We start from the raw sequence: 70,496 nt of genomic DNA on the forward strand, positions 1-70,496 counted from the left end.
TGAGCCCCACCTTGGGTTCTGTGCTGACCGCTCAGAGCCTGGAGCCTGCTTGGGATTCTGTGTCTCCCTCCCTCTCTCTCCCCCTCCTCTGCTCATGCTCTGTCTCTCTCTCTCTTTCAAAAGTAAATAAAAATAAATAAATAAATAAATAAATAAATAAATAAATTTGCATTTGTCTTGTTATTACTGAGGCTGAACACCTTTTCATGTGTCAATAGCCATTTGTATTAGATATTGTGAGCTGTGAGCTTCTGTGAGCTGCCTTCTCATGTTCGCCTATCTTTCTATCAGGATTGTGGGTCTTTTTTCACATGAACTTGTAAAGGCTATTCTTTTGGCGAAATCTGCTCTTTATCTAATGTTAACCCCCTCTCCCCCCGGTTTGTTTGTCTTTTTATTTTGTTTAGGTGGTTTTGGCCACGCAGGAAATTCTTTCCTATTGTGTGGTCAAACGCTTCCATTTGTGCGTGTGGGTGTGTGGTTTTGGGTTTTCTGACATATTTGGAAAGGTCTTCTTTACTCTAAGAGTGAAATTCTGGGTTAAGCACTTGCCGGATAAAGATGAAAGAAAAAGAATGTGGGAGATAGGTATGTTTAAAAATATGGGAGTGTGGGGGGGGTGTGAAGGGGAGAGTGGTGTGTAGGGTAAGGGGTATGGAAAAGTGAAGGTTGAAAGGATCAGATAGTAAATATTTTCAGCTTTACAACTCCTTAATTCTGCTTGAACAATGAGAGTCTATGTTCCAACGTAACTTTATTTAAGGACACTGAAATGTGAATTTCTTTAAAAAAAGTTTTTTTTAACGTTTATTTATTTTTGAGGCAGAGAGAGACAGAGCATGAACGCGGGAGGGTCAGAGAGAGAGGGAGACACAGAATCGGAAACAGGCTCCAGGCTCTGAGCCATCAGCCCAGAGCCTGACGCGGGGCTCGAACTCACGGACCGTGAGATCGTGACCTGAGCTGAAGTCAGACCCTTAACCGGCTGAGCCACCCAGGCGCCCCTGAAATGTGAATTTCAATGTAATTTTCATGTGTTGTGAAATACTGCTCTTTTATCTTTAGACAATTTTTCCAAGCATTAAAAAAATATATTTAAACACACTCTCAGCTCGAAAACCATACAGAAAACAGAGGGCTGGGTCAAATTTGACCCCTGGGTCATAGTTTACCAACCGCTGATATAAAAGAACCACTGTCAAATTCTGTCCTGGGAGCAAAGTTGATTTTAGAGACACCTATCAATTGTTGAAAACCTCACAAATAACTCTAAATCCGTCACTTTATTTTTAAGTTTTGCAAGAGGACTCTGGAGGCAGTGAATGGGGAAGCGGTGAATATGTTACCCACTGCTGCTCAGCTAAACACCGCTTTAAGGTGGAAAGAATAGAGTTCTTTGAATCAAATTCACTGATTCCTTCTGTTACACTGCCTTTCACCTAATATTTCGTCAGAGAATCTAGAAACTATGGTGATTGATGCCATAGAAACACACAGCGAGCGAGCAGGGTGATGAGCTTGTGAATTGTGGCATGGCTGAGAGGCAAAAAAGCTTTTTAGCTGCCAATCTAGAGGCAAGGTAATAGAACAAAATGCAATGCAGCTAGCATGCGGCGAACTTTACTGTTTACAGAGCACTTTTCACATAGATTTTCACCTTTAATTTTACTCAACACGCACAATAACCCTGTGTGGTAGGCAGTTTTGTGGTTTCACAGATAAGGATCTGACTTTTCTTCCAGCACATTCACACTGCCCTGCGTGTGAGGACCAGATGACCCTCGATGCTAAGGGTGAGACCACGGTCAGTGAATAATGTTGAAGATGATGAGAGTAAAAAACGTGTGAATCACCGGATGTTGGTTACGTTCCAGACACAGAGCTAGGCACTTGACATATGAGGCTTCATTTTGGCCTCACAACCGCCCAAAGACGGAGTCATTACGGCATCGTGTTTTTGATCACAAGCTTTGGAGTTAGATAGACCTAGACACAAGACTGAGTTCTGCCAATTATAACTCTTGTGATCTGGGGCGAGTTACCGAACTTCTCTGATTTCCAGTTTCCTGATCTGTAAAAGGAGGTGACGTAATTCTACCTACTTCTTCCAGCTTTGGCGTAGATCAAATGGGATGATGAGTGTCAAATGCTCAGTACAGTGGCTCACCCATACTAAGTGGTCAATAAATCTTTATTATTACCGCACAGAACGTGTAATACCTCTGATCACCCTGCTAAAGATGATTACAGTACTTTGATAGAATCCACACACCTAGAATGCAGACCTTTAAAAAAAAAACAGCCTTTTTTTAAAAATGAATTTAATGTTTATTTTGTTTGTTTGAGAGAGAGAATCAGAGCGTGAACGGGGAGGGGGCAGAGAGAGGGAGACACAGAATCCAAAGCAGGCTCCAGGCTCTGAGCTGTCAGCACAGAGCCCGACACGGGGCCCAAACCCACGGACTGCGAAATCATGACCTGAGCCGAAGTTGGACACTTAACCGACTGAACCACCCAGGTGCCCTTAGAAAAAAATGTTTTTAAAAAATGTTTGTTTGTTTGTTTGTTTTGAGAGAGAGTGTGGGGGGGGGGAGGGGCAGAGAGAGAGAGAAAGAGAGAGAGAGAGAGAGAGAGAGAGAGAATCCCAAGCAGGCTCCACACTGTCAGCACACAGCCCGACACAGGGCTCGATCTCAGGAACCATGAGATCATGACCTGAGCTGAAATCAAGAGTTGGATGCTTAACCGACTGAGCCACCCAGGTGCTCCTAAAAAAACCTTTTACTTTGAAATAATTATAGACTCACGGCAAGTTGCAAAAGCAGCAGAAAGATCTGAGTACCCTGCACCAACTTCCCCCAATGGTGACATCGTATATAGCTGTAGTATCATAACCAAATCAGAAAATTGATGTTGCTATACTAACATTAACTAGATTAAAGCCTTCATTCAGTTTTTGCAATTTTTGAACCTGAATTCATTTATGTGTGCATTTTCCCCCAAGTGTAGGTTCCTGCAACCACTGCCACAAAGATACAGAACTGTTTCCGTTAACACAAAATAACTCCCTGACGCTTCCTCTTTGGAAGCTTCCTCTCAGCTCATCCCCATCTCTGTCCCATGACAACCACTAGTCTGTTCTCCATCTCTTAAGTTTTGTTTCAAAATGTTATATAAATGGAACCAGACAGAATATAACCTTTTGAGATTGATTTTTTTTTCACTAAACATAATACTGCTATATGGATAGACTAGAATTTGCGCCACCATCACCCCGAAGAACATTTGAACATTTCCAATATTTGGTGATTACAAACAAAGCTGCGATGAATAATAATGCACGCTTCGTGGGGAGCCTGGGGGGCTCAGTGGGTTAAGCGTCCAACTTCGGCTCAGGTCACGATCTCATGGCGCGTGAGTTCGAGCCCCACGTCGGGCTCTGTGCCGACAGCTCGGAGCCTGGAGCCTGCTTCGGATTCCGTGTCTCCCTCTCTCTCTCACTCTGTCTCACACTCTGTCTCTCTCAAAAATAAAATAAAAACATGAAAAAAATGCACACTTTGTGTGTGTGTGTGTGTGTGTGTGTGTGTAGATATAAGGTTCCACTTATTTAGGCCCAGGGGTGTGATTACTGGATCATATGGTTTAAGTGTATGTTTAAACTTATGAGAAATCAATAACCTGTTTTCCAGAGTGTCCGCACCATTTTGCATTTCCACCAGCAGTGCGTGAGTCGTCCAACTTCTCCACATCCTCACCAGCATTTAGTATTATCACTATTTTTTGTTCACTATTTTTAGGAATAAAAAAATCCTAATAGATGTGTAGTGATAATCCCTTGTGGTTTTAATCTGCGTTTCCCAGGTGGCTAATAATGTTGAACATCTTTTTCCTGTGCTTATTTGCCATATATGTCTCTTCGTTGGTGAAATATCTGTTGATGTCTTTTGCCCGTTTTGTAACTGGGTGGATTACGTTTTTACTCTTGAGTTTTGCAAATTCTTTATACATCGTGACTATAAGGCCGTTGTTGAATGTATGGTTTGTGTTGTGGGCCTAAATGTGTTCCCTGAAAAGATATGTTCAAGTCTTAAACCCCCGATACCTATGAATGTGACCTTGTTTGGAAGGAGGGTCTTTGCAGACATGATCAAGTTAAAACGAGGTCATGCTGGATTAGGATGGGCCCAATCAAATAACCGGTGTCCTTATAAGAAAAGGGGAGTTTGGGGGCGCCTGGGTGGCTTAGTCAGTTAAGTGTCCTACTCTTGATCTCAGCTCGGGTCTTGATCTCAGGGTTGTGAGTTCAAGGCCCGCATTGGGCTCTATGCTGGGCATGAGGCCCCGCACACGGAGAACATCATGTGACAAAGGAAGCTGGGATTGGAGTGACGTGTCTACAGCCAAGGAGTGCCAGCAACCACCAGAAGCCAGGAAGAGGCAAGGAAGGATCCTTCACTTACAGCCTTCGGAGAAACTTGCTGGTACCTCTGTCTTGAACGCCTGGCCTCCAGAACCGTAACACGATAAATCTCTGTTGTCTTAAGCCACCAAGTCTGCGGTGATTTGTTGTGGCAACCTTAAGAAAAGAGTCCAGTGTGTGAATATTTTCTCCCAGTCTGTATCTGGTCTTTTCACTCTCTTGACAGGATCTTTCCAGAGAGAAGGTTTAATTTTGAGGAAGTCCAATTTATTAAGTTTTTTTCTTTTCTGGATCATGCTTTTATCATCATGTCTAAGAACTCTTTGTCTATTAGCCCTAGACCCCAAAGATTTTTCCCCTGCGGTTTCTTCTAAAAATGTTTTTACTGGGGCCCCTGGGTCGCTCAGTTGGCTAAGCATCCGACTTCAGCTCAGGTCATGATCTCGAGGTTTGTGAGTTTGAGCCCCATATTGGGCTCTCTGCTGTCAGTGCAGAGACCGCTTTGGGTCCTCTGTCCCCCTCTCTCTTTGCCCCTCCCCTGCCTGTGCTCTCGCTCTCGCTCTCTCTCTCTCAAAAATAAACATTAAAAAATGTTTTTATTTATTTTAATTTTTTTTCCTAGAGAAAGAGAGAGAGTGGGGAAAGGGCAGAGGGAGAGAGAGAGAGAGAGAGAGAGAGAATCTCAAGCAGGCTCAACACTCAGCACGGAGCCTGACTCAGGACTCGATCCCACGACCCTGGGATCATGACCTGAGCTACAATCAAGAGTCGGGTGCTCAACTGACTGAGCCACCCAGGCGCTCCTCTTCTAAAAATGTTTGAAGCTTATGTCTTTGGGTTTTTTTTTAAATTCTTTTTAATGTTTATTTATTTCTGAGACAGAGAGACACAGAGCACGAGTGGGGGAGGGGTAGAGAGAGAGGGGGACACAGAATCCGACGCAGGCCCCAGGCTCCGAGCTGTCAGCCCAGAGCCCGGCGCGGGGCTTGAACTCACAGACTGCGAGATCATGACCTGAGCCAAAGCCGGACGCTCAACCGACTGAGCCACCCAGGCGCCCCTTACGTTTTTATCTAAATCTTTAATTTTGAATTAAATTTTGTGTGACATGAGGTTTATGTTGAGATTCATTTCGTTTTTGTGTACGGACTTCCAATTGTTCTAGCACCGTTTATTGAAAATGCTATCCTTTCCCCATTGGATTGCTTTTGCATCTTTGTAAAAAAAAATCAATTGGTTGTATTGGAGTTCATCTACTCTAGGATCCTTATTCTGTTCCAATTATCTATGTGCCTATTTCTTTGCCGAAGTCCTAACATGAGGTGCAATGATTCCATCCACTTGATTCTTTTTGAGAATGAATCCAGCTAGTCTAGCTCCTTTGCTTCTCCATATAGATTTTTGAAATAATCTTGTCTATATCTACAAAACATCGTGCTGGGCCTTTGATAAGAAACGCATTAAGCCTATAGACCAACTGGGGGAAATTTTACATTTTTACTATGTTGGGTCTCCCAACCCATGAACAAGGTATGTCTATCTATTTAAATCTTTCATTTCTTATATCAGCACTTCATAATTTTCAGAGCAGAGGTCCTACGCGCATTTATACCTGGGTATTACCTTTTCTTTGGGGTGACTAAAACGGTATTACATTGTTAATTTTCGTTCCACATGCGTGTTGCTACTATATAAAGGGGTGATGGAATCTTGTGTGTTGTGTCCTGCAACGTTGCTAACTCAACAATTTTACAAGCCTTTTTCATCAATTCCTCGGTGTTTTCTCTAGACTATGACCCAAGTATTTTTCCAATAATCTGTCTTCTGAAGGTGGCAGCGCACATGAGAATTCTTAGTTACAATAACTTACTTTTAAGTTAACATTAACTCTCTGACAGAAAGACAAGAGACCTGCCTCACATGTATGCATCGCTAAACTAGTATATGTCTTAGCAGCTAAGCTCCATTCCATTGACCAGTGTGGAGAGCCACGTTCATTTCATTCATTCATTCATTCATTCAACAAATAATTACTGAGAACCTACTCTGTGGAAGTCAGTGGAATTGACGCTGTGGACCCAGAAATAAACAAGATAGATATATTCTCAAATGCATTTGCCAAGCAACATCTTGAGCTCAAAGTAGAAATTTAAAAAAAGTATGTTTGTGCTGCTTCTAATTTCCTGAAGATTGAATTATGCATTCCATTAACCAGTGGATTCCCAAAGTATCTTCTGCTATGGCATTTCCACTGGGAAAAGCATGAGAAAAACCACCGTGGCTAGAGTTCTCTTGACACAATGTTCTATCTCACAAGGAAAAGAAAGGAAAGGGAACACCCAACGGTTTGATTAACGTGGTCACTTACCATCCCCCCGACCCCTACTTTTGAAGGTTCTGACTCACTCCCAGGGCTGCAGGACTGCCTTCTTCCTAGGCTATGATAATTTGACCACCAGCTATAGACTTAGCAATATCTGCAGGCCCTAACGTTGATCTTGACCCTTGCTGCATGTTAGGAATCACTGTGAGGTTTTAAAAAAAATACACCTGCTAGGGATCTAGACCAGACCACTCGATTCAGGGCTTCTGAGGCTGGGGCCTAGGCATAGGTATGTCTTAAAAGCTCCCCAGGTGATTCTGGGGGCATAGTGAGAACGAAGAACCACTGTAAATCTAGCCCAATCTGCTTATCGTGGTGGTGTAAGTCTACTCTTTGTGGACCAAACTGTATAATTGGATTTTGTTAAGGTTCTACCTTCTACCCGCCAGGCACTGTAGTAAGTACTTTACACACATTGTTATTTTGACTTGTCCAAGATCACACAGCTAGTAGAGCTGAAGCTATTTCTGTCCACCAGCGGCACAAGTGTTGGGACCGTCCTGTCTTAACTGTCACTGTATGCCCAACACCTAGCTCAGCACCTGTACCCGGCACATGACAGATGCCCTGGAAGCATGGAAAGGCTGCAAAATCATCCTCTGCCTCTCTGTCCCGAGGTCCAGGCTTTTCTTGTCCCTTGTCCTAGACACTGGACCTAAGCTTGAGGCTGGTGTTCTGCCAGTGACTCTGGGCATCAAGGTCTAACCCAGCTCATCGCCGGGTGTGCTGTTCCCTCCTGCTTAAAGGTATTAGATGTCAAAATACACTACACCAGAACCAGTGATCTCAAGTAATTCAAAGGTTTATTGTTATATGTAAGTCCCCAGAACCAGTGCTCATGTTCTCTCTCTCTCTTTCCCCCCCCTCCCCACCTCACCCCCAGCTCCACTTAGGGATTCCCCTTGCTCTTGCCTGTTGCTGGGTGAGAAGACCCACTGGTTAGAAGACCCTGTGATGTTCAGGCAGAGGAAGAAAGAGTGTCTGGCCCTGGGGACACACACACACACACACACACACACACACACGGGACAGGAGCCTACCTACTGAATAATGCTGGGGCAGTCATTCTGGTGTGGGGCAGGGATGGGGGGCAAATCAAAAGAATCAGGTTATCTTATAAGGCTCTTCTTGGGTACAGTGGGTACAGCTGAGCGTTCTGAGTTTCTGACCTGACAGGCGCAAATGGTTTGGTGAGATGGCATCTCCTAGGAGTGAGTTACCGCGTTCAACCCACCGTTCACCCTTGGAAGTGTGCTTACACGTGCATGGCGCTGGTTTGCCAGGCCTGGCTCAACATGTAAGCCCACCCGTCAGCGGGAGGGACCCCGGAACAAGATGCACGGCCAGCCCCCCCAGGGTGCAGGCGTCACCCAGGAGAAAAGGTCCGTGTGAGCTCAAGGCACCTCGCGTGAAATTGTAGTTGTATCGTCAACTGGGGTGGGCGGTGCGTCTGTCAGGCAACGTGTGTGGCCAATTCTGAGGTGGTCGTTACTGAGATTTAGTGGGTCGGGGGAGCCTACATTTCTAAGTTTCTGGAACCCGTGCGTCTGCCGGAAGTCCTACAATTTTGGTCCCAGAAGCCCTTATTGGTGCCTTACTTCAAAGGGCTTCCTTTGCACTTGCATTAGATAGATTGAGGTATAGGGACAGCCTCGTGGCCACCTGCAACTCTAATCCCTTGAGGGTCCCTTTTCCAGCTGCTGCTTACCTAATTAGGAGAAGCAAGAACCCCGTATTATTCTGCTCAACAGCTGTCTGCCTTCTTCTAATGAGGTCTGGTTAGTAAGGGTACTTGGTACTGAGTACCACCACGGTGGGGTGGGGTGGGCTCTCAGGCCATGAAAACCCCACGTAGGACAGGGATCGAGAAGGTCCCCCTTTAGGGAACATCGGGTTCTGGATGAGGCCCCTCCCCCGCCCCTTTTTTCTTTTCTCTCTCTCTCTTTTAATTTCAAAGTAATCTTGGACTCCTCTTCTTCACTCGTCCGGCCTTTTCGTCAAGCCCGACACGTAAAGAAAACACAGATGCTTGCATCAAACGTTTCCAAGTGTCTCCTGCTCCGGACAGTCTCTGGCCTTACCTGCTCCCACTGTGTCCCCCTCATGGTGCTCCTCGGACCCTCACAGCTCAGGACAGCTAAAGCACACCCAGAGAGTCGGCACACGCCAAGCCTTACGAGACTCTCCCACCCCCTCCCCTGCTCCTTGCGACGTCGGCACCAAGTCTGGGAACAGGAAATGTTCCTGAAGAAGCCAGACAGGGAAGGCCCCCTTTAAAGCAGAAAGGCCCCACCCACCCCCAGGAGGTCCCTCTCGGCTCGGTGACCAGACCACCAGCCACGCAGCCAACAGGAGCTAAGGCAGACCCCACAGCTACTCTTACCAGGGAAAGTGAGCCGCTCTCCTGAGGCCCCTGGGCCCCTGGCAAGGCACCAAAGCCTAATCCTGAGCCACAGCCTGTTGTTCTAGGAGGGTCAGCCTCACAGACCTGAAGAGGGAGGAAGGAAGGCAGAGAGGGAAGGAGAGTGGTAGGAAGGGAGAGGGGAGCAAGGAGAGGGAGAGGTCAGCCACGGAATGTGAGGTACCAAGAGGTACCAACCCTTCTATCAGATATAGTCCGTGGAGGCTGGCGTTCTTCCCTGAGAAGAAGAGGCCGAGTACCTCTCATGGAAGGGGGCGGGGCACGGAGCAAACCTGAAGGCAGGAGGGTCCCCAGAGGCTGGTCCCTGAGCCAGATCCCATGGTGCCCCGCGTGAACGCTCCCCTTCCTGCCCCCCAAAGCTTTAACGTGGAGGGAGGCAAGAATGGGTGTGGGGTGAGGTTAGGGAAGGGAGACCTCGCCCCTGGCCCCTAGGCCACACCTCCTTCCAAGTAGGAATAGCTTCACAGTGGGAGCCACCTATCAGAAAGGGTTGGGGGGGTGGGGGAGTAGTGTAGGGGAGGGCAGGGGAGGGTCCTCGCAGGGCTTTCCCCAGCAACCAGAGACTAGGTTCTGAGCAGCGCGGCCCTCTCGCTCTTGATTGGTTTTAGTTTCAGAGACTCTCTGATAAAACGGGACGGGGTGAGAGTGTAGGGAAGCACGGCCACCCCTCCACACGGCCGGCGTCAGAAAGAGTTGTGGCCTCTGTGGGTTCCGGGGAGGCGCGCTTTGAGAAGACTTCTGTGCACCGCGGATCGACCACACCTTCACCGCCTGTCCACACTTGGATTCCACCGCTGCCGATTCAGTCCTGAGCTACACCCTCAAGTATCCCCGGGCTCCTGCCTCCCTTGGGCCCTTTCGAAAGCCTTAGAAGAAGTCATCTGCCAAGTGATCCACTTCCCTCGTGAAGCGACACACAGAAAAGGGCATTAGGTGCTCCAGGGCCCTGCGTCTATAGGGCCAAAACCCAGTTGAGCTGGTAAAATGAGCAAGCTAGGCAGGTGTCGAGTGAGCGGGTCTACTGGCTCGTTAGAAGTCTTCCGGAAAGGAGGCATTAGTGGGGACAGGGCCACAACTCTTTTTCCAGAGGCCCCTGCACAGGACCAGCCCCGGGCACACCAGCCCCCGAGCTGTCTTGCAGCCCACCGCACAAGGATCACTATTGATGCAAATCTTCTAGCACACATCACCACCCACACGTATCCCGTCCACACAGCTACCGCTCAAAGATGATAGAAACGCTGTGAGTAATTCCGGGCACCTGCCTCTGTAAAGACAAGAACGCAGCTGCTGCCTCCCAGAAAGGGGGTCTCCGCGCCCGCTGGTCCAAAGCTGAAATGTGTTCTCCGTCGTGCCTACCATACCCTGCACGGCCAATATCAGAGCTCCCTGCATGGATCTTTCCCACTGAGCCCCCCTCTTATGGGGGCAACACCTATGAAGGGGGAGTTAGCGTGCACGGGGCAGCGAATTTGTCTCTGCCCCTCCACCATTTTTTTTTTCTGGACCGAATCTCCCCGTCTGGGTCGTTCAGCCGTCTCCCTCTGGGCTTCCTGTTAGCCGCCTAGCAAGGGGAGGGTGTATCTTGATCCGTCCCCCCCTTAATCAGTGCACAACTGCTTCCGATGGAAATAGATCGGGCTCTGGGAACACGGGAAAGCTGATGGTATTTCCAGTTCGCAGCCTCCGTAGAGAGTCTAAGGCAACTGTTCAATCTCAGTATCTCTGAGAGGAGAGGGCTGCAGAGACCACAGGCACGTGGCCGCAGAGGCCTGTGAGTAAGGTTCTAGACCTCACGGGGCAGCAACATTTCCTCCTTTGCTACTTGCTCTCTCTGGACGAGCCCTCCTTCTGCTTTTCCCTTGGGGCTGCCTTCTGCCCATGAAGCAAGGGGAGGATGACTTTAACAAAAAAATTTTTTTAATGTTTATTTATTTTTGAGAGAGAAAGAGAGACAGAGCGTGAGCAGGGGAGGGGCAGAGAGAGAGAGGGAGACACAGAATCCGAAGCAGGCTCCAGGCTCCGAGCTGTCGGCACAGAGGCCGACGCGGGGCTCGATCTCACAAACTGCGAGATCATGACCTGAGCCGAAGTCGGCCGCTCAACCGACTGAGCCACCCAGGCGCCCCTGGGGAGGATGACTCTTTATCCAGCGCCCTGATGTCAGACTCCCTCCACGGAAAATAGGCCAGGGTCTCGGGAAATGGAAATGTTGCCGGTGTCTCTACTTCCCAGCTTCTGTGAAGGCACAACTGACAGCTAAAGAACCCCCGTCTATCCAAGGGAGACCAGAAGGGAGCCCGAAGCCTAGACTGAACAGGGCAGAGAGAAAACAGAATGCAGGAGAGTGTGTAGACAGTGTGTTGATCCTTGGGGAAAGAGGATCAGTCAGGTTAGGAGAAGTCTGAGTCCTTGATTTCCGGCTTCTGCTTCTATCCTCCTGAAACTCGTGACCACGTCTTTCATGTTGACACTCCATCGAGTCACTGTCAAAGATGCAAAAATTCATCCTGGCTCATTCATGTTAGAAACCAAGCGAGACAGGGTCCACTTGTCCATAGTCGACTGGGCAGAAAGGGGAAATCGTTACCTACATCCTTCACTCTAGCTCAGCAAAGCCCCGAACACCACTCCTTTTATTTATATACTCGTGATTGTTGTAATCACATAATCTTTTTCACAGTCTTCCGAGAGATCATCTTCGAGATGATGTAAGTAACCGTGCATATTGATGTGCACGCCAACGTGTGTATGAGAGGGATTGATAAAACAGTTCATTACCCTCGTACAAAAATTACTAAGGCAGGCTTATCACAAGCTCTAGAAGACAGGGAAATTGGAAGTGGGGGGGGTGGTGGGGAGTTGCGTCTTGCCCGGGCAGCCTTTTTCTGACCCCGCCTCTGTTAACCAATCTCGGGTTAATCTGGGGATGTTGGTTCCCCAGCCTCGTGTCCACCGTGGACCCCTAGTTAGTTAGCTAAGGGCCGTGAGGCTCAGGTTGGTGATGAAATACAATGCAACCATGCCGAGGGGCAGCCGGAACGCAGACCGGTCCCATGGCACTTCAAGGAGCGGGCCCGGCCAACTTGAATCCCAACCAGGAAGGAAGAATGAACACTTGGGTCCGCCTCACAAAGCACCCTGGGAAGCCAGGTCCCCGGTGAGGTGGGCTTTGGATGGTGAAGGCCAGGAGGGCGGTGAGCCGCCAGCCTGGCCGAGCCCTCCCTAACCTGCTGGTGCGGGGGGCCGTGTGCTCTCCCCTGGGGATGGGAAGGGGGCCGGGTCCCTTTGCGTTTACGCGGCCGAGTGGTACAGAGAGCTATTTACCACAGCATTCTGCTGGAAAGAAAGTGGATGGCGCCCGATCGGAAGGAATGGCATCTTTCAACTAACAAAAGAAAGAAAATAGAAGCATAATTACCAATTCGCAAAGCCAAGCGATTTGATTTGCTTCTCAGGAGTCCGTGGTTCACTGGTGGTTAGGTATGTGCATTCTCCCGAGCTTCAAGCCAGCTTTAGCGCTCGCGACTATTATCTCAGCTCGTCTACCTGTTTACTTTCCCAGGATTGGTATTTGTTTCTTCTCACGGTACGTGACGTTTTATTGTTCAGGTCCTGTGTACCTCTACTCAGCGGTAAAGACACCGTGGGCATCGCGCCTCGATGTCCCTCTTCTGAGACAGGGATGTTCTGGGAGTACACACTGCCCACGGAAGCCTGTTTCTTGCACCTGACTCCCAAGTGGTTCTTGTGGCCCTTGAGAAGGGAATAGCAGATCCTGTCACATTCTTAGACTGTTCCTGGGACCGTGGGCCCCCCCGCGTGCATTCAGTCCCAACCCTCGGTTCACAAGAGCAGTACTGGCTTTGAGGCAAAGCTCCAGGCCAGCGTTCTGGGCTCGGCCTCAAGCTTCTTTTCTCACTGCTGTGGCTCCGCCTTTGCGTTTAATTTAGATGACCCCAGGGGTGCCTGGGTGGCTCAGTTAAGTGTCCGGCGTCGGCTCAGGTCATGATCTCGTGGTCTGTGAGTTCGAGCCCCACGCCGGGCCCCGCGCTGACAGCTCAGAGCCTGGAGCCCGCTTTGGATTCTGTGTCTCCTTCTCTCTCTGTCCTTCCCCCGCTCATGTTCTGCCTCTCTCTCAAAAATAAATAAACATTAAAAAATATAATTTAGATAACCTCAACGTTTCTAAACATGGGACCCAATCCTGCTCTTGATAATTTATCAAGTACCTTTCATTTTCCTTCCTCCATGGGAGTTCTCTTGTTTCTTGGTGGGGGGGGGGGGTGGAGGTGGGTGAATCATAGGTTTGAAATGTTACTATGAGGTTCTGGAAGAATCCCTGAAATAGCTCTGGATCACCAATCCTCATCCTCCCCCTTTTATGTACCCCATCTTCTCTGACATACACAACTCTCCTTCCTCCTAGAGTCGATGAAGAAGCGCTCGTTGCTTGTAGCTTTATTATCTACCTGTTTCCCCAATTATGAGCCCAACTCAGAGAAGCCAGGTCAGATACAGCTCTCAAAACTTCCCACAAGGGACTGAGGGTCCCAAGACAGTGCCAAAGGAATGTCAGTTAAAGACCATTCGGGTCACTACTCACAAAGCAGGATCCTAGAGGGGGTGCCTGGGTGGCTCAGTCACTTAAGCATCTGACTTCAGCTCAGGTCAGAAGCTCATGGCTTGTGAGTTCAAGCCCCGCGTCGGCTCGGGTCATGATCTCGCGGTCCATGAGTTCGAGCCCCGCGTCGGGTTCTGTGCTGACAGCTCAGAGCCTGGAGCCTGCTTCCGATTCTGTGTCTCCCTCTCTCTCTCTCCCTCTGTCCCTTCCCTTCTCAGGCTCTGTCTCTCTGTCTCTCACAAATAAACATAAAAAATTTTTTTTTTAAAGCAGGATCCTATAAATCATTTAAACAGCCACACCTGCCCCCACACTGTGCACCGGGTATCTGCCCAGAAAAAGGATGCCTTAGCACAGACCCAACTGTTACCAGCCTGCATTCCTTGTATCTGATTCTGTCTGGCTTCCAGCTCATATTTATGCTTCCTCCTTTTCTGCTCGGCCTTGTACATGAGTAAAAAGAAAATAGACCTTTGCGGGCGCCTGGATGGCTCAGTGGGTTAAGCATCCGACTCTTGGTTTTGGCTCAGGTCATGATCTCACAGTTCATGGGTTCGAGCCCTGCATCAGGCTCTGCGCGGACGGTGTGGAGCCTGCTTGGGATTCTGTTTGCCCCTCTCCTGCTCTCTCTCTCTAATAAATAAACATTAAAAAATTAAAAAAAAAAAAGAAAATAGACTTTCATACTAGCAGGCTCTCAAAGCCGTCTCTGGATCAAAAGAGATAACACATGCGAAGAATACATTATAGCGTCAAGCATACAGTAGGTGCTTAAGTGCACGGCGGCTGTCATTTCACCCGAGATCAAACCACCTAATGTAAGGCTCGCTGCGGTCAAATAAGAGGACAAAGGAAACGCATATTCTGTTCTTTATATTTTTACCTAGTGGCTCTTTTTGTTTTCGCTAGAACACTTTCCTCCACAATTATATGGGTTCTCCCCGCCACCGTCAGCTCCAGCACATGGGCTTTTCTGTGTTTCAGTGTGGCCTAAGGAACCCCCTTTGAAGCGCCTCCTGACGTCCAGCCCTTCACTGTACGGCAACAAGCACTGCTTGTGCTGAGTGGACCCAGAAAAAGGGAAACTGGAAAAGCAAAACGAGACTACATCTGAAAACCAAGTAAGGAGACAGTGCGGTCAAAGATAAGATGATGCACGGGCAGGTCAAGGTGATGTTCAAAAGTGATGCCAGGGGGGCAGTGGCTGCCTCAGTTGGTAGAGCATGAGACTCTTGATCTCAAAGTCATGAGTTCAAGCCCCACGTCGGGTGTAGAGATTACGGAAAAAAATTAAATCTTAAGAAAAAAAATAATAATTCCAGGGACACAACCGGTCTGCCACAGTATACCCCTTAGGTACGGTTCAGTGCACTTAAAAAAAAAAAATTAAGTTTATTTATTTTGAGAGAGAGCATGACCAGGGAACAGGCAGAGAGAGAGAGAGGGAGAGAGAGAATCCAAGCGGGCTCCACACGGCCAGCGCACAGCCCCACATGGGGGCCATCTCACTCATGCACCATGGGATCGTGACCTGACACGAAATCAAGAGTCAGACACTTAACTGACTGAGTCACCTAGGTGCCCCCAGTTCAGTGCACTTCTTGAGGGACAAGGTATGCCTTGTATTTTTTTTAAGTTTTTTTTTTTTTTTTAAGTAGTCTCTACATTCAACGTGGACTCGAACCCACAACCCCAAGATCAAGAGTCACATGCTTGGGGCACCTGGGGGGTTCAGCCGGTTACACAACCGACTCTTGATTTTGGCCTCAGGTTCATGATCTCAGGCTTGTGAGATTGAGCCTCGCATCAGGCTCTGTGCCGAGTGTGGAGCCTGCTTAAGATTCTCTCTCTCCCGGGGCACCTGGGTGGCTCAGTCTGTTGAGCGTCCGACTTCAGCGCAGGTCATGATCTCGCGGTTTGTGGGTTCGGGCCCCGCATCGGGCTCTGTGCTGACAGCTCAGAGCCTCGAGCCTGCCTCGGATTCTGTGTCTCCCTCTCTCTCCCCTTCCCCACTTGCGCTCTGTCTCTCAAAAGTGAATAAACGCTTAAAAAAATTTTTTTTTTAAAGATCCTCTCTCTCCCTCTCTCTCTCTCTACACCCCCCCCACCTCTTTCTCAAATAAATGAAGAAATAAACAAGAAAAAAATCTTTAAATAAAAGAGTCCCATGCTCTACCTACTGAGCCATCCAGGTGCCCCCACCTTATGTGTTTTTAGAGAAGCCAAGATCGTCCAGATACCCCCTTGAATTTGCCCAACTGCACAGCCCAGCCACAAGTGTAGTGTGGCTGCTGTATCCCTCATTTGCTAACCAAGAATCTTCGAGAATGCCCCTGGGTATCTGGTCTGAGATTGTGGAGAGGGCGCCCGAAATACCTTCTTATTGCCTATTGAATTAAGTGCAGCCTCAGCCCACGGCATTCGGGTGTTTCCCACTGGTTAACTTCAACCTGCTTGCCGGGTTTATCCACCCTGCTTTCCCATTCACACCCACATTTCAACCACACTGGACGGTTTACTCCCCAAACCTGCCCCCATGCGCTCCCATGCCAGTGTCTTTGCTGTTTATTTTTGAAGGCCAAGTCTGAGGAAGCAGTGAGTTGGGGTACACTATGGCAGCTCTCATCTGAATCTGTCCCCAGCCCAGCCTCCCTGGATGCATGTCCGTGTCCTAGCCAGGCACCTGTTTGCATCCAGGAAGGAGTCTCGTGGTGGCAAAGGGAATGAGATCCTGACTCTTCCTAATACAGCCCGCTTAGGTCCAAAGGCGTTAACGATGTCTAATGGCCTGGGATGGTCCCAAATGAGGCCAAATTCCAGAGAAGGACCAAGGAGGGTCCTCTGAGGGGAGACTTGCCATTGAAAGAGAATGTGGTTGGGTGATCCACACTGGTAATCAGAGTCCAGCCGGGGGTAGTGGTTAGGAACACTGACTCTGGAACCAGGGACCTGGCTTCGACAGCTTGGCTCCTAAGTAGTGGGGATAATTGAATCAGCCAACTGAGAGCTGTAAGTGGCATCACCTTGATGTGGCCGGTTGTGAAGTTCGTCTCAAGAGGCAAGATTAAGCTGCCAATAGCCCAGCGGACTGGATTGAACAAATAAAGGACTGATGTGTGCCTACGTGGACCCGACTGTAGAGATTCTTGGGTCTGTTTAAGGAGGAGAACTGTGAAAATTCTTTCTACCAAAACTGAGTGTGTAGAGAGGGAGGTTGAAAGACAAGAGATGTTGTTGTTGTTTTTTTTAATTGAGGTGTCATTGACATAGAACATTATATCAGCTTCGGGTGTACAACATAATGATTCAATATTTGTATATATTGAAAAATGATCACCAAAAGAAGCCTAATGTGATCAATAAGTCACAGGGAGTAGGGGTACAGCATAGGGAATATAGTCAATGGTATCGCGATAGTGTTGTATGGTGACAGATGGCAGGTACATTTGTGTGAGCACAGCGTAACATGTAGACTTGTGAAGTCACGATGTTGTACATTTTAAAAAATAAATAAATAGAAGGGGAAAAAGGATTTTAAAAAAGAAAAAAATGTCTAGTTAACATTCGTGACCACAGATAGTTACGAAACATTTTTTTTTTTCAAAGATTTAAAAGATTTTTAGAGTAATCTCTATACCCGGTGTGGGGCTTGAACTCACAAACCATGAGATCATAACCGGAGCCAAAATCAAGAGTCGGAAGCTTAACCGACCGAGCCGCCCAGGCGCCCCAAAACATTTTTTTCTTGTGATGTGAACTTTTAAGATTTAAAGAGACCTTGGGGCGCCTGGGTGGCTCGGTCGGTTAAGCGTCTGGCTTCAGCTCAGGTCATGATCTCACAGTCTGTGAGTTCGAGCCCAGCGTCAGGCTCTGTGCTGACAGCTTGGAGCCTGGAGCCTGCTTTGGATTCTGTGTCTCCTTCTCTCTCTCTGCCCCTCCCCTGCTCATGCTTTCTCTCTCTCTCAAAAATAAATAAACATTAAAAAAATTTTAAGTTTCATCATGACAAGAATTAGCTTTGACAAGAAATTCCATTTAAAAGAGCCAATTGGAATTTCTATTTTTTGTAGAGCCTAGCAGTGCATAAGTTGTGTTTATTCTACCTAGTCTTTGCAAAGTTCCTTCTGAAGAACAGTGTCCCCTTCAAATAAGAAACTGGACCAAGAAAGTTTTGAAGCAAGAAATTTTGAGGGAGAACAGAGAACTATGACCACAGGAATCACTATTGCGGAGATCCAAATACATCTACAAGTCAAATTGTGTCCTCTTAAAATGGATCTAGCCCAGTTAATCAATAACAAGGAATTCCATCCTGTTATCCAGCATAAGACTAGTTTTCAAAAAGGAGTCTCTGTGATTAGAGACTTACGGGCTGAGAATTCTGGTTATTCATGTGTCAGTTCTTAAATACACAAACTGTGCTTGAGTACTCAGCAAAGAGTTTACCCACTTCATCTTTCTCCCAGTGGGAAGAATCACCCCAAGTCCTTTGGGTGACTTGGAAATAGGTAGTCAAGAGCTCAGGAACTCTGGCTTACCAGGGACTGAGAGATCGAGGCAGGATTATTTATTTAAAAAAAGTTTTTTTTAATTTTTTTTTAACGTTTTATTTTATTTGTTGAGAAGAGAGAGACAGAGCATGAGCAGAGGAGGAGGGAGAAATAGGGAGACACAGAATCTGAAACAGGCTTCAGGCTCTGAGCTGTCAGCACAGAGTCCAACACGGGGCTGGAACTCACAGACCGTGAGATCATGACCTGAGCCGAAGTCGGATGCTTAACCAACTGAGTCACCCAGGTGCCCCTAAAAACTAATTTTTTTAACGTTTATTTATTTTTGGGAGGCAGAGAGAGAGCACGGGAGGAACAGAGAGAGGGCGAGACACAGACTCCAAAGCAGGCTCCAGGTTCTGAGCTGTCAGCACAGAGCCCGACGCGGGGCTCAAACCCACGAACCGTGAGATCATGACCTGAGCCGAAGTCGGACGCCCCACCAACTGAGTCACCCAGGCGCCCCTATCCAGGCAGGATTTTTGAAGTATTCATCACCTTGCACATTCCCTTGCCTTTAATGAAGACCCACAGAAATATGTCTCTGACCTCAGTATCAGGAAAAGCCATACTTCTCTTGAACAACTGGCTTATTCTTGTCCTGCATCAGTGGTTCTGAGAGTGTAGTCCCTGACCAACAGCACCAGTAATCCTCTGGGAACTTGTTAGAAATGCAAATATTCAGGGCGCCTGGCTGTTTCAGTCAGTACAGCATGCAACTCTTGATCTCGGGGTTGTGAGTTTGAGCCCCACGTTGGGTGTGGGGATTACTTAAAAATAAAATCTTAAAAAAATAAAACAAAGAAACGCAAATATTCAGGCCCCACCCCAGACTTACCCAAATTAGAATCTCTGGAGGTGAGATCCAGCAATGTGCTTCGATAAGCCTTCCTGGTGATTTTGGACACAAGACAAAATTTGAAAACCACTGTCCTGCTCGACTGATGCCTGAGAACATCGGAGCCGAAACTGCAGACTCTCTCCAGGAACTGTTTTTTAATCCCTCTCCCACCACCTTAGAGGCAGAGAAGAGTTCTGCAATCCAAGAGTCCCCTTGGATTCCCAGATCCGTGGAGATTAAAAAAAAAAAAAAAAAAAAAAGATTTTAGCAACACTAACTGAATTGGGCTGAACCAGGAAACCCCAGCTTCAGAAAACTGGCAACGTATTTGTTCAATGGATTTGAAAAACTTGGATGATTATATTGACCAAGTATGCACTAAACACAAACAACAAAGGATTTCGCCCTTTTGTAGAGGCTAAGTGCCCTGCAACTTTAACTAGGAACAATTAATTAGACATTGCCATGGTTGGTGGGTGAACTGTAAGCTACTGAGTACTTGTGTGACCCCTCGCGTGAGATACTTTTCCCCTCTGAACCTCAATTCTGCTCCTGAGAAAACTAGAGGACTTGATTTCCTCATCGCCAAGGTTGCTCCCGTCTCTGACATCCTGGAATTCTGGAATTCTAGAGATCCAAGAACACCACTGCTCCAGCAGTGCCCCCAACACCACTACTGTCTCCTAACCTCTCCCGACCAGGAAGAAGAAAGGCACGCTGGTAGCTGAAGCCTCCTGAAAGCACGCCTGAGATGTGTGGAACTCAGATAATTTTGGAAATCACACGCCAAGAGTTTGTTTCTTACTACCCAGTGCCGTGTGGCCATCAGCAGAGGTGTGAATTGGAAGATAGTTTGCTCTTTGCCACATGACACACAGGAATCCCAGAGAGATTCTGTCATTGGCTTGTGAGAACCAGATAATGGACCAACAGTATAGAGCCAGCCCAGCGCATGACATTACTTGTGTGTATTCTTAAAAGCTAAGGGGGTTGGGTTTATCCAAACACTTCCCCTACCCCACTGCCATCAGAAACAGTTATTTGGCTGAGTAAGTCAAGCTGTGGAGGTAATTTCACAAAGGGTGGGGGGATTGGTGTGGTTTGGGGGGCCCGAATTAACCAGATAATTGGTTCAATTCATCCGGTTCGCTTTCCCTGTAGGATTTATTGCACGTACTCTGTCAGGTATAAAGAGCAATCCTGACTTGCCCCTCCTGATCACTGGCTAGCCAAATACTTTGCTGTTTTTCATCTCACTTCCCGGACTACCTCTGATATGGACATATTGATAAAAACCTCGCTACACAGAGTTTTCTCGTAGCCGAGAGATCATCCTTTGCACTGGATCATTTCAGAGACGATTTCTCAGCAGGTGATATATTAAATGCCTTCAAATGGCTGGCCTCCCACTACCAAACACCCCCCCCCACCCCACATACACACACGGAAATCACATACTTACAATGTCTGCAACGAGGGGCTTTTCTTACTGGTACTAAGGTGATTGCCTTAATTTTCTTCTTCCTCCAGCTGATGGAAACATCATCTACCTGCCTGTCATCTCTGGAGCAACCCACAGCATTCCTACATTTGAAATGAATGCCTCTCATTCTTACAAGTCCTTTTGTGTCAGGACCTCTGAGCAGCGTCCTGTATTACTCCGTTTTGCAACAAGGCAGGTTCATTATGACCATTTCTGAAGAGAGAAACCCTCAGCATCATTTACAAACGTATGGGGCATTAAAACAGTCAAACAGCTAAAGCTGCTTGATTAGGACATTTAGAGACAAAGCAACTGGTGGTTTGCCTGGATTTTTCGTCTCTGAAAGGTTGCGTGGATATTCTGTGGCACGGCCCCCGTAATGTGCATGGTGGGGGATTACTGTGTGTCAGAGCTGGGCGATAACTAGGGTCGCCTGAATGATTCCTGCTTGCAAATGACATCAGCCCTGTCAAAGTGGGAATGATTTGTTGCTTCAGCGCCTCTCTGATATTAAATCTAGAGGGGTGGATTCAAGTTAGTGCTTCAGAGGACACACATACCTGTTTCTCACGTAAAGGAACATGCAGTAGACCATCTTCTGATTGCAGAGAAATGAATGAGTCCGGGGAGAAAATGGACGACGCCCATGTAGATTTTCGTGGCCAGACATGGAAACAAGGTGATTCTGATAAACAATAAGTATTATTTTATAATATCTAATTATTCATAAGATTCCCCAACAGGGAAGAACAAGCAACTGCAGAGCATTTCCCCAACCCCCCTCCCTCTGTCACGGAAACGCCAATAAAACTCCTCCACCTCCCACCCTTCAATGCCAGATCGGTAAGCATTTAGCCAAGCATGCTGGGAGACACAGAACAACTGAAGGAAAGGAGTATCCGGGTGTCTTGAATTTGCTTGCCATTCTGCTCTGTTCCACCATCTCGTTACTAGACGTAGGCATTAGACGTGACAATCAGCCACATTTAAACTGAGCAGAAGAAATATCAAAGGCAGAGCCCTCAGAAGAAATGTCTCAAAGACAGCTTCAGTCACCTAATCAGACTTTAATTCCAATCACAAATGACACAGACTCATCAAGCTCTGTCGTTCCTAATGATACCACAAATAAAGGACGGACCGGAGACAACTCTCCAGGAATAGAAGCTTTGTGTGCTATCTACATCACTTATGCTGTGATCATTTCAGTGGGCATCCTTGGAAATGCTATTCTCATCAAAGTCTTTTTCAAGACTAAATCCATGCAAACAGTTCCAAATATTTTCATCACCAGCCTGGCTTTTGGAGATCTTTTACTTCTGCTAACTTGTGTGCCGGTGGATGCAACACACTACCTTGCGGAAGGATGGCTGTTCGGAAGAATTGGCTGTAAGGTGCTTTCTTTCATCCGGCTCACTTCTGTCGGTGTATCAGTGTTCACGTTAACAATTCTCAGCGCTGACAGGTGGGTTTCTTTTCTCAGTTTTATTTGCTAGGATGTGAAATTAACCAAAAAAAAAAAAAAAAAGAAGAAGAAGAAGAAAGAAAGGAAAGCTTGTACTCAGCATTCATCGGCTACTGTTCTGCTTTTCTTACAGTCTGTAACGTAGATGTAAGATTGGAAAACCGGGGAGTGGGGGGGGGGCAATTAAAATAAAAGTTGGTGTGAGAAGGTTAGAATTCCTGGGTTAGCATCGGAGGAAAGGCTGGAATTGTATGCTTTGGGAATAATTTATTCTCTTTGGAGTGTAATTGTTTGTTTGAAACAATACTGAACCGTGTGTGTTTCCACCCCCCCATTCAGTTTATTTATTAAGTAAGGCAAATTGTTCCAGGTGGAAAAGAAAAACAATTCATGCTTTATACATTAGTGCAGCCTAGTGGTACAATATGGTCAACATTAAAACATCAGCATAGGTGTGAAATTGACCACATACACATGCATCTAATTTACTTGAAATTCATCAAATTAACCAATGGCAGAAAAACGGTGAGGTTTTCGGCTGCCTGGTAACTTAATGTAATGTCACCACCTAATTGTATTTGTTTTCTCTATAGGCATTCAATGACATTCTTGTTTCCGGAGAAATAAATTAATCCGGTTGACTTTTAGAGCTCTGTGGATAGAGCGTGTGAGAACCTCCGGCAGTCAGGGTATTCCGGCTCCGTTAGGATATTTTCAGTCTAAGTACTGTGTTTTTCTGTGTTCCTATTGTAGAATAACTGTGAAAGCATGAAAAAATTTTTGAGGCTCCAAATGTTCAGATTCTGGAATCAGAGAAGAGGAAAAGCTTTCCCTGTGTCTTTTATGGATTTTTGCTTTGACTGTTTTTATATCCTATTCAAGTGCAGATTTACTTAAAGCCTGTAGATTTTAAGGCGAATTTGTCAGCATAAAGACATCTTTGCATGGGCACGGGGTGTCCAATTTCACCCTTGCCTTGCTCTAAATTTACCTACAGATCGGCTCGGGCAACAAATTAGCACGTATGAACAGGGGAGAAATTAACCCTCTTCTCTTTACCGCACAAACTCATGGAATTCTTTCCTAGGAAGGTTGATGACTGCTCACTCACGAAGGAAGGAGAATTAGGTTTAACCTCAGTCACTTATACAACAAGGAAATCTTTTAGAACCCATAAGGTGATACACAGGTAATGAGTTACTCTCAATCATACAAGGAAATCATGCTGAAAAAAATATATTCGTCCTAAATAGAGGATCTACACACAAATTATAAAATTGCAAATCTGAAATAGTTCCTCTTAGTGAATAGGAGAAAAGATGATCGGCAGAAACATAAAATCCTGGGATGTGTTGTGTATTAGTTATTGAAATCATAACTCATTCAGTTGCTTAATGTTGACCTGGTTATATACATGTGTATAGGAGGCAGAGCTGGATGGCCACGGCGATCACTTTTAGCCCTAAGACTCTGTAGTTTTGATATGTATTTTGACCTTTGCCTATGGTTATTTGTTTCCAGATACAAGGCAGTTGTGAAGCCCCTAGAGCGACAGCCCTCCAATGCCATTCTGAAGACCTGTGCCAAAGCTGGCTGTGTCTGGATTGTGTCCATGATCATTGCTCTACCAGAGGCTATATTTTCAAACGTGTATACTTTTCAAGATCCCAACAAAAATATGTCACTTGAAGCGTGTACCTCCTATCCTGTTTCCGAGAAGCTCATGCAAGAGATACATTCTCTGTTGTGCTTCTTGGTGTTCTACATTATCCCACTCTCAATTATCTCTGTCTATTATTCTCTGATTGCTAGGACCCTTTACAAAAGCACCCTGAACATACCTACTGAGGAACAAAGCCATGCCCGCAAGCAGGTATGTATTAATCAGGACTCACGCATGAATTTAGAAATGAAATTCCTACTTTTGCACCTGTGAGCAATAACTACGATAGCGGGATAGTGATTTTGCTATGGTCACAGACTCTGGAGTCTGTCAGACAGTCTGTCTGTCATTCTGGCTCGATCACGTACTAGCTGTGCAGTCTTGGGCAAGTGACTTAACCTCTCTGAGCCTCGGTTTCCTTGCCTGTGAAATGAAGAAGGGGGCTGGGTGAAGTATACGAAATACTTAGCATAGTTCCCGGTGCATCGTAAGCAGTCGATAAGTGGTGGGATTGCTATTGTTAGACAGGGGACAGCTGAAGTTTGGGAGCTGTCAAAATTATTTACACCATCGAGTAGTGATGAACAGCACACAAGGTGAGACTATGAAGTGAAACATCTTTTGCTTTAGAAAGTGTAACAGAATGACAAAAACACAGGATGATAGAACTGGCAAGGAGCCCTGATATTATTCGATGCAAACCACTTGCAAACCAACCGGCTTATTCAGATGAGCAAGCCGAGGGCTCAAGGGACGAGGTAAGTGCCAGTGGCAAGAGAACACAGTGACTCACAGAAGTTTGATTAAGACCGTTGCAAGAGCCGGTGTGCCCTCCTTCCCTAAAGATGAACAGAATAAAAAGAATGTTGCCAAAACATTGTTCCATTTGATTAAAAACACACCAACAGGATTTCTATTTTTCCTGGGGGGGGGGGGGAGGCTATTCTTGACCAGTCCATTCAGTTGGTTCAACAGGGGTGCTCATGAGGCTGAAGTTGCATATTTGGTGCCCGTGTGAACAGTTCTCTTTACTCTGTGACCACAGGGACTTAACCTGGTTCATTTCCTTCATTAACAGGTGTAGGCAGCATACTTTTCACAGGTATAGGTAGGATGACACATTGGTTTTCATTCCTTTGACTGTAGGGTCAGAATTCCTACAGATTACAGATAATTTCTGGCAACTTTCATAAACCCCGGAAGAACACCCTAACCTAGCCAGCCTCTGCTGAGGCAGCGAAAGCAGTTTCGTATAGCATCTCTCTGTTTTTAATTAAATTAAAATTTCAAGAATTCCACGACACTCCTTGAGATAATCGGAGACCACCTAGAGTATCTCAAAACTGGGGCTGGGAGTCTCTGAATTAGAGCTAATGAGACCAAGATCATGGGTTACCATGCCAATTAACTGGCTGGATTCTATAGGCACGGGCTGCCTTCCCACAGATCCCAACCAACGCATTATTTCACAAACGCATGCTCAAAGGGATGCCAGCCTGTTAACTGTTCATGTCTATGTAAATCTAGAGCGTGGCTCGTTAAAATCTCTGCCAGCTAAATGATTTTTTTTCCCCCCTGTGGTCGTTTTTCTTCCCCCCTACAGATTGAGTCCCGGAAGAGAATTGCCAAAACTGTTTTGGTGCTGGTGGCCCTGTTTGCTCTCTGCTGGTTGCCGAATCACCTCTTGTATCTCTACCACTCATTCACTTATCAAACCTACGTGGACCCCTCTGCCATTCATTTCATTGTCACCATTTTCTCTCGGGTTCTGGCTTTCAGCAATTCCTGTGTAAACCCCTTCGCTCTGTACTGGCTGAGCAAAACCTTCCAGCGGCATTTCAAAGCTCAGTTATTCTGCTGCAAGGCAGGGCTGCCCGACCCTCCTCCTGCCGAGACCCCTCTTAACAACCTGGCAGTGATGGGAAGGGTCCCCGGCGCTACAAGCACGCAGGTGTCTGAAATTAGCGTGACCTTGTTCACTGGGTGTAGTGCGAAGAAGGAAGATGACAGAGTGTAGCTTTTCAATTAAAAATGGTATTTTTCCTCCCAGCATGAGTATCCGACTCTGAGCTGTGAGTAGGTGGATGGTGTCAGGATTTTTGTTGTTTGTGCATTGTGCTGAAATCCTAGGAGTGAGAGATCCTTATAAAGGAAAGGACAAACCATGGTATTTTTTTTTTCAACGTACAAACGTTAACGTTACCGGGCTTTCTAAATAAAACGAAGCCCCACTAGGTGTCAAAAGACACGTTTGTATGTCGGCAGGTCCTACGGGACCTCGGATGGGAGAGAAGGTGAAATAAACGGGATGACACTGGAAAATCCAACGTGTTCCCGTCACATCTACGCTTCTCATTTCTCGTATACTCCTGTGATTTGCATAACACTGTGTCTGTGTTCAGTATGTGGTGCAAATCTAGAGATTCTGCTTTGTGTATGAAAAGGGGATCAGATAGAAATAAAACGTCTGCAGTTTTCTTGCAAAACAAAGTCCTTAAAAAATAAAGCTTCGCAGGTGTTTTTGACTGCTCTTTCCCATTAATCTCTGTCCCATCGTAACTAAAACTCTGCGATTCCAGTGAAAATGTTTTGGGGTCAGTGACTATAACGTACCGAGTAAGGATCTGGGGCCGGGTGTTTGTCTGACTGGGTCAACACTTACTGACTTATTAGTTCCACTTACAACCAGCATCGATCGATAATGGAGCACATGTCTTTCACAAATATTGTGAAGAACTCGCCGTACTCACGGGCAGGATAAGTGGCCACGCTTATTGTCATCGGAAGGCCCCAGAGAAGGACCCCTGTCGAAAACCCCGTGGACCAGCCAGTGTCTGAAATTCTTCCTTTAAGGAAATTCATTTCTCTCTGGTAAGCAGTGCCCTCTTTCTAAAAATTGGAGAAGTACCACGCGAAATCCTTCACATCTGGGCGTGCAGTTGTTCCCAGATCATCTTCCTGCTTGACTTCTTTAAACCCGATGGGTGCCTGAGTCCTGTAAGAGCGTGGCCTGATTAACCCCTGCCCTTGGAAATCAGGTAGAAGGTTCTGAATTTCTGTCCTCTGCTCCTACTTGCTAACGCTTTAAGCTTAAGAATTGTTATTTCAAACAAACTGTTGTCAATAGATGTGTCAGATTTAGATTTGTGGTTTTAGAAAATGTTTTCTTGGGGCAAATTAAAGGATATGTTTGGCGCTTTAGTTAAATCCGTATCTCCAAAGCCTTGATTGTGGAGTGTGCTTTTGGTAGTTTTGAGCTTTCTGTAAATGGCTCGTGTAGTTGTGAACTTTTGCTGATGATGTGGCTCCAAAAAGGGAACGCGTCATCAACACTAAACTTTACATGTGTGTAACATTGTTTTACTTGGGGGGGGGGGTGGCCAATATTGTGTTAGTGTTAAGTTGGACATCGTAATAAGTGGTGGGAAATAAATATCAAATAAAGTTTTAAATGACTCTGTGTAAGTTTATATTTTAAAAACAATAGTTCTGACAGGGGCACGTGGGTGGCTCAGTGGATTAAGCATCCGCCTCTTGATTTCGGCTCAGGTCATGATCTCGCAGTCTGTGAGTGCAAGCCCCATGTCGGGCTCTGCGCTGGCAGTGTGGACCCTACTTGGGATTCTCTCTCTCTCCCTCTCAAATAAACTTAAAAAACAAAATACAAATAAGAAAAAAGCAATAGTTCTGGAGGAATATAACCGAGAACCCATTTTAATCAGAAAATTTAAGTTATTTGCCTGTCACAAAACTCCCAGATGTTTTACGATTTCCTCACTCTTGAGTAAAAACTACGTCTTTACTCTTCCAAGCATGGCATTTTAGAAATAACTGATAAAAGTACCAGATAACAAAAGCCAAGAAAGCTGTTTAGCCGTTGGTGAAACTAGAACTCAAAGAACGTTCATTTTCCTCACTCTTAGTAATTCAGGGGTGACTCAGGGATCTGATATAAAATAATTCCCTAAATGGTTTGATAGGGCATCGCCCCCCATCCAGAGTTGGGGAATTGAGATTAAAACCCATGGCTTTGTTTTGATTTTTTTTTTTTTTGGAGGGGGTGGCCTCCCTCTCTCGCTCTCTGTTTCTAACAGATGATCCTTATCAGAGCTAACCTTTTAAGTAGGTCCCAATAGCCACAATTTCTTTCACACTGCCTATTGTGGTTCCAGGAATGTTACTATGGAAGACTTCGTTTCTCTGGAGAGGGTCCCAAATGGGGAAAAGCTTGAGGTACATGAAAAACAAATTCTGTATACTTCCCAATTTTGCTCAGGGTGTGCCCTGACCCGAGACTTCGAATAAACAACCATGATAATACGCTACAAAGCAGGAAAACAAAGTCACAAACGTAGGTATGACCGAAATGTGCAATGGTAAGTCTTTGTCTTTGACGTTGAAAGTGCCGGAAAACATTGAACACGGGCATACCCACCGAAGGCAGCAAATTTGGGTTAGAAGGATTTCTGCAGTGTCAACCATCGCAGGTCAGGGATCCATCTCTCTTTTTATCAAAAGGAGTTCCTTTTATTTCCACTGTATGTTGAGATTACAGGAAGCAGGGACAGGAAAACTCCTGAAGAGAGCGAGCTTGAAGAGGCCATTAAAAAATATGGATATAGTTGGGTACAGGCCAGTAATTTTCCAGAGTTCCTGAGCCAGGTAGGAGATTTCTCCGGCTGAGAAGTCTGCTTTTACAAATTAATGTACTCTTATCCACCAAGAAGGCCATGACCTATTAGGCCAAGAGCGTAGCACAGATCGCCCCTAAAAAGATGAAGAAGACGTTCAGAGAGAAGCTGGCTGTCTGGGTCCTGAGAACTGGCTCGGCTTCCTGGGCCCAGCAGCTTCTTCCTGGTTCCCTCGTGAGACCCCGCTACATTCCCATCCTGGAACTTCAGGAGCTATCCTCCTCCTCATCATAGATCGGTATTTTTTGCTTGTTACCTTGAGTGTTTCTATGACTTGCCAAAAAAAAACTTGAAAAAGACGGGTCACAAACACAGAGATGCTTACAGATTCCCTCAGTTACCAGGGAGTCAATTCTACGGGCACACAGGGAACTAAGAACCAGGAACCAGGCCTCATAGAGACAACAGCGTGGTTAAAACGAAACAAGACAACGGTCAGGTCTCGTGGTCGAACAGAAGGCCACTGTAGGTACAAGGGTGCGTGCCTCCCAACACCACTGCTCCACTATCGCGGTCACCCGGTGAGCCTGTGTCACTGCCTCAGCTTCTCCTCCCGCTCCTGGGGAACTTCACAGGAGGCCCCTGTGCCATTACCTTCCCTGTGTGGGCCTCCCGCCCTCCGTGTTACTCTGACCGTGTCCCTGCCCGTTCCGGACTCGTTCCTGTCCCTGGGAGAGGTTGTCATTGGCTCATACGGCCAAATTCGGTCTAGAATGCAGGGCTCCCCTGCCAGGTCACCGGGCAGCCTGGGGGCCATGCTGGCTGGGTCACAGCGGACCCAGGCCTAAGGGACCATTTTGGCCACCTGTTCAGAGGGGCCCATGGATACAGCAGGCATCCAGAGGGTCACGTGCGGTAGCAGGGCTGTGTAGCATATTATCACCTATGCTGTGAACTCAGGAATGAAATCGGACCCCAATAACACATTGCTGAAAACAGCTGTACACTATTTTGGGATCCAGGAAGAAATACTTAGCAACGCTTAAATAAGTGAGCCTAATAAAACTCATGTTGTCTATATCATAAAAACACAAGCGACTCCAGTTCTCCGATGGTCCCCAACAGCACGAGAACTTCATGAAAAAGAAATGTAACTGGAAAACAAAACAAAACAAAACAAAACAAAGAACAACCCACCCTAACCCAAGCTACTGTTTAAAAATCACCGTTTATGGTTGAAACCATGTCCTCACAGCTGGTATTTGGGGAGTTAGGATTTTCTAGAGCCCGTGCGCAACTGCTATATTTAGAATCAAAAGGTCACTGGAAGAGCAGAAATAATTTCTTCTGGTAAGCTTTTCCCCACCCTCAGGTCTGGTTTATAAAATTTTATGTGTACACATAATGAGTTTATTGCTGTTGTTCTTAAAGGAATTAATAAAAACTTTTAAACGGTTGCTTTTCGTGCAACAAATACTGATAAGAATCATCTACATAAACAAGGGTGTCTCTCTCGATTTGAGCCTGTCTTGTTGACTGCTGGCTCGCCAGAGCCTAGCAGTCCCTGGTACCTGGTGGCTCAACAAGTATCTGCCCAATAAGAATAGAGAGAGAGAGAGAGAGAGAGAGAGAGAGAGAGGGAGGGAGAGAGAGAGAGCGTGCTCTTTATTTTCTACGGTAAATATGTCATTTCTGCGAAAAAGCTGTACGGAGGAAAAAACATTCTGTGCTTTTCTAACAGGCAAAAAACAAAACAAAACAAAACAACGAAGTTAGTGGGCCAGTAAAGTTGGTGCTTACACTTGGCTGTTTAAGGTTTGGAGCTGAGCATCTCTGAATCCCGGTGGACAAGGGGCAGGGATCTACTCCCCGCCTTCCCTTTCCATAGAGTCGACCTCCAGCCTGGGAAGGTACCGGAGAGATTAAAGGAGGGGCCTGAGGCTGGGAAAAGAAGGTTGGTCCCCATCCATCGTACGTTCGTACGTTCGTTCGTTCGTTCATTCATTCATTCGCTCACTCATTCAATACGCACTAGACACCACACCCCGTGCTAGGACAGCTTAGGCTACGAAGATGAACCAGAGCCGGCGTCGATCCCGGGGAAATCATAAAGAAACGAGCCAAAGCCACGTTTCCCACGCGGAAGAGGGGAAGGAGGCCCGTCTTCTTGGCAGCAACGCAGAGCCGCCCCGCCCGCCCCATCCACTCTCCCAAGATGGCGCCCGCCGAGGGGGGACGTTCCCACGCCTCCTGCTACCGCCCGCCGCGGCCCCCGCGGAGCCCGAGGTCCCGAGGCGCCGCGGCCCCCCGCGGCCCCCCGCAGTCCCCGCGCCGCCAGCCCAGGAGGCCCGGGTGGGCAGCGGGGCGGGACGGCTGCGCGCCTGACGCCCCGCCTCCGGGGCCCCTGAGCCGCCTGCCCGCTCGCCCGCCCTCCCGTCCGCGTCGGCGGTTTCTGACGCCACCGGAGGCGTGTCGGCGCGACCCGCGACGTCGCGACGCGCCAACAATGGCGACTGCGTCAGCCTGAGCGGGCCCCAGTCGGCCAGCCAGCTCCAGACCGTGCCGCGCGAGCCGCGGGGGCCGCGAGCGCCTCGGACCGGGGCGGCGGCGAAGGCGGCGGCGGCGCGCGTGCGCGTGCGCGCTCCTGCCACAGCCGGGGTCGAGCCGCGGCGCCGAGGCCCCGCGGAGCGAGCCAGGTGGGCGGCGGCGCGGCCGGGCGGCCACCAAGCGGCGCGCACAGCGGGCGGGAGGCGAGGGGGGCGGTGCGGGCGCCGGGCGGCCCCGATCTCCCGGGGGCTGCTGGGGCGCCGCGGGGAGGCGTGCCGGGGGGCGGCGGGCGCGGGCCGAGCGCGGCCGACCCTGCCTTTCTCTGTAGCCTCCGGCGGCATCTGGGCCTCCACGCTCGCCGGGATCGTCCCTTTCCTAAGTCGGCAACATGAGCGGCAACAACTTGGATGGGAACGACGAGTTTGACGAGCAGTTGCGAATGCAAGAACTGTACGGCGATGCCAAGGACGCTGACACCCAGAAGGAACCCGACGGACAGCCCGAATCTTTCGGGCAGCAGCCGGCTGACACCCCGTACGAGTGGGACCTGGACAAGAAGGCTTGGTTCCCCAAGGTAGGAGCGTGGCGCGGGCGCCACTGCAGAGCGGGCCCTCCTGGCCAGCCCTCGCGGGGCGTCCCTTTTCCGTTTTCTTGGCTGAGGTCCCGAGTTAGCGCCCCCGCCCCCCCCCCCCCGCCACGGGTCGCGACGTTTCTTTTTGTTGTGTCTGTTGCAGAACCGGTGTGTAGAGAAACGTAAATCGGTACGAGATGCCTTAAATGCAATTTAATTCTTAAGGCTCTTCTATGCCTTATGAATTTTGTCTGTGAAGGTCACAGTTGGTTATTGCATCGGTGACTGCTTTTTATTGCAAAGAGGAAACACACCAAGAGCAAATTTAGTAGTTGTTAATCTAACATAGGCAACCTCACTTACCCTAGGAAATTCAGATGTTTGTTCAGCTGATGTACTGTGTGCAAAATGCAGCTTCTTGGTTTTGGGTGGGGGGGTGGGGTGGGGAAGTGGCCATTTGTATCTCTTTTTGGAGTCAACTTTGTAACTCTCCTTCCTATTGAATTGTGTCCCTAGGCGTGTGTGTTTGAACTGAATAGCCACCGGAATGGGACTAGAGGGGCAAAGAATAGTTACCGAGATCTGTGTCAATTTGTGTAGAGTGCTTGGAAATTAAGTATCTTATCCCAGCTTGGAAGTAACAACTGGTGTTAACTTTGTTCTGTAAACTTTTCGGTCGAAGTATCCTGTTAATCAAAGTCTCCTAGGGGTGGAAAAAGATACCAGAAGCACACGAATCAGCTTGCAGGCTGGTAATATCAACCGTGTGTCCACTGTGTAATTTGACTGTTATTCTTAAAATTACTTATTTCAACTTTTTTATTTTCCATTTTGTATTTGTGTATATATATTCCATTCCCTCAACCTTGTTGAATTTCTCAGTTTGCTTGTATTGCGGTGCCAACGCCAGTGCAGATTTGGTTTCTGAGTACTTTTCACAATAGTCTGATCATGGGTTCATTTGTGACTCTGTCTCTCTATGTTATGGAAGCCCATACCTCTTCAAACTTGGAGTTTTAAATGTGCATAACATTGATCAGAATGAAGATAGAACTCTCATTTCTTTCGTTGTGCGCCTGTGCTTCCCCCCCCCCACCACCCCCCTAAAAGCCAGGAGGGTAGATGTGAGCTGAATTTGTTCTTAATTTGTTCTGGCACTAAATGATCGTGTGATTTCATTAGTGAAAGAGTTAAAATAAGCATTTGGTTTTATAATTGTTAGCTTTATTCTCTGTGTAGCGAATCAGTCCCATTCTGCGTCCTCTCTGCGCGCAGATACTCAGATATTTGGTGTGCGTACACTTCTGTGTATCTCTGTAGCAAAAGAAAACCGGGTTCCGTTGTTAGATTCTTAGTTGACGGTTGGTTTTTGTTCTGTTTTATTGTTATCTGGTCCTTCCTTTGTTGTATGTACTTTAGCCTTCGGCAAGTAGACGGTAGAGAGGTAGTGATTTATAAATGAAACAACTAGAAACCGGGCCAACATCACTTAAAATGCCAGTAGCGTCTCAAGAGTTTCGTGTTGATAACCCAAGTGCCCGTGTCTTTTTTTGTTTGTTTTTTTTTAATCATTTTAGGCACCTTTTCTGTGTAAGGTGACTCTTCTTGTATTTACACTGTAATCACTACAGCCTTTATCTGCAGAAACACTTCTGGGTCCAGTTGTATAACCATGTTGCCATTTAACACAATGTTAAACTTTTTCTGGGAAGAAAACATTTTTGAATTTCTGTGTGTGTGCTGAATTTTTTGTTTAGATCACTGAAGATTTCATTGCTACGTATCAGGCCAACTATGGCTTTTCTAACGATGGGGCGTCTAGCTCCACTGCAAATGCACAAGAAGCCACTGCCAGGACTGCAGAAGAACCTCCTCAAAGAAAAACCCCTGAACCCAGTGATCCCAAAAAGAGGGGAGAAAAGAGAAAGGCCGAATCAGGCAAGTGGATTTAACTTGCAGAACAGGAATGTGAAAATTTTTGATGTTAGTTATGTGCATATATAGTTACTGTTGGGAGAATAATACCAGCTTGAAGGAGGCATAAGATGAGGGCTTTCTAATGATACGATTATTTGGGTTCATATATTGGCTCTCGCACTAACTCGTGGGCATTGGGTAGGCTGTTGCAGTTCTGTGCCTCAGTTTCCTCCTCTGCAAACTAGAGCTATTGCGAAGGGATTATCAAAGGTTTTGCTTGTAAGGTAATTTTGTTACACGTTTTGAGTTAAATTGAACTCAAGGCAATTTTGTCTCAGCTTGGCCATGTCTAACACAGTAGATTGGCGTCAGAAGCAACTTACACATGCCCCAGCCTAAAGTCAGCTCAAGGATGAGTGTCTTTTGAAGGCAGTATGAGAAGCATAAAGAACCGAGATAACGAGCCATACTTTTTCAGACAGGGTTCTGAAACTGTGTGTCAAAAGATCCAGTACTTTGAAAGCTGGACAGTGATTTGAGTCAGTCTCTCTTGTGCTAAGGATAAGAAAAGAGTCCTGGAAGTTTCAAGAAACTGCCTGGTTTCATAGTGTGACTCTTACCTTTTCTTGCATGTGTTCTTTTTTTTTTTTTTTTTTTTCATTTTTAGGATGGTTTCATGTTGAAGAAGACAGAAATACAAATGTATATGTGTCTGGTACGTATACCCTCAAACAAAGTTAGCAAAGAAAATACCTGGTTTTGAGATTTTTTTTTCACAAAGTGCTCTTTAGTTTTCTGCTTTTCTAAAATCTGTTGGTTTTTTTTATCATTGTGTCACTTTTTTGTTCGACTGCTTGCGTTTGTGAGGAATTTGGCTTTTGTTAGTTACAGAGCTAAGAAAAATTAAGTTGTGTGTAACTTTGCATGCTTTGGGTCTGCTTTACGTAACTTACGACAGTTTGCCCCTTCAGCGATACAAGGCTTAAGCAAACCGTGATTTTAATGTATATTTGAATACATGAAAACATGAAATTTCCTCAATTCTGTAGCTGGGAGATTTTTTACGTGCATTTAGAAAATCAAAATTGTGGGGCGTCCGGGTGGCTCAGTCGGTGAAGCGTCTGACTCTTGGTTTCAGCTCAGGTCATGATCCCCAGGGTCATGGGATGGGAGCCCCGCGTCGGGCACTGCTGACTATGGAGCCTGCTTGAGATTCTCTCTCTCTTTCCCCCTGTGCCCCTCTCCCTGGCCCACTCTCGCTTTCGCTCTCTCTTTCTAAAAAAAAAAAAAAAAAAAATGGAAATTATGTTCATCTGAGTTGTAGATTTCTTTTTTTTTGTTTTGTTTTTGAGTTGTAGATTTCTAGCTGGTGGAATGCTTACATAGCCCTCACTGTCATTGTACATGCCTTTGTAATTTTTTTCCCCTCATGTTACAGGTTTGCCTCCAGACATTACAGTGGATGAATTTATACAGCTCATGTCCAAGTTTGGCATTATTATGAGAGATCCTCAAACAGAAGAATTTAAGGTCAAGCTTTATAAAGATAACCAAGGAAATCTTAAAGGAGATGGTCTTTGCTGTTATTTGAAGGTTAGTTATGTGGTCAAGTTTCTCGTCGTTCCATGTGTAACTCAGGAACCAGGCCTGAGAACTATTCAAAACAGGATGCGAAAGCAAACTGAAATTTCAGATTGCGCCTGTGTGTATCGCGTCGGTGCGGTTATTGTTCTTTTAGGAAAGTACGTTACCGGGTCAAGGTGTTACGTAAGTCCTGTGACTGAAGTGCTACTTTTGTCTTGAAAGGATTCTCACTGCAGAGATCTCTCTAGGAGTATAGGCATAAAGTCTGCTCAGAACACATTTTAAAACTCCACAAAGAAAAGAAAGCCAGTAACATTTTATTTGCCCCCTGGAATGAATTGGACCAAGGTTCGGCAGACTCCAGCCCCACTGCCTGTTTCTGTAAATAAAGTCTTACTGGGACGTGGCCACATTCATTCATTCGTTTCCTCATTTGTCTGTGGCTGCCTTCGGGTTCCAGCGGCAGAGTTGAGTGGTTGAGGCACACAGCACGTGGCCCACAAAGCCTAAAATATCGACCAGCTGGCCCTTTGCAGAAGTCTTCTGAGCCCTGAATTAGACCCTAAAGGAGATGGCGGGGTCCGCTCACTGCTTTGAAATGCATTTTCGATGGGAGCGAAGAGAGGGCGGTATTGATAGAAACTTGCAGAACTTGATGTGTCCGTGGTAGCATAAATTGCACAGGGAAAGCCCCGCGTCAAAGGTAGTCATTGTTTCTGGAACGCCTCTCACCTTACGGGCACGCGTTCTGCATGACTGCAGGGTACAGAAGCGGTGGGCACATTGATGACCGGTACCCATGTCATGGAAGGGGAAAAATAATTAACGCAGAAAAATCGTGGTGACCCAACAACAGTATCAACACCACACGTGTGTTGCGAGTGTGCAACATTTCAGTGAAATCAGACAGGGGGGAGGGGGAGGGTTAAGCTGACAGCTCTCCGGAAGATAGGTTTTGGGTCTGGTTCTTGAACGTGACGGGGTCATACGTGAGTATGACCGTTATAGGCAGTTATTAATTTTCAAATACAAGGAGAGCTGAGGGTTTTACGAGTTCTTCAAGGGTTATTAAAAACCTGTAAACAGATTCTTAGAGTTTGATTGGATTTTCTTAAAAAAAATTTTTTTTGTTTATTTCTTTACTTCGAGAGAGACAGAGCCAGCACGAGTGGGGGAGGGGCAGAGAGAGAGGGGGAGAGAAAATCCCTCTCTCTACGCTGGCAGCGCGGAGCCTGACGTGGGGTTCAAAATCACGAAACCGCAAGATCGTGACCTGAGCCGAAACCAACAGTCATAAGCTTAACTGACCGAACCACCCAGGCACCCCAGTTGGATTGGATTTTTCATTTTTTTTTTAAAGAGAAAAGCGAGGTTTTGAGTAACTTTGTATACCCAGTTTTAGGATCCGTAACAGCGCAAGGTTGACCAACCAGTAAATTAAGCTCCAAAAAAATCCCTGTTCTGGGATCCGCATTTGATTGTGCAGCCGAGTTCAGTTACTTTTCGTGTCCTCCTCAGGTCCTCAGATCTTGGACTCTGTGTAGGGCCGCCAGCCGCCCCCTTTGCCCAGAACCCGCAAACGTATTCAGTGTCCGAGCTGTCAGATAATCACCTTCACACTGTCTCTCACAGACCTCCATTTTAACTGGGGAACAAAAAAAGTAACGGCTGGCTGTGCTCTTCCCAGTTCTTGAGGCATCTAGCCTTTTAAGGAGGACTGTTTTAGCATTTTAAAACTGGAAGGTACCTTAGAAGTTTCGGGTGAGGGTGCAAATTCCTGACTGTCTCATTTTACCTTTATAAAGAGGGAGTCCGTGGATCTCGCATTAAAACTTTTGGATGAAGATGAAATTCGAGGCTACAAGCTACATGTCGAAGTGGCAACGTTTCAGCTGAAGGGGGAATATGATGCCTCGAAGAAGAAGAAGAAGTGCAAAGACTACAAGAAAAAGCTGTCTCTGCAGCAAAAGTTTGTGGTTTTCTTTTCCTTTTTGAAAGATTTCTTGTAAATATCCGAGAGCACGTTTTGGGTAGAGCCACCTAGTTTTCTGCCATCAGATACGCCTCTGAATTATTGCTTAATTAGATTGTCAGAGGGCTTCGGTGATCTGTGCGGTAGGATGATCTGGCCGTGTTTTTATCTTCTGGTGTGTTTATCCGTAATATGACGTGGGCTTGAGTGAGACTCTTTGGAAGAAGTTGAACATCGGATTAAATAAAGCAGTTGAGGTTGCTATATCAGAGCCAGTAGTCCACTTTTGGTGCGAATGGACATCAGCTACACTAGGAGGTAACGCGGTATGTGTAGGCTATGGGCTCGTCGATAGGCGTTGGAAATTAGAAACGATGGCTTTTTAAAAAAATTTTTTTTAATGTTTATTTTTGAGAGAGACACACAGAGCAGAGGAGGGGCAGAGAGAGAGGGAGACACAGAATCCGAAGCAGGCTCCAGGCTCTGAGCTGTCAGCACAGAGCCCGACCCAGGGCTCGAACTCACGAACCGTGAGATCATGACCTGAGCCAAAGTCGGACGCTCAACTGACTGAGCCACCCAGGCTCCCGAGGAAACAATAGCTTTTATCATTATATTTACTGTGTGGTTGTCCGTGGTGTATACGTGATGTCACCAAATTGCTACCACTCCAGTTGGCTGGGTAATATGCTTTTTGAAATCTGCTAGTTTTAAGAAGTTAGCCAAAAGGATAAGTGCTTTGTTTTCTCAGAGTGAGTTCCGATAACACTTCTAACACTACGCTCAAACCAGCGGTAAAAGGATCAAGAAAGCATTTAGTTGTGATGTCCTATCGTTTTTACGGGAACGGGTGGACTAAATACCTACCAATTTTCTAAAAACTGTCAATAAAATTTAAGGTTGTAACAGATTTTATGTTCACATATTTCAATGCATTTTGTTCTTCGCAATCATAAAACGGCTAAAAACCAATACGATTTGAACACGTTTCTTGCCCTCAGAGCGTAGTCGTAAATACTGGATAGTTATAAATGCTAAATAGCCAGCACTTTTACAGGAGTCTCAATGGAATGTTTGTGACCAGACAGTAGTTCTGAAAAAAAGATACGTCCTGGGGATTTCAAGACACTGGGTCCGTCTTTGACCCACCCCTTATTTTTACTTTAGAGAGTTCTCTGAATAGGACTGTTGTTGTGGAATCACATCTTTAACGTCCTTAAATACTCCGTAGAGGATTACTGTAACAAGTCCTCGTCCTCTCTCCCACAAGTATGAAACAAAATTGAGTTTCTCGTACGAAACAAAATTGAGTTTCTTGTTACTGCTTTGTTGCACCAGGCAGCTGGACTGGAGACCCGAGAGAACAGCTGGCCCGTCCCGAATGCGCCACGAACGAGTTGTCATCATCAAGAATATGTTCCATCCAATGGATTTTGAGGTAGGAGGCGGTATTCTCACTGACGGAGACGCTGGTTGTGCTGTTTGTCCCCAAGGGAACCCAGAGCTCCCCTCGCCCCGTCTGTCTCGTGCCGCGCCCTCCGCGTCCACGCGGTCGGCAAGGTAGGAAGACGGAGCCAAGAGTCCCCCGCAGTGTTCGGATTTTCCCGTGGTTAGCCTAGGGCTCCCTTAGCTGTCTCCCAGGGGACGCCCACACTGCGGCTGCAGGTGGCAGCTCCCTGCTTACGGGAAATCATTAAAAATATAATCACGGAAAGATTTCCGGGCGCTGCTTGTAGATTCTGAGCGCCGTCCGGCAAGTGCGGGCTGCTCTGGGTGGGGCGTCATTTCACGCCCGGAAATGAGCACCTGCCTCGCTTTGGTACTGAAAGTCTGATCCTTCAAGAAACGTCAGGTTAAGGAAATACAGCTCCTGGTGTTGACGTAGGGAAGGTTTGTTCTTCCAGACGCAACTCGGACAGAATTGTTCCGTGGCCATCAGGAGGACTTTGCAATAACCTAACGCCCGTGTACAATTCTAAGAACCGCAAATAAACATGGCCTCGCCAACCGGGCCGCCTCGTGCCGCGTCCCGCCTCCTGTTCTCGTCGTCTCCTTGTGTAGACCCGTGGGCTCGTTTGTGAAAGAACTTTTCTTCATTCCCTGCCTGGGTTCTGAAATTCATGATAACCAGTTACACATAAGGTAGACAAAGGTGACAGGTAAAAAGGTAAGCAAACGGAAAGATAACAAGCTACAGAAGAAGAAAAGAAAACGTTCATAACGTAAAATTCCAGGTTTACAAATGATCCAGTTGCAACCAAAGCCCTTCTGTGCATTTAAACAGAATGGCCCTTTCATTGTAGCCCCCTCCGAGAGGACCCCGGAATGGTCTGTTGAGCTCCAGCCCAGCCGATAGCGATGTGACGGGGTTCACTGTGCACCTGTGGGGTCTGCGTATCTTTTGAGATCATTCGGGAGACACATGCGGGCAATACGTAACGTTCGATGTCTCTTCTGAGTAGAATTCTGGAGAAGCTTGAAATAGAGCAGAACTGCTTCAGGCTTGCAGTGATAATGGCGAATGTTTAAAAACCACACGTGTACACATGCACGCTCTTCGAAACACTCTACCTCAAAAATACTCTTTGGTATCAGGGTGAACAATGTGAAGACTAAGATATTTAACGTAACTTCAGAGGGTCTCCAGTATTTTATTCAAAGCCTTATTTATTTACTTATTGGTTTGTTTTTTCCAAAGCCTTATTTAAAAATGCATGTCTGGAGGCACCTGGCTGGCTCAGTCAGAAGAGCGTGTGACTCTTGAGCTCCGTGTGGTGGGTTTGAGGCCCCACGTTGGTTGTAGACATTATGGAAAAATAGATAGATAGATAGATAGATAGATAGATAGATAGATAGAGGCACCTGTGCGGCTCCGTTGGTTAAGTGTCTGACTCTTGATTTCAGCCTAGGTCATAACCTCACGGTTCGTGAGTTCGAGCCCCACATCAGGCTCCGTGCTGACAGTGTGGAGCCTGCTTGGGATTCTCTGTCTCTCTCCTCTCTCTGCCCCTCCCCTGCTCACACACGCTCGCTCACTCTCTCTCTCAAAAAATAAATAAGTAAATAAGTAAATGCCTGGCAAATTTGAATACTAGGAGATGACGAGTCAAAATCTCGATGCAGATGTAAGTTTCTCATTATGTATACCAGCGCTGTCCAATAGAAATAGAATGTGAGCCACATGTGTGATTTAAATTTTTCTGGTAGCTACAGTTAAGATATGACATGAGGGGCGCTTGGGTGGCTCAGTCGGTTGAGCGTCCCGACTTCAGCTCAGGTCATGAACTCGCAGTTTGTGAGTTCGAGCCCCGCATCGGGCTCTGTGCTGACAGCTCGGAGCCTGCTTCAGATTCTGTGTCTCCCTCTCTCTCTGCCCCTCCCCTGCTCACGCTCTGTGTCTCTCTGTCTCTCAAAAATAAATAAATGTTAAAAAAAAGATATAACATGAGATAGGGGAAATTAATTTTAATGACGAATTTATTTAACCCAATATATCCAAAATATTTTTAATTTCAACATGTTATGTAAAATATCAATGGGTTACGTTGTGCGGTTTTTTTCTTCCCCCTTTAGTGGCAAATCTTCAAAATCTGGTGTTCATTTCAGACTTGGAACACACCTCAGTTTGAACTAGCCACATTTTAAGTGCTCGGTAGCCACATGTGATTAGTGGCCACCGTCTTGGCCAGTGTAGGTTTAGATTGGAAATATGGTTTATTTCTTCCTGGGAAAACAAAACCCCACCCTGGGAAAAAGTTAGGAGAGTCGTGCAGAAGGTTTCAGTGCATCAGTCTGATTTTTTAGTCTCCAGCCCATTGCCTGCCAAGCGTGTCTTTTGAAAATTTCCATTTTCAGCTCTGTTAAAGAGTTTTCCTACGGGAGGGAACTGTTCTCTTTAAGCTTCAGGATACTACACAGCGGTGAGGATATATTCATTTTTCAAGCTGGTATAAATGAAAAGGGAGATACAGGAAGATTTTGGCTCAAATTTGATATCCTCATAGGAAAGGCCCGAGACTTTGCTACGGAAATAAAGAAAAGGATGCTACTCCCCCCCCCCCACCCCGCCCCTACCCCCAACAGTGGAATCCCGCCTAAATGTATTAAATATTTTGAACCAGTTTTTGTATGTTTTTACTAGAATCCTGATTTCCCTTGGTCAGTAAAGTAGAGGCATTGGTCCAGCCGTCTTAAAACTGGGCCGGCCTGAGGTGGCATTTGACTTGTTAGAATTTTGTAGACCTTAGACAAGAATAGCTAATTTTACGCAAAACCTCTTTTTGTTTGTTTGTTTGTTTGTTTGTTGGCTGGTCAGAGGGAGAAATTCGATTATCAGGATGTGTACTTACAGAAGGGGGCAAGCCCGTTTTAATCGCGTGTGTTTCTTGCAGGACGATCCACTGGTGCTGAACGAGATCAGAGAAGACCTTCGAGTGGAGTGCGCAAAGTTCGGACAAATTAGGAAGCTCCTTCTCTTTGATGTAAGTCCTTTCGGTTTAGTAAGTTATTCCCAGAGGTCAGCGGGCCCCAAATCTTAGACTCGTGGCTGCCATCTAGTGGTGGTCATCTGTTAGCAATAATTAGATGAACTTGGATTGCAAGGCAGGGCTTCACTGGATGGTCAGATACTGTCAGATGAAAGAAAGCACGAGAAAGATGTGTGAGACCTGGTGGTTTCCTGTTTGCCCGCATTTCCGCCTCTTTGTGAATTATTCTCCTCCATATTCGAAGAGCAATCCAGCAAAATATTTTTCGGTGCGTTCCCCTTGTTACCCGTTTCTTACGTCCAGGAGCGACACAGGATAATGAAAAGAGTCACCATTTATCGATTGCACTCGAGTTACGTTACACGTTCCCTCGCCTAATCCCTCATGATCCTTTGAGGTAGATGGGTGATAGGTGCTAGATCGAGCATCTTGCTCAAGGTCACTCAGCTGCTAAGTGGCAGAGCCCCACTGGGACTATTTGACTTGAGAGTCTACACTCGTTAACAGCTCTGCCATCTTGCCTCTCTTTAGACAGGGTTGTCAGTAGAAACATTTCCAAGGACATCCTGCTCGGTTCTTGATAGACAAGATTAAGCTAAAGCAGCCGCTAGCTTCAGGTCACTGGCTGGGGTCCAAAGGAAGAAAGGCTTCGTACAGAAAACGTTTAAGCTCAGGTTATCAGAACACCACCACTACGCGCCTGTCTTGTCAAACGTGTGCGTTTTATTTTTAATCGTCTCATTCCTTCTCTTGTCTTTCTAGAGACACCCAGATGGTGTGGCCTCCGTGTCCTTCAGAGATCCAGAGGAAGCTGATTATTGTATTCAGACTCTCGACGGAAGGTGGTTTGGCGGCCGTCAAATCACTGCGCAAGCGTGGGATGGGACTACAGATTATCAGGTAAATTCCGTAACTGTCAAGGGCACAGCAGTTGTTTCCTTACCAACAAATACTGGGCTGGTGGTCCTTTGGGTTCCGTTTAATCTGTTTAATGTAACAGTACTTCTTCTAAATAATACTTTGCATTCAGAGCCTCGAAAGAAAAACGTTTTAGTCTTTCAGTTTAGAAGCCTAAAATTTGGAGGCGTGCTCAGAATAGTGATAAGTAAAGTACAGGCAGAGTTCAAGTATTACCGGTTTCGTTGATGAGACATCTCTGGAGTACTGTGGTGTTGGGCATTTATTCAAGCGATGTTAAAATCAACTCTAGTTAATCAAGATGTTAAAGTTTTGCAAACCGGAGATAGAGGAATGCTCTCATTTCCTAAGAAGAGACGCCTCATAAAATCAGGTACCTGCGTCACTATCAGAAGCATGCAGAGAGATCGTCACTTCTTTTTGCCTAAAACTTATTTTGATGGCAGTTCCCATTTCTCCACAGGTGGAAGAGACCACAAGAGAAAGGGAGGAAAGGCTGAGAGGATGGGAGGCTTTCCTCAATGCTCCCGAGGCCAACCGAGGCCTTCGGCGTTCAAATTCCATCTGTGCTTCGGAAAGGGCAGGGCCTTCCAGAGTAAGGCATTTTTCAGAGCACCCTAGCACGTCTAAGATGAATGCGCAAGAGGCCACCACTGAAATGGCATTTGAAGAGCCTCTAGATGAAAAGAAGTTTGAAAAAACCGAAGACGGGGGAGAATTTGAAGGAGATGCTTCTGAGAAAGGTGCCCAAGAAAGTGGCCCCGAAAAAGAGGCCGAAGGCTGCCCCCAGAAAGAATCTGAAGAAAGCTGCCTCAAAACAGGGTCTGAGGAAGGCTGTCCCAAGAGAGAGCGTGAGGAAGACTACCCCGAAAGAGAGTCTGGAGAAGGCAGTCCTGAAAAGGAGTTTGACGAGGGTAGTCCCAAGACAGAGTCTAAAGAGAATGGCCCCGAACGGGAATCCAAAAAGAAGAGGCTCAAAAATGATTACGAAGAGAATGGCCTTGAAAAGGAGTCCGATCAAGATGGCCCCAGCAAGGAGGGTGAGGAGGAGGAGAGCCTCCAAAAGGAGTCTGAAGAAGACGACTCCGAAAGGGAATCCGAAGAAGACTGCTCTGAAAAGCAGTTTGAAGATGGCTCCGAAAAAGAATTTGAAGAGAATGGCCTCGAGAAGGATTTCGAAGAGGATGGCTCCGACAAGGAATTTGGTGAAAACATTCTCGACAGGGAGTTCGAAGACAATGACTCTGACAAATCGGAATTTGGAGATAGCAGCTCTGAAAGAGTGTTCGACGAGGAAGTCTCTGAGAGAGAGTTTGACGAAGAGTCCGATGAAAAGGAAGAAGGGGAAGACACCTATGAGAAGGTCTTTGACGACGAGTCCGACGAAAAAGAGGACGAGGAATATGCCGACGAAAAGGGCCTCGAAGACGCCGACGAGAAGATGTTTGAAGATTCAGACGACAAAGAAGACGAGGAGGGCGTAGAGGTAAAGGAAGACGAAGACGTGGATGAAAAGATGTTCGAAGAGGAAGATTCCAACGGGAAACTCTTTGAAGATGAAGATTCCAACGAGAAGCTGTTCGACGATTCTGACGAGAGAGGGACAGTGAGGGGCTCGGGGAACGCAAAGGAGGAGGGGCCCCTGTCCACAGGCAGCAGCTTTGTCCTCAGTAGCGACGACGACGTCGAAGACGACATTTAATCCTTTACACTTGCTTTGTAGTAGCAAAGTGTAGGAGCTCCATTCTGCCTGTGCTCCAGGGCAGTTGCTAGTAGTGTTACATGCACACGTGCCTCGTGGTAGGATGCCATCAGAGTAATGCAGTGACGTTTTCATCGTACCTGTACTCAATGATTTTAAATCTGTGTTCATTGGCCGTTGAGTTAAAACTTCATAATATAATGCAAGTAAGCTGGGTACTTTGTCCTTTGTCTGATTTGTTAATTGCATGCACAGTAATGTTTTTTAAACTATTCTGATTGAAGTTTGTGATACTCAAAAATAAAAATAAGTTGTTAATATGCTGAAACTGATAAGAGGACTCGGCGTTACATTGCATTTGAAATTCTCGCTATTGCTTAATTCTTACTAAAGTGTGGTTTTTGTGAGGATTTGAAAAAGCCCGTAGGAGTCGTCTTGCTTCCCTGCTTACGCTAGAACTTACGTCCCCACTTCCCCTCCCTAAACCAGAACATGTTACTAAACTTATAAAGCAGATAACACTCTGGAGTTTTTCCCTGCCCGGTCCTTGCAAGTTACTTTGATAATTGTTTTCCTTTTTCACCCTCTTCCCCCGGAAATTGACTCGTAGATGTGCAAAAATGAACTTCCTGAGGCCCCCAGCTTCCATTCATTGGAAATACGGAGGACGTTAGAAATCTGTGTACTGTTGGGGCCCCTTTAGAAGCTGATTAGAGTTATGAGACCTTTCCCCAGAAAAACGTATGCACACACTACACGGCTTTTTGTGTATACACTTTTCGGAGGTTTATGGATCCCCTGGAGTTTAAGATCTACTTTTGTCATGCATACTTCGGCTTTTTGTTCTACATTCATGGTGGCTAGTACTGTGTTCAGTTGTGGAGTCCCAATAAAAATTGGAGTCTTTCTTCATTGTGCTTTCCAGATTCAGTATTGGTGAATTGACTTCTGATGTAGTATTAAGAAGTTACTCTCGTGAATTAGAAGCATTAAAATAAACTGCCTTGGTGCTTTTTCATTATACCGTCTGTAAGTGTAATCATTACCCTCTTGAGACCAAAAAAAAAAAAGTTCTGTTTCAAGCCAAAGCTGAGAATTTTGTAGTTGATGTCTGGGATTTCTTTCTTTCTTTCTTTCTTTCTTTCTTTCTTTCTTTCTTTCTAATGTCTGGGATTTCTTTTTTTTTTAATTTTTTTTTCAACGTTTATTTATTTTTGGGACAGAGAGAGACAGACCATGAACGGGGGAGGGACAGAGAGAGAGGGAGACACAGAATCGGAAACAGGCTCCAGGCTCTGAGCCATCAGCCCAGAGCCTGACGCGGGGCTCGAACTCACGGACCGCGAGATCGTGACCTGGCTGAAGTCGGATGCTTAACCGACTGCGCCACCCAGGTGCCCCTGTCTGGGATTTCTTAAATCTCAGGATTTTCACCAGGGATAAATCAGTAAAAGAGCTCAAGAAATTTACTGGGGCGCCTGGGGAGCCCAGTCGGTTGAGCTTTGGACTCTTGATTTCGCCTCAGGTCATGATCTTGTGGCTCACAGGATCAAGTCCTTCCTCGGGCTCTGTGCTGACACTGGAACCTGCTTGGGATTCTCTCCCTCCCTCTCTCTGCCCCTCCCCCACTCGTGCTCGCTGGCCCTCTCAAAATAAATAAATACAAATTAGCAACATTTAAAAATAAAAGTAACTTAACAACAAGAGCCAAAGAAACAAGTCTAGAAAAGTTGCAAGCCATAATAGTGTTTCCTTTAAAGGTAAGCCGGAAGCATTTAACACTATGTTTACCGGTTTCCTGAACGACAGGTCACGTTTATCTTCCATACACAATGGTTGGAACGCGGAACCACAACACACACCAGCTCCAAGGCCATAAGAAGGGGACCATTTTCTTTCTGACTTCTTTTCCCCGGCTCATTAATTTGGCCGATAACAAATATGCTCATTTTATTTGAACACCCTGGAAGCAAAAGTCACAAATAGCTGTAAAATGGTAAGTCATTTGCGAGATGGTGTCGGCAAACACATGAAAAAGCACGAAGCATATACGCACAGTCGCCAGTTCACTAAGTAGTCGGACCAAGACGATGGAGTTGATGGTGAGGCAACAACATGTCCTGGTAGCAAAAGAAAAGAACGATATGGGGTGGGTTTTAAGCACAGTAGTGCTCCACGATCACCTGGCAACGTCTAAGCTTAATGTTCCTTCGGACTGCGTAGCTTACGTGAATCTCAAGTAGTGTACTTAACCCTGAATGTGTGAACCAGAAGTGGCTTCGGGGATGCCTTCAAGTCTCTAATAATAAACTTGAAACTCCATGTTACAAGATAAAGGTACTAGGGGTCTTGGTAATATTCACAAGATACTTGAAATTCTTAACTGCTTTCTGCAAAAGAAACCTGACAAGGGCAAAATCGGAGTAATATGTTCCAGAGGTCTGTTTTCCTCCTCCATTCATGATAACTGTGGGCTCTTCCTGAAGCCCTGAGCGGCCAAATCTGGTCGATTTAGAAGCCACTGCCTCTTTTAAGAAGGGAATCTATTTTTCTGGTATGAATTATTTGGGAATTCTGAGGCTTGGAGAAGAGGTAGGAGTTAGCTGATTTTCTGAATACGACTTTCCCGATGTGAATCTTACTTTTTTTTTTTTTTTTTTTTGGAAAGTAAACTAAACTTTTCAGTGTGATGCTGAGAAGTGCTCTTAATTCATTTGAGCAAAGCCATGGCTTGGGTAACAGGAAAAGGCTTATAAATATGTCCCTTGTAAGGATTTGTCAGTATTCTCAGAGATGGTTTTTTCCTTATTGAGTCTCTGATACAAACTACGTGGCTTTTTAAAAGACAGTCACATCATTTAAAATCCAACTGATGATTTTTGCCTCTACCCACACCTCATTTACATGTCTGGCTAATTCATACCCAAATAAAATACTAACCTGATGTAAGAAAAAAAAAACGTTACAATTAGTCCTTTCTAAAATCACAAAGCAGTCACTGCAAATAAATAGGCTAAATTCTTAGACACCAGGTGTCCTAGGGAATCAATTGCTGGAGAAAAAAAAAAAAAACAAAAAACCTTCATGGTCTCACGTTTACTTTCAGATGTTCAGAGTCGCACGGATTTGTCTCTTCACTCGGAACCGAGAGGGTTGTGATGCTATGGGAGGTCACACGCGTTACACGCACGTAGAAAGCAAAAAGCAGGGCAGCTTGTGACTAGTTTTCTGTAGAACTTCCAGACTATGACGCCAAGATTCAGTCCTGGTCCCGGGCTGGGTAAGGAAAACTAGACCAGCAGTGGCACGGAGGTGGCTTTGCTGCCGCCAGGCTTTGACGCCACACCACTTCCTAGTGCCTCTGCTGAAATAGCCATGATGACGTGACAAGACTAAGGCTCTAAGCAGCAAGCGTTGCTCCACACCTGTCAGAGTGGCTAAAACCAACCCCACAAGAAGGAACAGGTGTCGGTGAGGACGTGGAGACGAACCCTCCCACACGGTTGGTGGCAATGCAAACCGGTGCAGCCACCGTAGCAAACAACACAGAGGTTCCTCAAAAAAATTCAAAATAGAACTTACCTTATGATCCAGCAATCCCGCTACCGGGTGTTTACCCGAAGAACACAAGAACGCTAATTCAAAGGGATACACGCATGCCCATGTTTATAGCAGCACTAACTACAAGAGCCGAGATATGGAAGCAGCCCCAGTGTTCATCGATTGATGAACGGACAGAGAAGAGGTCACATAGGGGCGCTTGGGTGGCTCAGTCAGTGGGGCGTGCGACCTCGGCTCAAGTCACGATCTCGCATTCATGGGTTCAAGCCCCGCATCCCGCTTTGTGCTGACAGCTCAGAGCCTGGAGCCTGCTTTGGGTTCTCTCTCTCTCTCTCTCTCTGTCTCTGCCCATCCTACATGTGCACTCTTTCTCTCCCTCTCTCAAAAATAAACATTTAAAAAAATTTTTTTAAGAGGTGGCATATATATACTGTGGAATATTATTCAACCATAAAAAGGAATGAAATCTTGCCATTTACAATGACATGGATGGAGCTAGAGAGCATAGTGCTAAGCGAAATTGGTCAGAGAAAGACAAATACCCCCATGATTTCACTCATACGTGGAATTTAACAGACCAAAAAAAAAAAAAATGAGCAAAGGAAAAAAAGAGAGACACAGCAAGAAACAGACTCTTAACTACAGAGAACACACTGATGGTTACCAGAGGGGAGGTGGGGGTGTGTGTGTGGTTGAAACAGGTGATGGGGACTAAGGAGGGCACTTGTGATGAGCCCTGGGTACTGGATGCAAGTGTTGAATCACCATATTGTACGCCTGAAACTAATACAACACAGTATGCTGACTACACTGGAACTAAAAGCTTAAAAGAAAAGTAGTAAAATCTGGGGACACCTGGCTGGCACAAGTCGGAGGGGCACGCAAGTCTTGATCGCGGGGTCCCGAGTTCAAGTACCATGCTGGGTGTAGACATCACTCAAAAACATAAATACACTTAGAAAAAAAATAAAGGTCGTTAAAAAATAAAAGAAGAAATAGATTTAAAGAGAAAGCATGTTTTCATTTGCCATTTCCAACTTATTCATAGAATTTAGATTTAAATAAAAGTGATGATAAATCTGCATCATCAGTGTCAAATTTCTAGACTCAACTGTATGTCTAAAGTTTGAAAATGTGATAACTTGACCTCCCTTTTTCTTGAAGTATTTTTTACCGCCCTTGTTTTTTTATTAAATAATCTACACCCAACGTGGGGCTCGAACTCAGGACCCCAAGATCAAGAGTCACACACTCTGCTGGCTGAGCCAGCCAGGTGCCCTATGAGCTTGGTTTTTGGTGATTGATTCTTTTTATTATTATTATTATTATTAATGTTTATTTTTGAGAGGGAGAGAGCGTGGGGGAGGGTCAGAGAGAGGGAGACAGAGGATCCAAAGCCGGCTCTGTGATAACAGCAAAGAGCCCCATGTGGGGCTGGAGCTCATAAACCGTGAGATCACGACCTGAGCTGAAGTTGGACACTTAACCGACGGAGCCACCCAGGTGCCCCTGATTCTTTTTTTTTAAGTTTATTATTTTGAGAGAGAGAGAGAGAGAGAGAGAGAGAGAGAGGCAGAGAGAGAGGGAGAGAGAGAATCTTAGGCTCCACACTCAGCGTGGAGCCCGATGCAGGGCTTGACCTCACAGATCATAAGATAATGACATGAGCCGAAATTAAGAGCCTGGAACCTGCTTTGGATTCTGTGTTTCCCTCTCTCTCTCTCTCTCTCTCTCTCTGCCCCTCCCCCACTCACGCTCTGTCTCTCTCTCTCAAAAGTAAACATTAAAAAAAAATTTCACTGCCTGAAATGCCCTGACAGTGTTCTATGACTGTCGTCCAATAGCACTTAGAATAGAATCCAAACTCCTTGCTGTGACCCGCCCACGGAGCTCTGAATGGCCTTGCTTGCCTCTCCAGACTCATAGCAGACTGCCTCCTCCCAGTGCACCACTCTTCAGTCACACGGGCATTGGTTGTTTCTCATCCTGATCTCAGGACCTTTGCACGTGCCTTGGCCTGGGATGCTCCTTCCCCAGCCAAGCTGCACCTTTGTAATCCTTCAGAATGCTTCAGTATCGCCTACTGAGAATTCCTGACCATCTTAACCATGGTACAATGCCCCTCCTCCCTACCCAGCCGTCCTTCCATGCCTTCACCCCGGAGCCTTCTTCAGAGCCATGATGCACTCTAACACTATCTTGTGTTTGTGTGTTTGCTTGTCTTGTCCCCACCTCCCCCTACCCAGCAGTGTACAAGCTCCGTAACAGCCAGGCTTTCTCCTGGTCTCTGCTGTCTCTCCAATGCTTAGAGCAGTGACTGGCACGTGATAAACAAATACTTTTTCGGGACTGGGAAGAATCATCCAAAGGTGTCGTATTCTGTAAAGAACTCCATATTTTTAGCGAAACGTGCGGAACTTCAAGTAGGGCAAGGGAAGGGGGAGTAATGACAGTTATCTGTAATATAAAACCAAGGAGATAATATTTTGCAACTACAAGGCTCACAGGTAGAGTTAATCTCTGTTTGGGGACATAAAAATTATATTATTGCAGTTTTATCACATCCTTGCTCATTATCGTCATGGGGAACTGGATTTGAATTATAGTAAAAAGGCCTTGGTAAGATATGTTAAACTCTCTAACAGTTAATCACCAGGACATCTCAGAGGGGAGCCTATGGAATCCACGTTTCTGGAAATCTTACTGGATGTAAAATGTCTTTCTTAAATGAATTATGTCAAATTTCCTTGGGAAAACACCTTGATTTGATTTCTTCTTTTTCTTAATTTTGCTTAATGTTTATTTATTTTTGAGAGAAAGAAACAGAGCGTGAGCAGGGGAGGAGCAGAGAGTGAGGGAGATACAGAATCTGAAGAAGGCTCCAGGCTCCAGGTTCTGAGCCGTCAGCACAGAGTCCGACGCGGGGCTCGAACTCACGAACCTTGAGATCATGACCTGAGTCGAAGTCGGACGCTCAACTGACTGAGCCACCCAGGCACCCCCACCTTGATTTGATTTCTAATATGACTTGTTCTCTGACTTCCCTACACTCTCTTCCCTGTCATTTATTCTCTCTACCTGCTCTGCAAACAACTGGAAAAGTTTACCAAAATTGTGTGTCTCTACAAACATGTTTGGGTCCCTTCCAATCTGATGAGACACGGTCCCATTAACCATTCGAATGATCTCCGTCTTTGATGACAAGGAAGAAATGAGAGCCGGATTCAAATGCAGATGCCAGCACCCCTGTAGGGATTTGGACCAGTTGGCATGAAGACTGTATTTCGTGTATGTATTTACCGATATTTCTGTTACAAATTCAGTCTTAACACCAAGGCCAGTTCTAGTTGGGCGTGGAAATCACCCAGAATGATGGTAGCAGGGATAATGGTGAAGTCAGTACACCTCTTCAAATGAATCAGCGGGAGCGTGCGAGTATATCCATGGAACACGAGAGCAGGTCTGCAAGTCTTAGACTTTTTCTATCTGCGTCCCATGCCATTGGGAGTTTGTTTATCAAACTTTCTGAAGCGGGGCCCCTGGCTGGCTCAGTCGGTGCAGCATGTGACTCTTGACCTCGGGGTTGTGAGTTTGAGCCCCCACATTAGGTATAGAGATTACTTGAAAAGAAAATCTTTTTTTTTTAATTTTTTTTAACGTTTATTTATTTTTGAGACAGAGAGAGAGACAGCATGAACGGGGGAGGGTCAGAGAGAGGGAGACACAGAATCCGAAACAGGCTCCAGGCTCCGAGCTGTCAGCACAGAGCCCGACATGGGGCTCGAATTCATGGACCGCAAAATCATGACCTGAGCTGAAGTCCGTTGCTTAACTGACTGAGCCACCCAGGCGCCCCGAAAAGAAAATCTTAATGGGGGTCACCTGGGTGGCTTAGTGGGTTGAGCCTCCAACTTCCACTCAGGTCATGATCTCACAGTTCGTGAGTTCGAGCCCCGCGTCGGGTTCTGCGCTGATGGCTCGGAGCCTGGAGCCTGCTTCAGATTCTGTGTCTCCCTCTCTCTTTGCCTTTCCCCCACTCATGCTCTGTCTCTCTCTCTCAAGAATAAATAAACATTAAAAAAATTTTTTTTAAATCTTAATGGGAATTTCATGTTTGTGTGGATTCCCTGTATGTATCCCTATTAAATTTTATTTTTCTCCTGTGAAACAAATCTAAAAAAAAAGAAAAGAAAAACTTTCTGAAGCAATAGTTCATCTGCTCATTCATTCAGTGAATCCACTTGAGGTGAAGTCAGATGCTTAACTGACTGAGCCACCCCAGTGTCTCTCATATATTTTTTTTTCAACGTTTATTTATTTTTGGGACAGAGAGAGACAGAGCATGAACGGGGGAGGGGCAGAGAGAGAGAGGGAGACACAGAATCGGAAACAGGCTCCAGGCTCCGAGCCATCAGCCCAGAGCCCGACGCGGGGCTCGAACTCACGGACCGCGAGATCGTGACCTGGCTGAAGTCGGACGCCTAACCGACTGCGCCACCCAGGCGCCCCTCTCATATATTTTTAAAAGATAAATTCAGACAGTGCTGGAAATAAATCAAATCAGGGTGATTTCCTAAAGACAATTAAAAAAAATTTTTTTTTAATGTTTTTATTTTTGAGAGAGAAAGAGTGCGAGCAGGGGAGGGGCAGAGAGACAGGGACACACGGCATCTGAAGCAGGCTCGAGGCTCCGAGCCATCAGCACAGAGCCCGACGCGGGGCTCGAACTCACAAACCTTGAGATCATGACCTGAGCCGAAGTCGGACACTTAACCGACTGAGCCACCCAGGCGCCCTGACAATATTTTTAAATTTAATTTTATTTCCTTTTTTAGGTGTACTTATTTACTTATTTTGAGAGGGAGAGAGCACCAGTGCACATGAGTGAAGGAGGGGCGGGGGGGGGGTGGTGGAGAGAGAATCTCAAGCAGGCTCCACGCTGTCAGCATGGAGCCCGACTCAGGGCTCAGTCCCACGACCCTGGGATCATGACCTGAGCCGAAACCAAGAGTTGGACGCTCAACCGACTGAGCCACCCAGGTGCCCTGAAAGTTGAGTTGTGAACAGAGTGGTGATGCCATCTGATTTCTTTTTCAAAGGGATATTTCTTTGTTTTTTTTTATTTTTAATTTTATTTTTTTATTTTTGAGAGAGAGAGAGAGACAGAGTGAAAGTTGGGGAGGGGCAGAGAGAGAGGGAGAGACACAGAATCAGAAGCAGGCTCCAGGCTCTGAGCTGTCAGCACAGAGCCCGGTGCGGGGCTCAAACCCACGCACTGTGAGATCATGACCTGAGCCGAAGTCGGACGCTTAACCGACTGAGCCACCCAGGCGCCCCTCAAAGGGATATTTCTAACTGCTGCGTAGAGAATGAACTAGAAGAAAGAGCAGAAAGGAGGCTATCTTGGTCGTCCAAGCAAGCAAAGATGGTGAGAAATGATCGGGTTCAGGACATATTTTGGAGGTGGGGGAACAACCGAAGGCTTCTGTCTCAGCCACCTGGTTTGAGATGTCTATCTGACATGTGCACGAGATGTCAAACGGGCAATTTGATATGTCTTTAAAGCTCAGGATTGGAGTCAGAGCTGGAGGTTTCGATTTGGGGACATCAGAATATAGACGATATTTAAAGCCGGGAGACTGGATGAAGCGACTTCCAACATTCCTGCCACGTCTGACTCTGGTTCTGTTTGCTCTGTCTCTTCAAACTGGTTTTTGCCATTGAATGTCTCATCATTTTTTTCTTTTCTGTTGTCTTTTTAAGCAATGTTTGTTTATTTTTGAGAGAGAGAGGGAGTGAGAGAGAGAAAGTGTGCATGAGTCAGGGAGGGGCAGAGAGAGGGGGGGGACAGAGGATCTGAGGCAGGCTCCAAGCTGTCAGCACAGATCCCGACGTGGGGCTCAAATTCACAGACCACAAGATCACGACCTGTGCTGAAGTCACTTACCTGGCTGAGCCACCCAGGTGCCCCTTTCTTTTCTTCTTTTAAAGATTTTATTTTTAAGTGATCTCCACACCCAATGTGGGGCTCAACCCCACAACGATCCCCTGGTGTCCCCAAAACTTAACTACTTACTAATTGCCTCCTGTTGACTGGAAACCTTGCCGATAAAATAGTCAATTAACGCACATTTTGTATGGTATATATCTTATAAACTGTATTCTTACAATAAAGTAAAGCTAGAGAGAAGAAAATGTTATTAAGAAACTCACAAGGAAGAGAAAATGCATTACATTCCAGGAATGTACTGTATTTATTGCAAAGAATCTATGTATTAGCGGCCCCGTGCTGTTCAAACCCGCGTTCAAGAGTGAACTTTCCTTCCTCCAGGTCAGTTAGGCTCTGATAAAAACCGGGCTAGCTCATTTCTCTTGAAGGCAGACCTTGTTAAGAAAAACAGAATGCTCTGGTGTGTTCCCAGTGGTTCGTTTCCCCCATTCGCCCTGCCAGAAACACGAGGGGGCATTTTTCTCGGATATTCAGTGTGAGAATCTGGCCAAGCTCCTAGAGCTAAAACTCACAAAGCTGTGGGGAGCCACCAGTGATCGGGTCCCCCTGGAGTCTTCGGTGTCTCAGATGTGTCCACGCTGAGCCTCCAGCAATGCGTCAATTACACGTCCGGTGTTGCGCCCAGCCCTGCTTCTCTCTCTCTCTGTCTCAAAATATTCAAAAGACTCTGGGGCCAGTTCACCCGGACGGATGCAATCAGGTGGCCTTTGGCTGCGTAATTTGATGGATCGATGCGAGTTGTCTGGCACAACATTGTGTCCAGCAGTTTCCCCAACCTCATCCTAACCGGGACCAAACACATTCCGTACTCGTGCTCACTTTGGGAAATGGGCTAGCTTTTAAGTGCATTGCGCAGAGCTGTCTGCTTAAAAGTCGCCTATTCAGCAGCAGCGGAAATCAGGCACACTGCAGAGGTGAGCGGCAGCCCTGATCGGTTCTGGAGCACGTGTGAACACGCCCTAGGGACTCCCAGAAACACTCGGGGGCGGGGGCGGGGGCCGGGGGGGGGGCAGGAAGCGGACCCGAAAAGGACTTAGGAGTCCTGCGAATGTAGGTGATCAACGGAGCTCGGATCATTTGAGCACTAAATGTCAATGTGATCTCATTCGTATGCAGGGACCCAAGAGGCTCTGGTGACGTGCTCCTAGGGTGGTGCTTCTTAAACATTAGCAGGTCTGGGCCTCAGATTCAGTAGGTCTGGGGTAGAGTCTGAGATTCTGCCATTGCTAACAAGCTCCCAGGTGGCTACTGTCGCTGCTGGTCTCCATAGGAGTCTGGCCTCGGAGAAGTGGGGCACAGAGAGGCTGATTCCTTCTCAGTGGAGGAGGTCAGGAAAGGCTTCATAGGAAGGGTATGTGAGCTGCAAAGATGCATGGATGTAAAGATGTGTTGGGCCTGCCAACAACAGGAGTCGTCGAAGGGCACTCGTTTTTCATGGTGGTGACAGCTCCAGCTAACTTGATCATGTGGCAATTGACATTGTTAACACAACTGTAACGAACACATCTGCTGTGCTGGCGACCATTCCAAGGAAATACCGACCTCGGGTAATGCAATCTTAATGGATGTGTTAATTTCAGTAAAGAAATATGATGGGGAAAGATTTGAATGACCCTTGGCTATTTCTGTACTGCAAATTTAGATCATGGGAATCCTAATTCCTTTATAACACTTTAAAAAAAAAGTTTAGTTATTTATTTTTTTAGTAATCTTTACACCCATGTGGGGCTCGAACTTAATGACCCTGAGATCAAAACCACATGTTCTTCCGACTGAACCAGCCAGGCACCCCTAATTCACTTATAAAAGAGGAGAGAGGGGCGCCTGGGTGGCGCAGTCGGTTAAGCGTCCGACTTCAGTCAGGTCACGATCTCACACTCCGTGAGTTCGAGCCCCGCGTCAGGCTCTGGGCTGATGGCTCAGAGCCTGTTTCCGATTCTGTGTCTCCCTCTCTCTCTGCCCCTCCCCCGTTCATGCTCTGTCTCTCTCTGTCCCAAAAATAAATAAACGTTGAAAAAAAAAAAAAATTAAAAAAAAAAAAAAAAAAAAAGAGGAGAGGAAGGGACATGAGTGTTTCGTTTCCTGCCATAAAATATAATAAAGTTTTAATAAATACTTTAGATAAATATCCACCTTACCTCCTCCAGACATCCTTTGCTTATTTAATAGCTGCAGCCTCTACCCATGTGATGAAGAGAGAATTTTACTGTACTTCCTTATAGACTGACATTCTTTAGTTCTGTTTTTGTTCTGTTTTTCTTTTGTTGTTGTTGTTGTTGTTGTTCTGTTTTTGAACTAAGCAAAAACCAAGAGCATTACCAGTCCTTCTGGAGGCTTGTGCAGATGAACAGTCTTCATGTTGAAACCTCGCAGTTGCCTTGTAATGATCTTGTTAAAAATCAGAAATCTGCTTTTGGAGCACCTGGCTGACTCCGTCAGTAGAGCATGTGACTCTTGATCTCAAGATCTTCGGTTCAAGCCCCACGTTAGCTATGGTGGCTACTTAACAAAAATATATATATATATGAAACAATAAAATAAAAAATCTGTTTTTGTTAAATGCAGGTTTATTTTTATCTTTTAGTATTCTATCTTTTAGTATTCATATCTTTTAGTATTTCTTTAAGATAGACTTTATAGGGGAGCCTGGGTGGCTCAGTCGGTTAGGCATCCAACTTCGGCTCAGGTCATGATCTCGAGGTCCTTGAGTTTGAGCCCCGTGTCGGGCTCTGTGCTGACAGCTCGGAGCCTGGAGCCTGCTTCGGATTCTGTGTCTCCCTCTCTCTCTGCCCCTCCCCACTCACGCTCTGTCTCTCTCTGTCTCTCAAAAAATGAATAAATGTTAAAAATTTTTTTTTGAAAAGATAGACTTCACAGAGGGGCACCTGGGTGGCTCAGTTGGTTAAGCGTCCAACTTTGGCTCAGGTCATGATCTCGCAGTTCGTGAGTTCTAACCCCGCATCGGGCTCTATGCTGACAACTCAGAACCCACTTCGTTTCAGATCTTCTGTCCTCCGCTCTCTCTGCCCCTCTCCCCCTTGCACGCGCACACACACGTGCACTCTCTCTCTGTTTCTCAAAACTAAACATTAAAAAAATAGATGTCATAAAGTAGGTTTCCTATATCATAAATCATATGTATTTGACATTTTGATTGATGTTGCCAAACGAGCCAGTAGACATGGAGAAATTGAAGTGGAGGGAAAGGGGTAACCGCTTAAGATGAGCCCCTCACTTGACTCATTGCCAAATGAATAGGCAATTGTCTCAATACCATCAATTGATGAATCCCGCTGTTCCCTATTGATTTGAAATCTTAAAAAGAGGACATTTTCCCCCATGTGCTTTACAGATTGTTCCCAGTCAGTTTGCAAGTTATAGTCATTGCTATTTACCCGTCTTTTTTTTTTTTAAGTTTATTTATTTATTTTGAGAGACAGAGAGAGAGAGGGGGAGGGAAAGAGAGAATCTCAAGCAGGCTCTGCGCTCAGCACAGAGCCGAACGCGGGGCTCGAATCCACGTGAGATCACGACCCGAGCCGAGATCGAGAGTCAGACGCTTCACTGAGCCAGCCGAGCACCCCTGTTATCTACCTGTCTTATTTCAGCAATTACGTTATCACTTTGTGAAAACTCTTCTTCTCCGATCACCCTTTTCTTCATAGCAGACTGATTTTGTTCTATGGATGCATGATTCTCTTGGACATGTCTCAAAATGCTGATTCGAAGTTTTGAAACGTTTTCCACATTAACTTTCCCCTCCAAAGTCAGTTCGTTTGCTTGTTCATGTTAGTGTTTCTCTGTCACGCTGTTGGTTTTGCTTCAACGTCTGGTGATTGGCCGTTCATCTGAAGGACTAGATGACTACAGGTTGGCGCCGGGTTTGGGGTCCTCTGCAGTTGTGAAAGGCACTGTTCACCTGATGGGTTTTCTCTCTGAAAGCGACAGAGCGGCGCAAGTGAACGTTTGGGGGAGGGGGGGGACGGGTGTGCCCACAGCACGGTTCCCATTTGTGAAGCGTGCATAGGAAAGAGGTTGCCATCGGTGTCGGACCGGACGTATCGAGTTTCAGGGGATGTTCTGCCAAGATGCCTTTTGTCTCTACATTCTCATGGCTGACCCCCCAATTACCTGGGCACTCCCTACTGTCTCCGACCACAAAAGTCCAAGCAGGGCTCCGTCTCTGGGCACAAGAAGTGCTTTATTTATAAAGCTGTTCTCACTGGCTGTAGCCAGGGGTGAACACTACAGGAAGACACTGTGCACAGAGTTGGAGAACGGCCCATCTGCCTTGGCAGACTTATAACTAACTTCTCTGCTTTCTGCTCCATGACTCACTCTAGCCTCTACTAATTCAGAGCTTTTCCTGGGGCTCTGTTTCAAAGATTCTCAATCGTTTCTCCCATATTCCTTCTCTCATCCCTGTGTTAGCAGGGTGTGGGTTCCACATTATAACTTCCAGAAGTTGCTTTATTGTTCCTGAAAGGTCACACAACCGTGGTTTAGCGCACCGGCTCTAGAGTCAGACGGCTTGGCTGGGACAAGCTCTTAACCTCTCTGTGGCTCTGTTTGCTAATTGTTTTTCCAGTGTTAAAGTCTAATTTATTGATATTGCCTTATTGGGCTAGCCCAAGAATCAGCAAACAGTTTTTCTTTTTCTTTTTAAACTGTTTTTGATGTTTATTTATTTTTGAGAGAGAGAGAGAGAGAGAGAGAGACAGTGTGAGCAGGGGAGGGGCAGAGAGAGAGAGGGAGACACAGAATCTGAAGCCGGCTCCAGGCTCCGAGCTGTTAGCACAGAGACGGATGCAGGGCTCGAACTCATGAACCGTGAGATCATGACCTGAACCAAAGTTGGACGTTCAACTGACTGAGCCACCCAGGCACCCCCAAAAGAAACCCATCTTTTTTTTTTTATTTTTTTAATGTTTTTATTTTTGAGACAGAGAGAGGCAGAGCATGAGCAGGGGAGGGGCAGAGAGAGAAGGAGACACAGAATCCGAAGCCAGCTCCAGGCTCTGAGCTGTCAGCACAGAGCCCCAGGTGGGGCTCGAACTCACAAGCCATGAGATCATGACCTGAGCCGAAGTGAGCCGCTCGACCGACTGAGCCACCCAGGCGCCCCTTCTTTTTCTTTTTTATTGAAATGTAGTTGACATAAGAATGTATTCGTTTCAGGTGGACAACATAGTGATTCATTTATATACATTATGAAGTGATCGCTGAGATAAATCTAGCTGCCATCTGTCACCATCCGGTGTTGTTACAATATTATTAACTATATTCCCTATGCTGTACTTTACAGCCCCGCGACTTACTTATTTTGTAACTGGAAGTGTGTACCTTTTAAAGCCCTTGCCCTTTTCACCCATCCCCCCTCTGTTTACTCATCTTTCAATTTAGATAATAATTGTAACTTTTCTGGTTTTTTGTCCTTCTTTTTATATTTCTTCTGGCATTTTCTCAGGAATTTGGAAGGACGACGAGATTAAATATGTGAACTCTGTCCATCACCTTGAACTGGAAGGGAGCACTTGCATTTGAAAACAATAAAAATGGGCGTTCTAGGTGGTTAATTTTCTACCATTTTGAATTTCACAATATCTTAGTTTACTTAGAATAGCACAGCCACAGGAAATCCTAGAGACCCTCTAATGGAGTACTCAGTCTTTAAAAATGAGCAAAGACTGGGGCGCCTGGGTGGCTCAGTTGGTTGAGCGTCTCAGGATCTCATCGGGCTCTGTGCTGTCGGCACAGAACCTGCTTTGGATCCTCTGTTCCCCTCTCTCTCTGCCCCTCCCCTGCTGGTTCTCTCTCTCTCTCTCTCTCTCTCAAAAATTAACAAATAAACATTAAAAAATAAAATAAAATGACATCTTTAAAGAAAAGAAAAAGGAACAACAAACTTATTGGACCCCCTCCCGTACCTCCAGACTCTGCTCGATCTCTCCTCCCCTTTTCACTTCCAAATTCCTGCCAAATACCGTCCTTGTTGCCAGTCTTTTCCTCTTGTCCCACCCCACTCGCATCTGCCTCTGGCCACATCCCTCCTTAAGATCACATATGATCTCCATGCCACAAAATCCAGCAGAAAATTCTCGGGCCCCAGGCTCTTGCAGTTCTCAGCAGCATTGGCCCCAGGTGACCAGCTCTGTCATCTTGAAACGTGTCCTTTGGGCTTTAGGACGCTAACACCCTCCTGTGTTTTATCCCGTTTCCTTGCCCGCTCCTTCTGGGGGTAATGTTTGCTGGCTCATGGCGACTACCCCGCCTCGGACCTCTCTCCTCACTGACCGGTGTCGTGTCTTCTCGGACGGCTCAAAGACTCCTCCAAATCAACACGTTCAAACAGCAATCTTTCTTTTCTCTCCCAAAGAAGACACTCTTGCAATGTTTCATAGCTCAGCGAGAGGCACACCGATCGATCAAGTGATGCACTAGCCGGACCCAGCAGTTGTCTTTGGTCCCCTTCCCCCTCTGGGTCCAATTCAGCACCAAGTCTATTTTATTTTCTCAATACGTCTTGAATCCATTCACTTCTCTCTACATCCACCTCCTTCCCCCCAACCCCCAGATGCAGCTATCACCACACCTCCCCCAGACTACTTGAGCAGCGCTCTGACCGGGTCGCCTTGATCCTGCAACGCTTTCTCTACATCACAGCCAGACGGATGGCTTCAGCACACATCTGATTGGGTCACTTCCCCCCCCCACGCCCCCCACACCCCTCCACACAGACCTCCACCAAATCCTTTAATAGCTTCTTTTTATTCCTAGGAAAAAATGCAAACTATCTCATCTGGCACCTGGTGCTCCCCCCACTGTCTCCATTGCGAACGCTGCTGCCCTTTCCCCTTTCCCTCTATTTGCCAGGCCGCTCCCACCACAGGGCCTTTGCACTAGCTATGACCACCCCCCAACTCCCCTCAGCCCCGCTTTGGGTGGTTTGCCGTTTCTCAGCCTGTCAGATCCCAGGTCCGGCGTCAGTTCCCCAGGGAAGACAGTGTTCCCTGATGAAGTCAGAGCTGCTTATCAGTGGCGCTTCTGGGCCCCGACATTGGCTTATTACCATTGCAGATGTGCGTTCATTTGGTGCATAGTTGAATCATTTGTCTCTCCCCTGCCACTCATTCCTTCATCCGGCAGATATTCACCGAGCCCCTACTGTATACCGGGCATTATTTTAGAAGGGGAGGCAGACTGTAAACAAATAAATATGCAACATGACGTCGAGCAGCAAAAAGTGCTATGAAGAACTGAGAAATGGGCTAACAGGACAGAGAATATGGGACGTTGCTGACGTGGGATAGGGCACTTCCAGAAGCCTTCTCAAAGTGACCGAGTGGGGGCGCCTGGGTGGCTCAGTCGGTCAAACCCCAGACTCTTGATTTTGGCTCGGGTCCTGATCTCACGGTGTGTGACAGTGCCGAGCCTGCTTAAGATTCTCTCTCCCTCTCTCTCCGCCCCTCCCATACTTGTGCTCTCTCTCTGTCTCTCTCAACGTAAAAAATAAAAATAAAAATAAAAATAAACAGTAACAACGTGACTGAACGGAGGTGTGACTGAACGGAGAGGTAACAAGAGGGCAAGTCCCGAGGGCGTGTGGGGGATGGGCATCCCAGGGAGAGGATGTTGACCCCATTCAAGGAAAGGCCGGGAACCCCGCAGGGCTGGAGCTTAAGGGAGGGGAGGGTGGGGAGAGCGGCCGAGAACAGGGGTTGGGGGCAGTTCCTTCCCTTGGGCCCTTGTCACCGGGACGTGGGAAGAGAAGCCAGTAGAAGCTTCCAAACAAGGAGTGACTCGATTCTACGCATGTTCTAAAATGATCCCTGGTGCTGTCTTGAGGTGTTTGGACCAAGAAGGGCCACGGGTGGAAGGAAGGAGCCCCGTTAGGCTCTGGGGCGGTGCTGAGGAGAAAGGGTGGGCGCTCAGACCTGGGCGAGCCTGGGGGAGGTGGTGGGAAAGCGATGCATTTTGAAGGTAGAACTTGCGGGAGTCGTTGATGTGTTTTTCTCCAAACCCTCCAGTGGGTTTCCTTTTCACTTGGCGCAAAAGTCAAAGCCTAAGCGTGGCCCGTGGGGCCCTCTGATCTGGCCCCGTCTCCCTCGCCTCCCTCCTCTCCAGCCCCGCTGGCCTCCTCGCCCTTCTGCGAACAGACCAAGCACGAGTCCCCCCTTCTGCCTTTGGTTTCCCTCGGATATCAGGGAAAGCGGAAATGCACACGGTGTGCCCCCTCAGGGTTCTGCTCCAATGTCACTTTGTCGGACAATCCTGTCTCCGTGGTCCCGTACGTCCCCTTCCCTGCTTCCTTTTCCCGGCTCACTGCTCTTTGCGGCACTGACTGCCGTCTGACATACACACGCCGCACACGTGTCTGTGAACACCCCGGCACGTAGGCTGGGTGTGTATTCCTTCCATGACGGCGGAGATGTGGTCTCCCTCTGGGGCCCACGGAAGCCCGTGACACGTCCGGAATTCTCGGGGTGTGGGCTCCCCTCTTCTTCCCTCGGGGAGAGAGAGGGAGAACGCTGGGATGGGCCGAACACACTTTCCCTGTCCCTGAGAGTGAAGGTGACTGATGTTCTAGACGCCGGTGACTCTGTGTGTGGTTTCCGGCAAACAACTGGCCGCCTCCTTTAAGAGACAATATCACTAAGTGCTTTTTTTTAATGCAAAAAGAAAGAAATAAAAAAGAGCTCCCTCTGTTCCTCATTCCTGCAGGTGCCCAACCCGAAGGACTTGTCGGAGTGCATTTTCTGCATTCTTAATAGATAGCCAGCAGGAAATGCCTCTTATAGCCCGGGCTGGAGGGGTAGAAAGTAGCGAGGGGAGGGTACAAAATCCCCAGCCCCTGCTTCCGCAAGCCCTGAGCTGCTCCAAAGTGGGCCAGGCGACTCTGACCACCCCTACGCACCTTTTTGCCCAGCCCTGGGATCTTGCTGTCTCAGTTTGATGGTCAGGAGTTAAGGTAAGAGAAGCTGGTGACTTTGGGGGGGGGGTGGCAAGGAGTGATGGAAATTCAACTGTGAAGGAATCGGGGCGGGGAAGCGGTGAGCATCCCACGCTTTGCTCACTGATAGATGATCTGGTCCCTTTGGGGCTTTCGTGCCAAGTGGCGACCTCTCTGACACGACACCCCACCCCCCCCACCTGAGGTGCCTGGTACCATTCTGCAGACGAGTGGGAACCGCGTCCCTGCAGGCAGACTGCTGGCATTGGAGTCCGTGTTGGAGTATTTGTGCAGAAGTTTGGCCATTATTTTGAGGTCGAGTTGGAGCGCTTGGCGCCTTTGGCGTTTCCGTGCTGGGGACATCGCAAGCGACCAGGGTACTTTTGTGATTATGCTATTCTAGCCGCACAGCTGGCAAAGCTTGACCTTAGGGTTTTGTCTGCAAGAGGCTTTTGCTACAAGCCGGGGACTGGGACCGGGCCGTCTCCCGGAAGGTCCCACCCTCTCTCCGCCTCGCTGCTCTTCCCTGGGTTTCAGCTTTGCAGTATCCCCTTCTCTTCAGCCAGACCCCAGTTCACTCCTGGAGTCATTTGGGGATGGAACTGCCCGTGTTCCTCCCGAGGTGCCGTGAGATGCAGCTTTGCAAAGGCTGTAGATGGTAACATTTCTCTGAATTTCATAGCCCTCCGAGGGGGCTACGAACCTTCCCACCGAGGTATGGGTTCCGTCCGGACGCTTGCCCTTGAGCTAGATGCAGAGACGTAACCCATGGTTTCCCTTGGGGACGTGCGTCCGTGTGTTTGGGGAGGACGAGATAGGGCAGAGGTAGCAGTTGTGGCTTGTTCAAGATCCCACTTGCGTAAGGTCTGATCCTTCCAAGGTGATGGGGATGAGGCGTTGCCTCTGGCTCTCTCTCTAACCTTTCCTGGCTGTGGCCAGCGGCCTCTGGTCTCTGTGCTCTTTACCCGAGGAGACGAGGGCCATGCTCCAGGGCCCTGATGTCCCCAAGGGTCCAGCCGGCTGTGGTTTCAGGGAGACTCCGCAAAGACAGATTTGCAAGCTGTGTCAAGCCTGAGCTGAGATCAGTGGCCACTGGCGTTTCCAGGGGTGAAGCCGTGCGTCCTGCAAAGGTGCGAAGCAGCCCTCGCAAGTAGCGGCTTTACGGAGGCGCCTGGAAGGGGTGCACAGATGTTCTGCCTGTATCCCCCAAAGGAAACCAGGTGGCTGCTTTAGGGCCTGGCTCCAGGTTCCCTAGATATCAGAAGCCAAGCCTTTACGTTTGGTAGACTGGGGCGGACGGAGGCTCATAGAAGGGGACTGTTAGTCCCACCAGGTAAGGGACGGTGGGGAAAGGACAGACACTGAAGCTAGAGAGGGTTCAAATCCCAGCTCTGCCTGCCACACGCCTAGCTGGGCCGCCCGGGTAGTTCATTTCCCCTTCTGGGCCCCCATATTCCTCATCTGCAAAATGGGGTAATAATACCTGCGCCGAGGGCTGTAAAGACTGGAGAGAATATCCATATAGCTTCAGGCACCGAGGAGGCATTTCGTAATCCGCGGCTTTAGAAAAAGTGCTGCCTCCCAACATTTATCATGACCTTATCCTTCGTAACAGCTTTGCTTTCCTTTTTTCTTTTCTTTTGCTGTGTTTTCATACAACTGTGTCCATTTAAGGCGTTCCGTGTTAATTTGATAAATGTATACATTGTCATAGGATGGCCCCTCTAGTGATCATGCGTAACCTCACATAGTTACTTTCTATTTGGCAGCTGGAATAGTTTAGTTCTAGTCTCTGCAAATCGGAGGATTATACTGCGATAGGGTTGTGTGTGCGTTCTCTGTACGGTCTTAGGTCTTTGGGGTTTATTTACTCCTTATAACTTTGTATCCTAAACAAGACTTGCCCGGTTCCCTCCCGCCCCCCAGCCGCTTGTAATCATCACTTTAATCTCTGTTTCTATGAGTTTGGCTTTTTAAAATTATGCACACTAGTGATATTATACAGTACACTTGACTTTTGAACTACAAGGGTTTGAACTGCGCGAGTCCACTTAATGCAGTCTTTTTTTTTTTTTTTTTTTTACAGTGCAGCACTTTAAATGTATTTTCTCTTCCTTACGATTTTCTTTACGTTTCTTTTCTCTGACTTTACTGTAAGAATGCAGCTCATAATACATATACAAAATATGCGTTAAGTGACTGTTTACGTTACCAGTAAGACTTCCAGTCAACAGTGGGCTATTCGTAGTCAGCATCCCAAACTCATCATGTGCTCAAGGATAACACCTTTGTTTTATTTCTGCAATGCTGAGTATCTGGATATAGCACGTGCTTTAAAAAAAGTTTTTTTTTAATGTTTATTTATTTTTGAGACAGAAAGAGACAGCATGAGCAGGGGAGGGGCAGAGAGAGAGGGAGACACAGAATCCAAAGCAGGCTCCGGGCTCTGAGCTGTCGGCACAGAGCCCGACGCGAGGCTCGAACTCATGGACCGTGAGATCATGACCCGAGCCGAAAAGTCAGGACGCTTAACCGACTGAGCCACCCAGGCGCCCCGCATGTGCTTTTTTTTAAATCGAGGAATAATTTACCTTTAGTGAAATGCGCAGATCTTAAGCGTACCATCTGATGGATTTTGACAAACGTGTACACCCACACAGGACATTCACCCTCAAGATGTAGGACCTTTCGAACACCCGTGAGAGTTCCTCATGCCCCTTCCCGATTTCCACCCTACAGCCAGCCACTATTCTGATTTCTACCCCCACAGGTTATTTCTGCCAGTCTCGTGTAAGTGGAATCATACAATATGTGGTCTTTTGTGTCTGGGGTTTTTTTTTTTTTTTTTTTTTCACCCAACATAGTATTTTTGTGATTCACCATGCTGTTGTGTGGATGGGTAGTTTTTTCCTTTTTCATTGTTGAATGACATTCCGTTATACGATAGCGTCACAGCTAGTTTATTTATAATCCTGGTGATGGGCATTTGGCTCATTTCCACTTTTTGGCTATTATAAATAAAGCCGCTATGAATATCCTATACAAGTCTTTGTACGGACATATGTTTTCATTTCTCCTGGCTCTATGTATCTAGAAGTAGGATTGCTGGGTCATATATATAGCAAGCATATGTTCAACTTTATAAGAAACTGCCGAACACTGTTTCAGAGTGGTTGTTGGCGTGGTTTTTTTTTTTTTTTTGGAATAAGGATACAAAGGATTCATTTTTCAGGTCGGGCCTGGTGATGCTTACTTAGCGTGGCTGTCCACCAGGGCGAAACAGAACGATGTGCTCAATTGAAAGCTGTGTTGTTATGAAGGCTTCATGACGGCAGAGCCCAGTTATGACTGGGGCCAGAATGAGTCGGAAAGGAGAACTTTTTGGGAGGGTCCCCTGCTCCTCACGATCGACTGACACTAGGAACCTAAAAGAATGGGCTGCAAAATTCACCGTCTCCAGCCTCTTAATTTTACCCAAGAGGAATCTGCATCCCAGAGAGGCTATGTGCCTCCCCCCAAATCACACAGCTGAGGAAAACCCCAGGTCTTCTGACTCCTAATTGGTATGATTGCCTTGCGTTGTGCTTTCTCTGCATGACATGGCATTCAGGCACTCGGCCATTGTTTAGCGACTAGAGAAGAACACAGAACACAGCTATTGAACTGTAATCATTTCCATCATATTCACAAGAATGAATAAAAGTGCTTTTAGCCAGAGCCCCTTGGCAAGTGGGGTTGGGGGGGCCAAAGGTTAAGAAGCACAGACTACTTCTCTAGTAAAGCAAGGCCACGCAGGAGGTCTTGAGTGCCCACTGTGTGCCCAGTCCTGGCTTTGGTGCGAGAGGACAGTCTCTGCTCCAAAGGAGCTCACGGTTAGGATACAATGATGGAAGCCAAGTTTAAGGCAATTCAGCAAAGGCCTATCGAGCTTCTACGGCGTCCCGGGCATTGTTCTAGGTGTGGAGCATCTGGCGGCCAACGGGGTTGACATCCCGGCAATCTTTCAAAAGCTTTTCACCAACGTTGCCATATATATTAGTGTAAAGCATGTTCGTTCTTGAGATGTGTATTTGGTTCAGAATTTATGTGTCCGGAGGCCTTAGGACCGGTGCTGTTTTTAGGTGCTCGTGTCCAGCACGGGGTGGGTGGGGGGTGGGTGCAAGGATCAACAGCATCAGGGCGTGGGGAGAATTAGATGTGTCTCATTCCCTTGCACGAAAGCGGTCAAGGCGGAAAGCAATGCTTGTTACGAAAAGCGGAATCTTCGAATACCCGCTGGATTCACACTTGACCCACTTAGTCAAGCTGTCCGGGGAGGGGGATCCACATGCAGTTCCGGGTCAGTGTTGGCTCCTTTGTTTTGCAGGAGGAAGGCACTAACCCAGGAGGCAAGTTACGGTTTGGGCCTCAGTGGCCTTTTTTTTTTTTTTTTTTTTAACTCCCTGCTGTTCTTGTAGTGGCGTTGCCAGATCGTTCTCATCTGAGGCTCTTGAGGACCCCTTCGGCGCTTTGTAGACTCTTGTCTTGGTCCCTGAACGTTGATCACGCGGGGTGGACGAGCTCCCGGGCGCCGCTCAGGGGCTCGGGGTTCCCCGGAAGCATCGTGAGAGCTTTTGGGGTGCTTGTCCCCCAGGGGCCCCTCATCCAAACGACAGCCGAGCCGCTCGGAAAAATGGTGCCAGTGACGTTTTGTGTTCGATCTGCAGCTGTCATCTGCGTCCCCCACGATGGAAGAAACGGGGATAAAGACTGAGTGGAGTTCTCAGTGCGTCCTTTTCACCTATTTCCAAGGGGACATCGGCAGCGTGGTGGATGAACACTTCTCCAGGGCTCTGAGCAGTGTCAAGAGGCCCCAACCACTGAGCCCCTCGAGCCAGAGTGCAGATGTGATCCTGAGGAACGGTGAGCAGGCTGGGTGGGAGGAAGCTGGAAGTTTCTATCAAGGCTGTCACGGAAAGACCGGTCCTGCGATGCCTTTGTGCTCACACGCGTGTATTTGCTGCAGGCGAGTCACACTGTAAATGAGAAGCCGCACCCGTTTCTTAGAAGTTTCTTGTCAAAATCGGGACACCTGGGTGGCTCAGTCGGTTGACCGTCCGACCTCAGCTCGGGTCGTGATCTCGCGGTTCGTGAGTTCGAGCCGACTGAGCCACAGCAGGCGCCCCTGTTTCTTTTTGTTTCTTTTTGAGAGAGAGAGACAGACCCAGTGTGAGTGGGGGAGGGGAGGTGGGCAGAGAAAGGGGGAGCACGGAGCCCGACGTGGGGCTCGATTGAACCCACAAACTGCGAGATCGTGACCTGAGCCGAAGTCAGACGCTTAACCGACCGAGGCACCCAGGCGCCCCCCCCCCAAACACCATTCTGAAATGTGCAGTGGACCAGGGCCTGGTTGATTTTAAAAACTCTCTATTGGGGGAGGGGGGGAACTCTCTACTGTACTTGCCCAGCACCCACATCGAATGCCCGGCCCCCCCTTGGGCCTTGGTTGCTTGTTTTGTGCAAAGCTGCCAAGTGGGGCCTCTGCCTGCGGGGGAAGATGTCCCCTGTTTGCAGAATCCATCACTCTGGCTTTGCTCTTTGGGCCTGGACGCGGATGTGGTTTATATCTGATGTGTTCACCTTTGCAGCATTTAGTGCTTTCCTAGAAGTTATTTGTCCAGCCAGGCGGCCGTGATTTTCCCCCAGTCCCAGGACACCAAAGGGCAGGATGTAAAGTTTGCTGTTGCCGTGGGCGCGAAGGGCAGGGGGCGGGGAGTGGGGAGTGCCGTCCAACAGTGTGATGAGTACTTAGAGGCGGACCAAGAATGAGTGTGACCAGTCATCCGCGGCACTTGGTTGCCCCCTCTTTCACAGGGCACCCAGGTGGCTCAGTCAGTTGAGCATCCAACTCTTATTTTCAGCTCTCAGGTCAGGATCTCACAGCCTGCTTCGGATTCTGCGTTTCCCTCTCTCTCGGCCCCTCCCCCGCTCGAGCTCTCTCTCAAAATAAATAAATAAACGTCTAAAAAAAAAAAAGATTCCCTCCCTCTGCCCCTTCCCCTGCTCGAGCTCTCTAAAATAAAAAATAATTAGAAAAAACCTCCTTCATTTGGATTCCGTAACATCACACTCTCTTGGTTTTCCTCCTTCCTCTCTGGTTACTACTCCTTTAAAAAAAAAAAAAGAGGTTTATTTATTTTTGAGAGAGAGAGAGAGAGTGTGTACCAGTAGGGGAGGGGCAGAGAGAGAGGGAGAGACACAGAATCGGAGGCAGGCTCCAGGCTCTGAGCTGTCAGCACAGAGCCCGACGCGGGGCTCGAACCCACAAATGGTGAGATCATGACCTGAGCTAAAGTCAGATGCTTATTTTACTGAGCCACCCAGGTGCCCCCAAATTCTGTCAGTTTTACCTTCAAAATATATCCAAGTTCTGGGGCGCCTGGGTGGCTCAGTCAGTTGAGTGTCAGACTCTTGATTTCGGCTCAGGTCACAATCTCACAGTTCCGTGGGATCGAGCCCCATGTTGGGCTCTGAACTGGGGGTGCAGAGATTTCTTGGGATCCTCTCTCCCTCTCTCTCTCCCTCTCTCTCTCTGCCTGTCTCCCGCTCACGTGCACATATGTACGTGCTCTTTCTCCCAACATAAATAAACATGAAAAAAAGTATATATCCAAGTTCTGACCACTTCTCCCCACCTCTGCTGCTATGATGCCATCATCTCACCCTGGATTTTGGCTTCCCGATTGCTCTCCCTGCTTCCACCATTGCTCCCCTTCAGTCTGTTCTCAAAGTAGCCATCAGAATGGTATCACTAAAACGACCATCTCCTCCTATCTCTCTTCTGTTCAGAAGCTTCTAGTAGCTTCCTGTGTCTTGGAATCAAACCCAAAGTCTTGAATGGGGCCCCACTCTCTTCCTGATTTCATCTCCTCCCACCTCCTGCTTCACTCAATCCAATCTAGCCTCCTCGCTATTTGTGGGATGTGCCAAGTACAATCCCGCCTCGGGCCCTTTGCACTTCCTTTCCCCTCTCCCTGAAATGCTCTTTCCCCAGATAACTGCCTGACTTCCCCTTTTCTTCATTCAGGTCTCCCCTGGAACGTCAACCTCTGTCATCTTACACTATCTTATTTTATTTTTTATATTTTATTTTTATTATATCTTTTCTTTCTTGTCTCCTCCCATCCTCTAGACTCTGAATTCCGTGGCAGCAAGGACTCTGTGTTCATTGCTGCTTCCCAAGTAGCTAGCCCAATGCCTGACACAATATCTCTTGAATGAATGAAATTGTGATTTGGATCATAGGCTACTGATGTCCGCCATAGAAGGCGCCACTCAAGAGAGTGAACACCATGTGATGTATGGCTTTAGAACCGGATAGCCTGGGGCCCAGGCCAGCTCCACCACTGATTAACAACGTGATCTCCGGTCACATCACTTCCTCTATCTGTGCCTCGGTTTCCTCATCTCTACAATTGAGTATTATTGAACTATAGAAGGAGTCAGTGACATAATGCATATCCACTGGCACATAGTGCCATGTAGGTGTTATTTTGTGTGGGTATGAGGGCCTGTGTTCAAAGCATTAAGACCACAGAGCAGCAGGCCCCACCCGGAAGCCTGCACGTTTTCTAGGGACTTCTGGGCCCTCTGTGGCGGCTGTACGGTTTCCTATGCCTTCTGACTTCATTCTATTCTGTGACACCCCTGTGCGTGAAGGGAACTTGGACGTGGCCCTGTTCCTTGTCCAAACCAACCTTCCCAGGTCAACCAGAGAGGCAGCCATCTTCCCCACTACCTTCCCGGTTGCGTT

At 47.0% G+C, this 70,496-nt stretch overlaps 3 protein-coding genes across 3 annotated transcripts in view; all 3 read left to right on the forward strand.

Moving 5' to 3' along the window:
- The first annotated feature begins 21,757 nt into the window (after nucleotides 1–21,757).
- Nucleotides 21,758–25,871, forward strand: BRS3 (bombesin receptor subtype 3). Its single transcript, XM_047081782.1, has 3 exons — nucleotides 21,758–22,191; nucleotides 23,713–24,064; nucleotides 25,458–25,871. Exons 1-3 carry the CDS (start codon nucleotides 21,758–21,760, stop codon nucleotides 25,869–25,871), a joined length of 1,200 nt encoding a protein of 399 aa, XP_046937738.1.
- A 5,229-nt stretch (nucleotides 25,872–31,100) lies between these two features.
- On the forward strand, nucleotides 31,101–45,204 carry HTATSF1 (HIV-1 Tat specific factor 1). Its single transcript, XM_047082025.1, has 10 exons — nucleotides 31,101–31,181; nucleotides 31,361–31,606; nucleotides 33,361–33,541; nucleotides 34,188–34,235; nucleotides 34,959–35,113; nucleotides 36,910–37,073; nucleotides 38,415–38,514; nucleotides 41,468–41,557; nucleotides 42,326–42,463; nucleotides 42,945–45,204. The coding sequence occupies exons 2-10, from the start codon at nucleotides 31,421–31,423 to the stop codon at nucleotides 44,181–44,183; spliced, it is 2,301 nt and encodes a 766-aa protein (XP_046937981.1). The 5' UTR covers nucleotides 31,101–31,181; nucleotides 31,361–31,420; the 3' UTR covers nucleotides 44,184–45,204.
- Nucleotides 45,205–67,431: 22,227 nt separating this feature from the next.
- VGLL1 (vestigial like family member 1) overlaps nucleotides 67,432–70,496 on the forward strand; it is a 9,224-nt gene continuing 6,159 nt past the window's right edge. The window contains exon 1 of the mRNA XM_047081825.1: nucleotides 67,432–67,606. Coding sequence (XP_046937781.1) covers nucleotides 67,432–67,606 — 175 coding nt within the window. The remainder of the gene's footprint in view (nucleotides 67,607–70,496) is intronic.

Source organism: Lynx rufus, unplaced genomic scaffold (genome assembly GCF_022079265.1).
Source record: "Lynx rufus isolate CCGP_SWC_20201006 ecotype Redwood Valley unplaced genomic scaffold, mLynRuf1.p SCAF_19, whole genome shotgun sequence".
Classification (NCBI taxonomy): Eukaryota; Metazoa; Chordata; class Mammalia; order Carnivora; family Felidae; genus Lynx; species Lynx rufus.

Excerpts from the sequence above, each read along its gene's own strand:
- BRS3 (XM_047081782.1), top strand. The coding sequence starts at position 21,758 with ATGTCTCAAAGACAGCTTCAGTCACCTAATCAGACTTTAATTCCAATC. Across the intron at positions 22,192-23,712 it reads ACAATTCTCAGCGCTGACAG|ATACAAGGCAGTTGTGAAGC; the intron begins GTGGGTTTCTTT and ends ATTTGTTTCCAG. Across the intron at positions 24,065-25,457 it reads AAAGCCATGCCCGCAAGCAG|ATTGAGTCCCGGAAGAGAAT; the intron begins GTATGTATTAAT and ends TCCCCCCTACAG.
- HTATSF1 (XM_047082025.1), top strand. The coding sequence starts at position 31,421 with ATGAGCGGCAACAACTTGGATGGGAACGACGAGTTTGACGAGCAGTTG. Across the intron at positions 31,607-33,360 it reads AGAAGGCTTGGTTCCCCAAG|ATCACTGAAGATTTCATTGC; the intron begins GTAGGAGCGTGG and ends TTTTTTGTTTAG. Across the intron at positions 35,114-36,909 it reads GTCTTTGCTGTTATTTGAAG|AGGGAGTCCGTGGATCTCGC; the intron begins GTTAGTTATGTG and ends ACCTTTATAAAG.